The following is a 60,713-nucleotide window of genomic DNA, read 5'->3' as shown; positions in this document are numbered from 1 at the left end:
GGAGCTGTGTGTACATTCATTAAGGAAGAAGAATGAACTTAAATGATTTTAGCAAATGGCTGCAATATAACAAAGAGTGAAAAATGTAAGGGGGTCTGAATACTTTCCGTACCCACTGTACATATTGCTGCATTAATAGACCTGCCAACTACACCAATGTGTTATGTTGTATTCAGAAAAAAATTTTATGGCTAAAAAGTCTTAAATTCGCTGTTCTACGCCATAATAACGAATATTATTATATAATAAATCATTTTAGACAGGTCATCGTTTTTCGATGTCTATGTGATGTTGAATGTTGAAATCTTCATGCAACAATGTTTTTTGGTTGTTTTGTTTGATGGTTTCCATGGTGTCGTACTTCTTTCTTTCGCTAGTCTAAATATAATTCACTTTATTATGACTAGAAATAACACCAACATTCAACAACCAATCAGGGAAAATCTTGGATTGTTAAACAGATTTTATTATCTTAATGGTCATAAATTAAACTTAAAAAGTCTTAAATTTGACTTGGTGAAACCTGCAGAAACACTGTGTTTTAATCCTCCTGTAACATCGTTTGTAGTTATTGCTTTGTCTGCGTCATTGAATTGTCTATTGTGAACTTCAGCCTTATCGCCCTCAAGATGTGCACCACATTCACATACATTATGGACCCAGTCTGAGACCTGTGTAACTTTGCACCAATGCCTTGAAGAGCGCTATTTTGTTCTACTGTATACTTGCATAAAGCTAAAACATACCTTCCACCAACATTGTATGAGGAATAGCACTTAATCCAGTGCATGGTATTCATTTTGGATTTTGTTTATTTTATATTAAATACATATTAAATACATGACCTTACTGTACTTCAGTTACACCGGCACCAACTTGAACAACCTATAGTCGGCATTTGGGTGCAAGAGGAAGTGGTAGGTGTCTGACCATGACTCTAAACCTATTTTTTAAATATAGTGTATGAGTGACAAAGCATGAAAGGGGTTTGGTGTGTATGTGGGTCTATGGTGTTTGTGTGTGTGGCTTTGCAAAAGGATTGAAAAAAGCTTGTCCGTGACTGATGTGAATGTCTGACTTGTCTTGAAGATGGGTCCGTGTGAAACGTCTGTCTGATGTGTCTTTCCTGACAGGAGGTCATTAAAGAGCCGAAACTGCTGAAAAAAAAAAAATGTCCAGAAGGGGGAACCTGGCTCTGATTCAAGCTTTAAACTAACCACTAGGCATTAGTAGAGAGAGAAAAAGAGAGCGAGAGAATGCACTGAAACATCTCACTTCATCTAAAGCTCCATTATGCAGCAGTTGTTGCTTCTTTTTTTTTTATCCTTTTTGGGAATTAAATGAAGGAATATCACTGCTGGCTTGTGATTTTCCAATTTTCAGGTCTATAGATGACTGACTGTTCAGTTTCAGGGTTATAGGGGTGAAAAAAAAGAACGAATAAATCCTCCAAACAGAATGAAATTGCCTCTACAAATCGCTTTAAGAATCCAGGGCAGAAACTTCTTCATATATTTTTTGTCCCCTTTTTAGAAGTGTATAGTGTAGTCTTAAAAATGTCACATTCAACAGTGAATGCAATATTATTTTCCATTTTTAACAATTTAATGCCACTGCAAGGGGCTGTATGTGAAAGTTTGGATTTTTCTTTACACAACCAAACATTTCCATATCTTTGTCCAAAATGCGATTTTGGCCACTATTTGGAAGGCAAATTTTAAAAAACCTAAAAGATTCCAATAATCTTGGCTAAAATCTGTCGTCTTCGATCGCTGGTTTGACATGTTCATGACACTGACATCATTTTTTTCCCTCTGGAGAAATTCTTACAGTAAAGATTTAACACTTTCCTGCTGTGTGACGTCTCCTACGACGACCATCAAACTGAAATCCGAGAGGAGCGCCCGAACCTCAGGGAACGGGGTCGAATTGTGTTGGACAGTACAGCAAGAAGAGAAACTTAAGTGATGGAGTGATAGATAATGTTTGTATGACATTTTTTATTATCAAGGTATGTCATGAACAAAACGAACCCCACATGATTGTTTTAGTTTGCTGGCGTTAGCAAAAGAGAACGTGGGTCTGAATGTGTCACGGGTTCATGAAGTAAAACTTCAGATGGATTTTTTTTGTGCAAGTCAGTTTTTGACATTTGACTTGGCCTCCGATTTCCTCAGAACTTAGTCCCATTAAAAGTCTGTGGGATGAGCTATAAAAGCAAGTATGATCCATGAAGTCCCACCTTGCAATTTATAGGACAAGCAATCTGCTGTTGACGTCTTGCTGCCAGATACCACAGCAAACCTTCAGAGTTCTTGGAGAGTCCATTCCTTGACTGATCTGAGGTATTTGATTGGAACAATGGGGGCCTGCACTATATTAAGCAGGGTTTTAAAGCAAGTTATGACTGATCGGTGTAAATGCTTGGTATTGATTCACTTTTTTTTTAGGACTGTTAACATAATTAGAGCAAATGACCTACTTAGAAAAGTCAAATTTGATCTGGATTACCAAACCCCATCTCAAAATAGACTCACAGCTTCACAATCTTTATCCTGTGTGAAGATGAAATGATGGTCTCCAATTGTTATTTGACTGGGATTGCGCTTATATTTTAACTTCTATATAAAAGCACATTCTACCTTTGCAATGAAATTGTCATTGAGGAGGAACAGTCAAGCTTTCAACACAGCCATTCTTTGACTTTTGTTCGCGCTTTTCTGCCAATGAATAGACATAATAATTCATTTTATGTGATCAAGTCGAAGCAAAAGCTTCTCATAGGTGCCGTATTATCTGCTGTAGCTGTAGTTTTTTATTATACTTTCAGAATAAAAGGAGTTTCAGCTATATCAGATTCAATTAGGCTTATCAAAGGATTCTTTCATTTCTGCCTTTTTTTGTATGATCATGAGGGTGTTTTTAAATCCAAAGCACATATGTATAATTATTTTTTTTCCATGACTATGCAATACAGTTACGCAGATTGAATGTCAAAAGAGTACACGAGCAATATCCAATAATACCCAATTAAATAATTAATAATACCCAATTAAATCTTTCATTCCTCAGTGTGTGCCCAGAGCAGCACAATAAAATGGTCATAATGGCAATCATATTTCACTTACAAACGCCGTATTGATTTGGATAGTTGCAATGTCAGACAGAACTCCCCGAAATGGTATTCAGCAATGACAACAAACAGAATGACCAGAAAATTAATCAACCTTGCTTACAGTAACTATGTGATTACAAGGGCCTCAAGAGTGGCAGCTTTGGCGATACCAGGGTTCAAGCCCCAGTATCACAAAGCTGCCATTTTTGGGGGCCCTTGAACAAGGCCCTCAAACCTCTGTGTTTCAGGGGTGCTTTAACATGGCTGATCATGCACTCAGCATCAGTGGGATATGCGAAAGAATATACCAAGTCAATGGATATTCGGAAAGTGACTCAGTTTTCAGAATTTTGCCTTGGTACACAACCACAATAATTTGAAAACGAAGAAATCAATTTGATTTGAAGTGTAGAATTCAAAATCAAATTTGCCTGGCAAATATTTTTTAGAACAAGAATCGTTGAGCATGGAGAAGGAAAGGAAGAGCTTATGATCCAAATCATGCCACAACATCTTTCAAACACAGAGGACGTGTTCCAAATAGATATTTATGACTGCCAATGTACCTGGATCACCAGTGTTTATTGATAAAAGCTAATAGAAGTAGCAGGATAAATTTTGAAGAGCATGGAGTGATCCTTTCTGCTCAGATTTTGAGAAATGTTGCAAAATTAATAGGACAGCACTTCACAGTACAGGAAGACAATGACCAAAAACATACCAGAAAAGTGACCCAGAAGCCTCTTAAGGCCAGAAAAAACTAGAGTGAGAAAGTTTATCCAAATACTTTCTCCTCTGAAAATGGATTAATGAATGTTTTGTTGGTAAAGCCCTTGAATGAAAGCTTGACACTTTCATAGCATCTCAATTGTTGGATTTTAAATCCATTTTATTGGGTTTCAGAAGCAAAATCAGAAAAAAAAAATGTATAATGAAAAATGCATGAATGTTTTACATTGTAAAACAGAAACCTGTGGGAATATGTATGGGCAAGTAATAATCTATCTACCCCAGCCATTAGGGGGGCACAAGCCAGTGCACTCTTAGTGCCGGTCCCAAGCCCAGGTAAATGGGGAGGGTTGCGTTAGGAAGGGCATCCAGCGTAAAACATGTGCCAAATTAAATATTCGGATCACAAATGAGAATTTCATACCGGATCGGTCGAGGCCCGGGTTAACAACGACCGCCACAGGTATCGTTAGCCGACAGGGTACCGTGGAAATTGGGCTACTGTTGGCCGAAGGAGGAGAAGGAGAGGAGGAAGACGTCTACAGAGACGGCAGGAAAAGGAGCAGTGTAGGAGAGTAGAGGTTCGGGTTGGTACTTTAAATGTTGGTACTATGACGGGTAAAGGGAGAGAGGTAGCTAATATGATGGAGAGGAGAAAGGTAGATATGCTGTGTGTTCAGGAGACCAAGTGGAAAGGGAGTAAGGCCAGGAACATTGGAGGTGGGTTTAAACTGTTTTATCATGGTGTGGATGGAAAGAGAAATGGTGTAGGGGTGATTCTGAAGGAAGAGTACAGTAAGAGTGTAGTGGAGGTGAAGAGAGTTTCTGATAGGGTGATGATCGTGAAGGTGGAGGTTGAAGGGATGATGATAAATGTCATCAGTGCCTATGCTCCACAAGTTGGCTGTGAGATGGAGGAGAAGGAAAGATTCTGGAGTGAATTAGATGAAGTGGTAGATGGTGTACCTAGGAAAGAACGATTGGTGATTGGGGCAGACTTTAATGGGCATGTAGGTGAAGGGAACAGAGGTGATGAGGAGGTGATGGGTAGGTATGGTTTTAAGGAGAGGAATGTGGAAGGCCAGATGGTGGTAGATTTTGCTAAAAGGATGGAAATGGCAGTGGTGAACACGTATTTTAAGAAGAAGGAGGATCATAGGGTGACGTATAAGAGTGGAGGAAGGTGCACACAGGTGGATTATGTTCTGTGTAGGAGATGCAACCTGAAGGAGATTGGAGACTGTAAGGTGTTGGCGGGGGACAGTGTAGCTAGACAGCATCGGATGGTGGTCTGTAGGATGGTTTTGGAGGCGAAGAAGAAGAGGAGGAAAGTAAGGATTGAAAGAAGAATAAGATGGTGGAAACTGAAGGAGGAAGAGTGTAGTGTGAGGTTCAGGGAAGAGGTCAGACAGGGGCTTGGTGGTGGTGAAGAGGTGCCGGATGATTGGGCAACTACTGCAGGAGTGATGAGGGAGGCAGCTAGAAAAGTACTTGGTGTGACATCTGGAAATAGAAAGCAAGACAAGGAGACGTGGTGGTGGAATGAGGAAGTGCAGTAGAGCATTAGGGGAAAGAGGTTGGCAAAACAGAAGTGGGATCGACAGAGTGATGAGAAAAGTAGGCAGGAGTACAAGGAGATGCGGCAGCAGGTAAAAAGGGATGTGGCGAAAGCCAAGGAAAAGGCATATGAGGAGCTGTATAAGAGGTTGGACACTAAGGAAGGAGAAAAGGATTTATACCGATTGGCCAGGCAGAGGGACCGAGCTGGGAAGGATGTACTGCAAGTTAGAGCAATAAAGGATGGAGAGGGAAATGTGTTGACTAATGAGGAGAGTGTGTTGAGAAGATGGAGGGAGTATTTTGAGCAGCTGATGAATGAGGAAAATCAGAGAGAGAGAAGGTTGGAGGATGTGGAGTTGGTGAAGCAGGATGTAGATAGGATTAGTAAGGAGGAAGTGAGAGCAGCGATTAAGAGGATGAAGAATGGAAAGTCGGTTGGACCAGATGACATACCGGTAGAAGCATGGAGATGTTTAGGAGAGATGGCAGTGGAGTTTTTAACCAGATTGTTTAACAGGATTCTGGAAGGGGAGAGGATGCCTGAGGAATGGAGAAGGAGTGTGCTGGTACCGATCTTTAAGCATAAGGGAGATGTGCAGACCTGCAGTAACTACAGGGGAATTAAGTTGATCAGTCACACCATGAAGTTATGGGAAAGAGTAGTGGAAGCCAGGCTGAGAGAAGAGGTGCCCATCTGTGAGCAACAGTATGGTTTCATGCCGAGGAAGAGCACCACAGATGCCTTATTTGCTTTGAGGATGTTGATGGAGAAGTATAGAGAAGGACAGAAGGAGCTGCATTGTGTATTTGTGGATTTAGAGAAAGCGTACGACAGGGTCCCGAGAGAGGAGTTGTGGTATTGTATGAGGAAGTCAGGTGTGTCAGAGAAGTATGTGAGGGTGGTGCAGGACATGTATGAGGACAGTGTGACGGCAGTGAAGTGTGCAGTAGGTACGACAGACTGGTTCAGGGTGAAGGTTGGACTGCATCAAGGATCGGCCCTGAGCCCTTTCCTGTTTGCAGTGGTGATGGACAGGTTGACGGACGAGGTCAGACAGGAGTCTCCCTGGACTATGATGTTTGCAGACGATATTGTGATTTGTGGTGAGAGTAGAGAGCAGGTTGAGAAGAGCCTGGAGAGGTGGAGATATGCGCTTGAGAGAAGGGGAATGAAAGTCAGTAGGAGTAAGACAGAGTTTCACATTAAATGAAATCATTGATGAGATGGCGAACAACATAGACCTTATCCTCACTAGCACTTTAGACACTGTTGCCCCCATCCGGTTAAAAAAGGTTCGAGAACAAGCACCTGCACCTTGGTATAATAGTCATACGCATGCCCTAAAGAGAACAACACGTAATCTGGAGAGAAAATGGAGGAAAACTAAATTGGAGGTATTTAGAATTGCGTATAAAGACAGTATGCTTAGCTACAGACAGGCGCTAAAAGCTGCTAGAGCTAAACACCCGAGCAAACTCATAGAAAATAAGAAAAACAATCCCAGGTTCCTTTTCAGTACAGTCGCTAAATTAACAACAAATCAGGGATCTGAAAAATGTGTTCCATCACAGTTTAGTAGTGAAGACTTTATGAATTTCTTCACTGAAAAAATAGATAACATTAGAAAAACAATTGTGGCAGTTCAACCTCTGACAGCATCTCCCGACACAATCGTACTTACAACCCCACAACTACACTGTTTTACATGTATAGGACAGGAAGAGCTGTATGATGCTATTATGAAAGCTAAATCAACAACATGTCAGTTAGATCCAATTCCCACTAAACTACTGAAGGAAGTGTTATATACAGCTGGTGAGCCTCTTCTCAATATTATTAACTCCTCACTATCGTTAGGTCATGTCCCTAAATCCCTCAAGTTAGCAGTTATTAAGCCCCTCATTAAAAAACCTAATCTGGATCCAAACACGCTATCGAATTACAGACCAATTTTAAATCTCCCATTTATGTCTAAGATTTTAGAAAAGATTGTCGCTGCCCAGTTATGTAACCACTTGCAGGAGAACAATATCTTTGAAGAGTTTCAGTCAGGTTTTAGGCCCCATCATAGCACAGAAACTGCTCTAGTTAAAATCACTAACGACCTGTTTTTAGCTTCAGACCAAGGCTACATCTCCCTATTAGTTTTACTAGATCTTAGTGCTGCGTTCGACACTATAGATCATGATCTTCTCCTAGATCGCTTACAGAATTACATCGGTATTCAGGGACAGGCATTAAGCTGGTTTAAATCCTACCTGTCCAATCGTTACCATTTTGTAGATTTAAATGGAGAGCTATCCAGGATAATGCAAGTAAATTATAGCGTGCCACAAGGGTCAGTTCTAGGACCCCTGCTTTTTACAATATACATGCTTCCATCAGGAAATATTATTAGAAGGCATGGAATTAGCTTCCATTGTTATGCTGATGATACCCAGCTATATATTTCATCCAAACCAGGCGATACAGCTTAATTAGCTCGCATAACTGAGTGTGTTGAAGAAATAAGAGATTGGATGACCCATAACTTTCTGCTATTAAATTCTGATAAGACGGAGATTTTGCTCATCGGCCCAAAAAATAGTACACAGAAGCTCCAGCATCTCAGCCTGCATTTAGACGGTTGTTCTGTAACTACTAGTTCAACGGTAAAAGACCTGGGAGTTATTTTAGACAGCAACTTATCTTTCAAAAATCACATCAATCAAGTTACAAAAACAGCCTTCTTTCACCTTAGAAATATTTCTAAGCTAAGAAATATGTTATCTATATCTGATGCAGAGAAGCTCGTCCATGCGTTTATGACCTCTAGAATAGACTACTGTAATGCATTACTAGGTGGATGTCCTGCATCATTAATAAACAAGCTTCAGTTAGTTCAGAATGCCTCAGCAAGAGTTCTTACTAGGTCAAGAAAATACGATCATATAACCCCAATCTTATCGTCTCTACATTGGCTTCCTATTAAGTTTCGAATAGACTACAAACTACTGCTACTCACTTATAAAGCACTAAATGGTTTGGCTCCCATGTATCTATCCAGTCTTTTAACACGCTACAATCCGTCACGCTCCCTGAGATCTCAAAACTCTGGGCTTCTAGTAGTTCCTAGAATAGCAAAGTCCACTAAAGGCGGTAGAGCATTTTCACATTTAGCTCCTAAACTCTGGAATAGTCTTCCTGACAGTGTTCGGGGTTCAGATACACTCTCCCAGTTTAAGTGTAGATTAAAAACATATCTTTTTAGCAAAGCCTACACATAACACACATCACACACATCACATCACAACCTTGTGCTCCAGAATATATGATTACATGCACATTATTAACTTGTGCTGTTAATATCATGAACAGCAGCTACGCTAATTCCTCTCCACTGCTTCTCTTTCTCTCCCCATCCCGAGGCATCCTGAGGTTTGGCCAGCTCCAGTCACGTCCCACCTCGTGAAGATTATGGACCTATGGATGATCATGGAGAAGTAGATGCCGAGTGTTTAAAGGCCCTGGCATGGAGAAGCTGATGCTGGATCTATGATGATCACAAATTGTTCTGTATTGTTGAAAGATTTATGACCAAACTCTTGATGTCACCCATATGAGGATGGGTTCCCCTTTGAGTCTGGTTCCTCTCAAGGTTTCTTCCTCATATCATCTAAGGGAGTTTTTCCTTGCCACTGTCGCCACGGCTTGCTCATCAGGGACAAACGCACACCATTCACCTTCACTGTTGTTTTCTGTAAAGCTGCTTTGAGACAATGTCTGTTGTGAAAAGCGCTATACTAATAAACTTGACTTGACTTGACTTGACATGTGTGTAAATGAGAGGGAGGGCAGTGGAGTGATGCGGTTGCAGGGAGAAGAGGTGGAGAAGGTGGAGGAGTTCAGGTACCTGGGGTCAACAGTGCAAAGTAATGGAGAGTGTGTTAGAGAAGTAAAGAAAAGAGTGCAGGCAGGGTGGAGAGGGTGGAGAAGAGTGACAGGAGTGATTTGTGATAGTAGGGTATCTGCAAGAATGAAAGGGAAAGTTTATAGGACTGTGGTGAGACCTGCGATGTTGTATGGATTAGAGACAGTGGCATTGAGTAAAAGACAGGAGGTGGAGCTGGAGGTAGCAGAGCGAAAGATTTTTTTTAGAGGGACAGCACATGTAGGATGTTTTGATGACAAGGTGAGGGAGGCGAGATTGAGATGGTTTGGACATGTGCAGAGAAGGGACATGAATTATATTGGTAGAAAAATGCTGAAGATGGAGCCACCAGGTAGGAGGAAAAGAGGAAGGCCAAGGAGGAGGTTCATGGATGTGGTGAGGGAAGACATGCAGGTAGTTGGTGTGAAAGAGGCAGATGTAGAGGACAGGGTGGTATGGAGACGGATGATCCGCTGTGGCGACCCCTAATGGGAGCAGCCGAAAGAAGAAGAAGAAGTAATAATCTATCTGAGTAAGCTAAACTAGCTAGCTGATTTTATGATGTTTTACTGTTCTGATATCCATCTACCTTCTAGCTCAAGATAAGGTCAATTTTTCTCCTTATTTCTCAAGTATTATTAGTTTTTTCAACAGATTATAATTGTTTTCTTTATTTGTTTATTCTTGCTTGAGACACTTGTGTCTTTTGTACTCGTTCAACAAAGCATTTGTGTAAGAAGTGCAAAGTGCCTCAATTTCCAGATCTTCAGAGGGATTGTTTCTGCAACTGGCTAAAAAACATGAGGATATGTATAGGTTTCTTACTAATCCATTTTCCCTAGAGTAGGAGGCATTCATGTCTTTTGGCAGGTTCTGAATTTATCCTTGGGCAAGTATAAAGTCACACCCACTGTAAGCCGTGTGTACCACATGAGCACCAAGCTCTCTGTGGTTAATCTTGCCATTAATTCTATTTTGTTGCAAGGTGCATTCCATTTCTAAAATGCAACATACTTGAACAGTGGTCCCCTACTGAAAATCCGTGAATTTTGGACGCACCCCCACAGCCCCTATGGTACCTTTGTGAATTTATCTAGACATTGTCACTTTAATACAATAATGTATTTTAAAAATCCACTGCGGATTCCTGCAAATTTTAAGATAATCTGCAACTTGCTGTTAATTAGGTTCCAGATGAAAACCTGCAGATTTTCCATTCGTCATTTCCGAACCACGAATTATCGAATTCAAAAATAAGTCAATGCAACAGACAATGAAATGGCTTCTATATGTACTGTATTTGCCTGGAGTTACACTAGAGTCAATTCTTCCTTCCTTGTAATTCTTGGTTGCCAGGTCCAAGTAGAAATTTGCTCTCAACGGGAAAGGTCAAAACCCCAGATTTCTGCAAGCTGGGCTGTTCTTACTTTGCTATTCCTGGAATGACAGCCAGACAAAAGAATAGAAAAGCGATTATGCTAGCAGAAACTTGTTTTATACCTTTTCCCCCAGGTGCACAGAGAATAGCATTAACCTAAATTTTTATTTTATCTATGTTCATTATCTGGCAGCCTTATCACAGGGTCCTTGAAATGAGTTCGTCTGAAATTAAATTTAAAAAAAAATTAAGACTTTTACTAAAATAAATGGTTGTGAATTGCATACTATGAACATTCCTAACAACAATTAGGGGCAAGAATCTTCTTAGTATTTTTTTTTATATGGCCTGTTTTACACAAAAACGAGAAGTGCTTTTCCCAATGCACTCGCATGTCTATTGTCAGGACCATTTAAATCTGCAATTGCTTTGCAATGTTTTTTTAATGGGAGCATATTGGAAGCTGAGCTACTATGGCGTTGTAGTAATTAGATCATGCGTCAGATGCCCTTCGGTTGCTTTTAAGCCCTGTTTTAGTTTAATAGTCCTGGACATGTATCCTTCTTCCCAAGAACAAGCAGAATAAATTAAAGGAAATCACTGTTAATGATGTTGAATGTTTTCCTTATTTCTGTCATTGGGGACCATCATTTATTAAGTATAAGAGAAAGTAATACATTTATACTGAGTATTTTAATGAACTGAAGAAGACCAGCCGTTTCTTCAACCCTATAGTCTTTCTCACGGAGAAAACCAAGGATGCCAAGCAGGATAAGGATAGACAGGAAGAGTGCACTTGCAGGTCTCCGATTAGTCCTATTAGGCCTTTCATTGACAGTGTGAGAGATGGGACAAAGTGACTAAAACTGGGGTAACTTCAGCGGCTTTTTATTAAATGTTCAACAAAACAGACTTAGAAACCATTTTCGGAGAACAAACAAGACAACAAGAGCTTTCAGAATAATTGCACACTGGACTTCACATTTCTATTAAGTAGAAACTAAATGGAAGACTACACCAGGGTACTATTAAACCTATACAAGCATTTGATACTAAATGGTAGTATCATTGATTTGATTGTTCTTTAACTTAACAACATCTCATTCTTCAATGTTGTGTTCATCAAGTCCTTTTTTTGTGCTTATGTCTCCATCACCAAATCCAATAACTGCTCAAAAAGTGCTGGCCATTTTTGGTCTAGTATCCTAGAATCAAAAGGGACTAAAGGTCTTGCATTCGATTATACCCATGACCCTCAGTCAACACTGTGGACAAGATTTCATGTAAGAGATGAGTAATACATTTTTTGTTTTTTTTTAAAACCATTGCTCCAGAATCTGTCAAGAAACACCAATCATTCTTTCTACACTTCACCCCAGTTCGCCGTGATGACCTTGGCCGTGCAAATATATACTGTATATGACTAAGTTTATTGTTACACTTATTAAAGCTTAAGGTTGACACTCAGTTCTAGGTGAACCACCCAATGAAAATGATAGGTCATCTCTTGATTCAAGCCTTGTGACCTCTAGTGTAAGAGCAAGTGTAATAACACCCCAAGGTTCAAAGATATCTAGACTCACATGAATAGTAAATGATGGGTATATTGCACTTATCTGTAGAGGTCAGATGCTTTTTGAACATTTTCTAGCTAATAAATAGATACACATGTTCTTTTGCACATGAATGATACCTTAGAGAAACCTTGGGGCCACTCATTCAATGTGGTGTCTCTTCACTGTTAATGCATTGCCCTGTCTTTAGAAAGATATCTGATGACCAATACGACTTGTTTTTAAACAAGAAAAGCCCAAGAACCTAAGTCTAGCCTGGTCAGCAGAGAGACATTCAATGAGATGGCTTTATACTGAGAGCCTAATTCACTTTTTTGGGAATAAGATACTCTAAACCTAGGGAAAAACTGGCATTTTGAACCTTTTGGAATTGGGACCAAATCAGTCTGAATGCTATATTCTGTCATTAGCAATGGTTCCTAGAAAACATTTTACCTCAGTGGTCTGTAATTTTGTTCTTGTGTTTCTAACAGAGGTGTAAAGAGTACTTGAAAGTCATACTTGAATAAAAGTATGGATACCTTACCTAAGTTTAAAGTCACCAATTCTGATTTAACTTGAGTAAAAGTCTTCGAGTATCTGATTTGAACAGTACTTGAGTGTTTGACTCATATTGAACGTAGGCTCAAAGATGCACTAGTCCCCAGCACATTAGTGAAAAGCTAAAAACAGTTGATTTGTGAGGTTTTAATCCGTAAAATACAACTTAGGAAAAGTTAGCAATTAACTAAGAATATTTACAGTATCACCTCACAAAGTAGAAGAACCATTGGGGTTTAATTAACAAATACAATGAAAGTAAATAAATGTATATAAAGTAAAAACCAAATATTCCGAGCTGACTGAATTGATGCAGCTCTCGGTCTCAGAGAGATATTTTTCAACTTCAACAAAAGCTTGTTCTCAGAGTTTTTGGAATTTAAGCTCTTTTTGGACTGACAATGAGGTCAGCAGTGATAAAAAGTTGTTTACTGGGAGCAGCAGTATGTAGGGGAGTGTTGAACATTAAGGACATAACAAACAGAGGTGCAAAATGTAATTGGTAACACTTATGTCAATTAAAATATAGTGGAGAGAAAAAAGTACATAAAAAGTACATATTCTGAATGATAAATGTAGTAAAAGTTGCTTGTATCTTTGGTACTCATTAAAACTGGAAAGTAGGCAAATAAAAATGACAAGTACTGTAACGAAGTACATTTAGTCAAATACTTTACACCACTGGTTTCTAAAGACCCTTGATTATTATTCATGCAGGGAATACTAATTTTAAAAAAGCAAATAAGTAAGTAAGCAAATGGTGTCGTTTGGGGTGATTTTGATGCTCATGTATTTTTGAGATTGAGAATATCTATTTCCAACAAGTGGAGACCCCAACAATGGGATATAGTGAAATGGGCTATATCAGGGTAGTTTTGGTCACGCACACCACCACAGTACCTCGTTCAATCCTGTACTGAGCTCAGATTTTCTCAAGGTTCTCCGCTTCCCCCAAGCTATGATAAATTGTACCTTGGTTGACTGGCTTCCTTTAACACCGGGGGGTGAAATCTGTCTCCTTGTACCCAGTGTTTAAAGGACTGCAATTTGAACAAGTGCATATTGAAGATGACTAATTGAACAGTCTAGAGTTGAGGGACCGATGAGATATCACGCTGAGATTTTACAGATGATCGGCTTAATGCAAATGACCCATCCCGAGGCATCCTGAGGTTGCGCCAGCTCCAGTCACGTCCCACTTCATGAAGATTGTGGACCTTTAAAAAAGTAGATGCCGACATTCCGAACCATCTAGAGACATACCAGCGCCATTTGGGTTTTACATCATGTGGAGTTTGGACATTGGAACTTTTTGAGTGTTTAAAGGCTCTGGAATTGAGAAACTGGTGTTGATGATGATCCCAGATGTTGAGCTATTTTATGAGTTGCTCAGTAGCTCCTGGTTCCACTATTTAAAATGACTATAAGACTGTAGAAAGGACATTACACATAATCTTACATTTCAGTGCTCATGTTAGTTCTAATTCTCCAGTGTTCTGTATTGTATAAGACTATAATCACACTCTTGATATCACCCAAATGAGGATGGGTTCCCCTTTTAAATCACCATGGCTGCTCATCAGAGATAAATACACATTGTTCACCTTAACTGTTAAATTCTGTAAAGCTGCTTTGAGACAATGGACGTTTTTGAAGGTTTTTGGAAGTTGTTTTTTGCTGTTGTTGGTGACAATGAATTTCCATTTTCTGCTGTCTATAAAACGTGGAAGGACTTTTGGTGAGCTGGCTGAAGCTGCAGATGGCCAGGCCACAAGGTGAATGAGACACCACATTAGCAACAAACTAAGATTAATGAGCATATTGAATACACAGACCTAATTTATTAGTTTCATGTTCTTGTGGTGCTTTTTTTGTTGTAAATCCTTCTGATCGCCATCTACCATCTGTCTGAAGGCAATACGGCATGTGCTGTTTATTCTATTGCTGTTAATTCCTGAGCTAGCATGTCAGAACTCAGAACCTATGCATTCAGGCTTTGGTGTTCTTTACTTTCAGATTATATTTAGCACTGCAGGGAGAGATCTGATCAGTAACACATAGGCGCTTACGGACCTGCCATTCTTTATTTATCAATTCTTTTAGAAATTCCTTACTTTTCTCTTTCATGCCATATATTGCCTGTTGTTCCTACTCTATATTGTATGAGGTGCTCTTGATTGCCAAGCTATCTGGCTTGCCCCATCTTAAATCCTGGCAGCTTTTACAGTCTTACAATCATATATAAACGTACCTTGTACAGACAAATCAAGGACAGCTTTATTGCCATCACATCCATAAACTCACGATCAGTGTAGAGCAGATCAGTATTCAAGTGTCATTGAAGTAAAAAGAATGACAACAGGATGGTTCATTAAAATGAATTCATGGAGGGGGATTAATTGTAATTTCTCAGCTGAGTTGTCTGCTGCAAGGGCTTGCGTTGGGAAACATTGCAATTCCAATAGTAGTTAGTGATGCAGCTGCTCGCTCTCTTGCTCTCTAGAACCTGCAGAAAATTGAGTCAATTTTCCTCTATCAATGAGCTATAGCAAATTTTGGCTTTATCTTCCATTTTTTTCTTCCCTATGTGTGCTGTGAGATAATAACCCTTCAGGAAATATAAAACAACAGGATGAGGAAAACAAATGGAATGGAATGGAATCTGTCATGTACTATGTAGAGGGTGGGAAAATTAGCAAAAGCAATGTCCAGGGGAGTTGTCTGCAATGACCCCATGTGGATAAACCAGTGTGGTTTTGAAATCAATTAACTTCAAATTTTTTTATTCTGTTATCAATAAAGTTATTAAAAAGTCTGCACGTTTAGACCCCCTTGTGGTGAAACAAGGAAGAAATCAGACTGAAAAATTTAACCATTTTCCTTTCAGGTGAAACTAGATACTGGATATTTAGTAGATGCATGTTGTGAATATAGACCTGTTGAATATACACATTATTTATTAACTGATGATTTTTTCTTCTTTGCTATTCAGTTAGTGTTGAGGGGGGTCAGGTGAGTACCTGTGCAGTTTATTGCTTGGGGCTGTTTACATCATCATTAAAGATTTGGTCCACCATGGGATCTAGCAAACTAGGCGATGTAATTTGAGCTGTTTGTTCTGCTTTCACTTGTAGCACAGTATAACGTCAGCAGTGGGGCCAACCACACAACCGTAAGAGACATGGTTGAGATACAGTTTCCCTATACTTTTTTCCCTATAAGCATTTCTATACTTAAAATTGCAGAGTTATTTTTATGGACAGAGTATGTCCAATGTGCTGTGATGCCGTAAATGTCCAGCTACATATGAAGTGTTATGTATTTCAGAAAATAGTCATGCGCTTCCAAAAGTGTACCCAAAACAAGGGGAGGAAGTAGCTTAGTGGTTAAGGCTCTGGGTTACTGCTCAGAAGATTGAGGGTTCAAACCCTGGTATTGCCAAGCTGCCACCCTTGGGGCCCCTGAGCAAGGACTTTGTTTCCTCAGTGCTCCAGGGGTGCTGTATCATGGCTGACCCTGCACTCTGACCCCAGCATGGGATATGTGAAGAAATAATTTCACTGTGCTGTAAAGTACTTGGAAAACGCTGTGAATACTTAATACTTAAAAAGAGGTCCCTAAAAACTGATCTACATACTGTAGATCTCACATAAGTCTTTGAACAAGCAGTGCTCCAGGCAATAGGGCAAATTATTCATTTTTGACCTTGTTCTCTATGGTAGCTTGATAAGGCTGCATTTTTGGAAATTCAAACCCCCTGTGTGAAAGTCTCAATAGCGCTTATTTTCAAACTTTACCTCAGAAGTCTGTATGCAGATCTGTGCAAACTCCTCATGCTCGTAGCTGCCTGTTGTGTCACGACAAATACATATTGGGAGGAAAGGCCACATGACTAATTAAACAGATCCAGGCCCACCGGTGGAAAAAATCAAAAGAGCTATGACTGCTTAGGACAGATTGCAGGAACTTTCTAAGCTCTAAAGAACTTGCTGACTTATATCCACTCCAGGAAGAGACAAGAAGACACAAGGTCAAGAGGAAGTCACAAACAGAGACTGGCTCCAGATGGCCCACTAATTGGACAGACTCTTCCCAAAGTTCTTGTCTGACACCTGTTATTTGACACTTTCCCAGGCAGTTTAAGGCCCTTATACCAGACATGTTTAAACTTTTTCTTTTGCAACATAAGGACCGCTTTCAGGTTTTGTTCAGAACCTCTGCTTGAAACCATGTGTAATATGAGAAATTAAGCTAGTAGTAATACTCAGTACATTTCTAATGAACTAAAAATACAGAAAATTTATAAACGTAGGTTTACTGCACGCTTAGTAACCTCCTGGTCATGTTTGTGATGGTTGAAATTTGTGTATTAGTTTTATACTTTTGGGAAATATGACCAAATAAACTGATTAAGACCAACTTACTGAAGCCCCAGTTTCACCAAGCTGCAAATCAAGCTTAACCCTCTGTCTTCCAGGGGCACCGTATCATGGCTGACCCTGCGCTCTGACTACAGCTTCCTAGCATCACTAGGATTTGCAAAGAAAGGATTTTATGTGACAATTAAAGAGTACCTTTACAGTGGTTATAACTTAAGTGATGTAGCTGAGGTTGAAGAACTGTCAGACACCTTGCTGACAGTTTTACCTCGATTTTAATTACCACTTATTATAACTTATATTTAATTATAACTTGTGATGAAGCTGAGGTGAAGGAACTCCACTCTACTCTCAGACACCATGCTACCAGTTTTACCTCAGTTTATTTTCCATTGGTGTTTTGTACTGATTCAGAAGCATGGTGACAGCATTCATGTTTAATTAACAACACAAAATACAGTTGCATGCAACACAAACTTCAGCTTTAATTAAAAAAACAGCTAAAAATATGTTCAAGGTTCATCACTGTCGCATACAAATGGCAAACATGATGTAATGTTGTGAAATGTTTTTGATATGTTAATACTGTAATGGATCGTGTAAGCGACGAGAGTCAGTATCCTACCAGTGTTATGGGGCCCTCTGGTGGCCAGAAAGAGAGAGAGGCAGGAGTAAGAGTTGGATCGGGAGGCCATGACCTTGTATCTTAGTTTAAGAACTAAATAACATATGAATGTTGGATATAACTTGGAAACACTCTCACTCAATAATGTTGTTTAATGCTTAAAAAACCTCCTGTTCATCATTCCTGTTCATCGTAAATAGAGACATTTATCTTTCTATTTAACAAAACAAAAAAGACAACATACCAAGATATTTAAAGAAATGCATATTATTGTGTTTCCAAATGCTGTTATTAGAAAATCAATGGCTTTATTAATGCTTATGATAACAATTTTAATTGATACATTTATAATGATTAAACACCTTACACACTATATATATATATATATATATATATATATATATATATATATATATATATATATATATATATATATATATATATATACCAGCCCTGTAAACATGTTCCCGCTTCTTGCTTGTTTTTCAGGTTGAAGGCTAACTTTCTTCGTTCACACGTTTTTTTATTCGACTGGACACAGTCATTTCCTCACTTCTTGGTGACGCAAGTCATTTATTTGGTTTCTGTCGCCCTCTTCTGGTAGGTAATGTAACTTACATTGATATCTGTGTTTAAAGAGGTTTCAATTGCTTTTATAATCCAGTATTGCTGTCAGTAATTTTGTCATTATGGTCATATGTTCATACTGAGTTTGTCATTTTTATACCTTATAAGCACTAATTAGGAATTTGGATGTTATGGAATACATTTGCGAGACTGCAATTGTCCGCCAATATGTACAATTTAAAATTAAGATATTTATAGGTTTATAATTGACTATTTAATATACCACATTTGTAAGCAGCAAAAATTTAAATAAAATAAAAAATAGAGAATATAAGTGAATTAGAATCACTTAATAAACATGAGTAGCTTTACCTCTCTTATTAGAGGTTACTGATCTTACAAGCAAATGGCTGTATAACTTTAATTAGTTAAATATCTGCATTAGACATTAAACTCTACTGTACTATAAATTGAATTGTTTTTCTGTTTATAATGTACTATTATAAGTTTCATTGAACTAGAAATCTTTCAATTTCGGGCAAAATACAGAGTCATGTTTTATATGATTTGCAGGTGTAGATATTCAGCAGTGACTATAAACAGGATCGGTTTATATTTGACTCTGCCAATTCTTGCAATTATCCAATTAGCCAATCAAACGGAAGCTGTGCATCACATAAAAAATCACACAAATACAGATTAAAATGTCCCGTTATTGTTCACATCAAACGTCAGAATCATGACCATTTGACATTCTGATGTGGTCTCCTGCTGTGGTAGCCCATCTGCCTCAAGGTTTAGTGTGGTGTATGTTCTGAGCTGCTCTCCATCTTTGTAAAGATTACATAGTAATTTGAGTTGTATAAGTTATTTAAGTTTATATAGACTTCCTGACCCTGCCAATCATTCCTGCTCTTCTAAACTGAAATTTGCTTAATTCAGCTTGATTTTAAGTATCTTGTAACTTGATCAAAACCATGGCAAAAGCTGTGGACCAGAATCATACTTAGCTTTAGCCAGAAATCAGCCAAGACAGGTTTTGATGTCTCACCTCATTTTTCTAGCAGTAAGCATTTTTTTTTTTGCGGAATAATATAGGTGGTGAATCAAAATGACATCCCAAGGATGCCAAAACAATCTGTACCCAAGACCCAAGGGATCAAAACTAGGTAGTACACTCTGCATGGGAGGGAAATATTTTTTCTGCCCTGCCAACCACAGCAACAATAGCCAATCATCAGCATCTCTGAGCTCATCCATGCAGATAGCGCTTTTCACCAAATGGGCTACATAGCCCTTGGATGATGCAGTTGGCTGACTATTCTGGAGGTAGCACTTTTTAAGCCTACATCCTTACAATTACTGTATTATCATTATTATTATTACAATCACTGTTTTTCTACATGATGATGATTCAAACACTTTTTTCGTTCTCCATACATCTTATTTTATATACTTTTTATATCAGTTGTAACTACCATTCTCATCCTGTAGAGGGCGTCTCATCCTTGGCTGTTTCTTTTTCAAAAGAGATATGCTGACCACGACATAATTATGAAAGATTGGGGTTAGTAGAGACTTTAAAAAAAGCATATTTTTCAGACAAGTATGGGGCGCATGGGATTAATTTTTTTGTGCTAAGCACATTAACCTTGCCGCTTAATCTAACCTAACCAATCGGGGGAAGAAAAGAAAGGAAAAGAAGGAAAGCATGATTGACAGCTCAAGAAACTCCCATGTCAGTAAAGAAAAGGTCAGTTGGTACTAAATGCATTTGGACATGAAATAAGTAATTCAGACATGAAATAAGTATATTAACGTGCTAATAAATACAGGTAGTCTCCGACTTCTCAAGACATAGCCTAGCCTTTCCAGGGGTCCTAAAGAATAGTGATCAGAATAGGGTAAAAACTGTGACATGTAAATAATTTAACAAATTACAGTACACAATTTAGCAAAACAGAGCAATTTACAGTACCATAATGTATAACCTTTACATGAGACTAATGCGTACACTGGGTTTCAGTGTCTGGTGACACCAATAAAGAGACAAGAGCTAAAATCGGGGTTTGAAATGGCAAAAACAGAAAAAATATGAGCTCAATTTTGTCGTCTTGTCATCGTAAGATCAAAAAATCTTGAGGAACCATCATGACCCAGAAACTACCTGTATGTTTACATGCCGATAGAGTCTTACGCAATTCACCCCAATGAAAAGACTTGCATATGTATAAATCTTCTTTAATCTTCTTAATATTGAAGTGCAATTTCTCTATTGGTCTACTAACATTCACAGTTTTATTCCGTCAAAATGCTCAGAATGTTAAACATGGAATACCGTAGCCATGTATCCCAACCTTGTCACCTTCTTGCATAATCCTTCATTATATCAATGTACATATTGGGAAGACATTTACTTTCTGTCACCTTGTACGTCATGCTTAAACTTTAAGCATTTAGGTTCAGACACTAATGTGGTATTCTTCCAGCTTGACAACAAGTGCAATTTGACAAATGAAGGAGTATTAGAATTATTTGAAATCTCTTTTTGACCCATAAGCAACCAGGCTTGTTTATTGTCCACTGACAACACAGTTTTAGACTTTGGAACTGAAGGTCATGAGTTTGCATCCCATCACCACCAAGATACCACTGCAGGTTTCCTTGAGCAAGGCCCTCAACCCCTCAATTGCTCAGTTGTGTAACTGATTAATTGTAAGTCACTCTGGTTAAAAGCCTCTGCTAATTGCTGTAAATGTGGGAGGTTGTACAGTAGCTTAGTGGTTATAGCATATATTTGTCTTTGAATCTAAAGGTCATGATTTCAAATCCCAAACCAAGCTGCCACCCCTGGGCCCCTGAGTAAGGTGCCTAACCCCATAGCTGCCCAGTTGTAGGATTGAGATAAATGTAAGTCGCTCTGGATAAGTACGTCTGCCAATATACGTAAACGGCTGCTTTGTGGTGGTTTGTCAAGAGAACTTCTTAATTTCATTTCAGACTTCTTCAAAACTTGTCATTGTTGCATTTTGGGCATTGTGTTTTTTTTTTCAAGATCCATATGTAAATCCCGAATAACCTCTTCTGAGGTATTCTGAAGGAAGTTTCGGCAAAACAGGAAGTAGCAAGAGTGGGAATAGCAGCAGACTTGAGGGATTGGGAAATGCTGTATTTACTCAGAGAGAGAAAAATAGACTGAATGCTTGCACATGATTTATCTGTCTCCTTCCTATCTCTCCTCGTCTCCTCACATAGCCATGTTTTCCATACTCCATGCAATCCCTTTTACTGAACGAAGGACTTTTGGAACAACCTGAACTCTAATTGTTCCTTTGATAGTTCGCTACATGTTGATGAATGAAAATGCAGAAAGTTTCATTGCTGATCAATTTTTGCTTGCCGTTTAATATCACGACCCTCGCTGCCGTTTATCTTATAACGTCGTCTTCCTGAAGAAACGTTCTCAGAGGCTTATTGGATCCAGGATGCACCTGCGTACAGTCTGAAGGTCATAGGGTCATGTGCTACACTGAGAACCTAACAGGCTATAGGTTGCTGCAGGCATCTCACTATTTATATCTCAATTCTCTCTCTTTTTCTCTTACACGCCACTTTGTCCCAGCAGGGAGAGGAGGAAGTGCAAGTCGGATACCTCAGTCTTTTCACACTTTAGTCACAAAGGGCTCACAGCTGCATATGAAGTGCCTCTCTCTCACTCTATCGCTCTCTCTCTCTCTTTCTCTTTGTCTGTCTGTCTCACTATTTTCACACACTCAGACAAACATTTCCAGCGGAAACACTCAACGGATACATCCTTGAAAAGCAAGAAGCCGTGTTTGTTTACTGCTCATTTCCTACGCTGCGGCAAGTGAATTCGTTTGACGCATCTAAAACATTATCCTACTTATAGCTCATTCACACAGGGACCTGTTAAGCACACAGTTTTAGGGGTGGAAAATTAAATCAGTGATTCAATTTCTGCAAAAACATGCCCATGTTGTATCTCATTCTCTGCTTAACTTCTGCCCTTTTTACTAGTTAACAGGTTCCCTGAATGTACAGAGAAGGTTAGGTCTTTGGTTGGCGATAAAAAAAACATGTTCTTAAAGCACGATTACTTCGTTTCTCACCCTAAAAAAAACTCCAATGGGTGACGTGTTTGCGTGGGCAATTGTAAGAGATTGACTTCCAGATGCCACAAATAGGCCATAAACAAACATGGACTTAAAGCCATACTCATTTGTATTTGCGAGAATTCCTAAATGGACAAAAGTATGTCTATACGATTAGCTTTTTGATATATATATATATATATATATATATATATATATATATACAGTGAGGAAAATAAGTATTTGAACACCCTGCTATTTTGCAAGTTCTCCCACTTAGAAATCATGGAGGGGTCTGAAATTGTTATCGTAGGTGCATGTCCACTGTGAGAGACATAATCTTAAAAAAAAATTCCAGAAATCACAATGTATGATTTTTAAACTATTTATTTGTATGATACAGCTGCAAATAAGTATTTGAACACCTGGGAAAGTCAATGTTAATATTTGGTACAGTAGCCTTTGTTTGCAATTACAGAGGTCAAACGTTTCCTGTAGTTTTTCACCAGGTTTGCACACACTGCAGGAGGAATTTTGGCCCACTCCTCCACACAGATCTTCTCTAGATCAGTCAGGTTTCTAGCCTGTCGCTGAGAAACACAGAGTTTGAGCTCCCTCCAAAGATTCTTTATTGGGTTTAGGTCTGGAGACTGGCTAGGCCACGCCAGAACCTTGATATGCTTCTTACAGAGCCACTCCTTGGTTATCCTGGCTGTGTGCTTCGGGTCATTGTCATGTTGGAAGACCCAGCCTCGACCCATCTTCAAAGCTCTAACTGAGGGAAGGAGGTTGTTTCCCAAAATCTCGCAATACATGGTCCCGGTCATCCTCTCCTTAATACAGTGCAGTCGCCCTGTCCCATGTGCAGAAAAACACCCCCAAAGCATGATGCTACCACCCCCATGCTTCACAGTAGGGATGGTGTTCTTGGGATGGTACTCATCATTCTTCTTCCTCCAAACACATTTAGTGGAATTATGACCCAAAAGTTCTATTTTGGTCTCATCTGACCACATGACTTTCTCCCATGACTCCTCTGGATCATCCAAATGGTCATTGGCAAACTTAAGACGTGCCTGGACATGTGCTGGTTTAAGCAGGGGAACCTTCCATGCCATGCATGATTTCAAACCATGACATCTTAGTGTATTACCAACAGTAACCTTGGAAACGGTGGTCCCAGCTCTTTTCAGGTCATTGACCAGCTCCTCCCGTGTAGTTCTGGGCTGATTTCATACCTTCCTTAGGATCATTGAGACCCCACGTGGTGAGATCTTGCATGGAGCCCCAGTCCTAGGGAGATTGACAGTCATGTTTAGCTTCTTCCATTTTCTAATGATTGCTCCAACAGTGGACCTTTTTTTCACCAAGCTGCTTGGCAATTTCCCCGTAGCCCTTTCCAGCCTTGTGGAGGTGTACAATTTTGTCTCTAGTGTCTTTGGACAGCTCTTTGGTCTTGGCCATGTTAGTAGTTGGATTCTTACTGATTGTATGGGGTGGACAGGTGTCTTTATGCAGCTAACGACCTCAAACAGGTCCATCTAATTTAGGATAATAAATGTAGTGGAGGTGGACATTTTAAACGCCGACTAACAGGTCTTTGAGGGTCAGAATTCTAGCTGATAGACAGGTGTTCAAATACTTATTTGCAGCTGTATCATACAAATAAATAGTTAAAAAATCATACATTGTGATTTCTGGAATTTTTTTTTAGATTATGTCTCTCACAGTGTACATGCACCTACGATGGCAATTTCAGACCCCTCCATGATTTCTAAGTGGAAGAACTTGCAAAATAGCAGGGTGTTCAAATACTTATTTTCCTCACTGTATATATATATATATATATATATATATATATATATATATATATATATATATATATATATATATATATATATATATATATTGGGCACAGGTTCCCTGGTGGTCTAGTGGTTAGGATGCGGCACTCTCACCGCTGCGGCCCGGGTTCGCTCCCCGGTCAGGGAACCAACCCCAGCCACTTTGAGTGCCGATCCCAAGCAATAAATTGGGGAGGGTAGCGTTAGGAAGGGCATCCAGCGTAAAAACGTGCCAAATCAAACATGCGGAGGATCCGCTGTGGCGACCCCTAATGGAAGAAGCCGAAAGAAACTTTATATATATATTGGGCACATAGGTGATAAAATGTTATATGGACACACAGCAACAGATCAATAATAATATGACATGATAGACTGTTCTCATTCACTTGGATTTTATTCACATTTTTAAATATACTAATGTAGAACAGGGTCCGTACATTCTACGGTTTACTGCAGATCTATGGTTTGATCGGGCAAACAAACCGCATCATCAACAACAACAATAATAATAATAATTATAATTATAATAATAATAATAGAAAAAAGCAGCATCCTGGTTTTAAATAAAAAGCCATTTGGGATGTCCGTGTGCTAGTATGCACAAGGTCAAAGCCATTTAAAAAGCAATTCCATCCAGATAAATGAAATAAAACATATGTCGTAATCATCATAAATCAACCTTGGGGACTGGGAAAAACTTCACACTAACCTTAAAATTAAGGTACACACTCAAAAATTATTAGATTAGGGCAAAGAAAAAAGTTAGCTTGAAGCGTTTGTGCTGTATTAGTGCACTTAATCGGGTGTTGATGTACTTAGAGGTCGCCCCCTTGTGCACAGGTAAGACCTGTTTGAAACCAGCTCCCTCTCCATCTCCATCTCCAGTGTCTGGCCTCTAAGGTGCTTGGTTTCCTGCTGGAATGTTTAAGCATCACTTCTGAGCCTGGTTTGAGCATCTCTGGGTTTTTTTTTATTTTTTTCATGCCATACATTCAGAGCGAGACTAACAGTGGGGGGTGCTGTGGCATCCTGACGCTCGATTCTCACTATCCAAAAATCCAGAAAGACAAAACAAAAAAATGGTGGAAGAAATAGGATATCTCTGGTAGTAGCCACAAATTGCAGTGTAAACATTCGGCCCTGCTGTTGCTGCCGCTGCACCTCGAGGCGTCGCGTCGTTGTGAGTCTTTGTGTGTGTCGAGTCGAGCTGTCCACATCATTGGTATTGGAGGTAATTTTTTAAAGATTGGGGTAAAGGCAAGGTCTCGATCTGCTGCAATCGGTCACGGCCCAGAGCTAGACGAGCTGCTCTCCGGCACAGGTCCATCAGAGGCAGGGGCTCAGCTAAAGAACGAGAAAGAGACAATAGAAACATATTAATTTGTGCGGTACGGTTTCGCATACATCCCACACACTTAGCTCTGTTTGGCCATCCCATTTTAGATGTTATGTCTGTGTGGGCATGCTGGCTATTTTAAGTTGTGTAAATAATTCAAAACAAGATTCACGTTGTGTAAACGAAGCAGTTTTCCTCATGATGAACAGACAAAACAACTCACTGGGATAAAAATAACTTGCAGTTAGGGTTTGTTGTATAACGACTAAACATTCCTATTGAAATATTCATGCCTTAAGTCAACAAGTAATTCGGGTGAAATCCAGAGAAACCAGGAAAATACACCCTGGATGCGATCTCGGGAACAGCAATCCGTTTTTTGGGAGCTAAGAGGAAATCGACATTGTGAAACTCCCTAACCTGAGGGATGATGAAGCTATAAAGTGGTATACCCTCTGCCTACATGAATGAAGTATTTATTGCCTGAATCCATTGCAGTATACCGGTGATGGTCTGTCAAGCATTACACAATGTAAACCAACACAAAATTATCCAAAATGTGTATGTTTTTGAGTGTGTGTAAGCAGGATTGCTTTTTTTTTTCCCTCCACATCACTTCACACACCTCACCGGACACACAAAGTGTCCACTTCAACTGACAGAAGTTTCTAAATAATAGATACCCCTTGCCTACAGAGCCAAGTTCTTTCAAATTAGACTGCTGTTACTTTACCTATCCAGCTCGAACCGGTCACCGTGTACTTTACACGCTTAGTCATGCTACCGACTGCTTCGGCTAGCTGATGTTACCATGAAATATACAGGAGGATCGTGGGTAATTGGCGTTTTTACATCTTGCGTAACACTTAATGTTACCCTCTAATGTGAGCCAGGAAAGGACTAAATCAGCTGGAACAATCGTGGAACTAATGTATTTTGAAGCTGCTTCACAGAGGAAATCCGTTCACTCATAATGTGATTGTGTCAGCAATTGCTAACACAAGCCAGTGTTCTCCATCCCATTTAAGATGTTTCAAAGAAGGTAATAAAAATACAAAAAAAACATGGCTTTTATTTGTGTCTCTTCAGCCATGGAGGATCACAAGATTAATATCCCAGCTTCTCCGGATGGATTTTTCCTTTAACCTATTAACTGATTTTCCCATTACCACCAGCACTAATGAATGTCCCCCTTTAAGGCTGGATGCAATCATTAATATGGACGTTGGTGTACAGATGCGGTACGTTCATGCAAGCACTGGTAACTGATGAGACGGTCCTCTACACCACCAGAGGTAAACCACCTGCTGGGTAAGGTTGGTTTATTAAGATTGCTAAGACACCAGGATTTGTACCAAACAAGGAATGTGCGCTAATAGACCAAAAATACACAAGTGAACAAATATGTATCCCTGGGGTTCCAGATGATGGTGGTAATGATGATGATGAGACCACCTTTTAAATCTATAATGGATTTAGATCTTTGCAGTGTTCCCATAGTGCTAATGATCTTAAGTTTACACACTGCCAGAGCAGCCAAAGATCCAACATAATCTATACAACAAGGATTTTCTTTTAAAACCGTACAGAAAATTCACCCAATAAAATACACACTACCACTAATCAGGCTTCAGTACCGCCAAAGAACAGCAGGTGGAAAGTTCCAGAACAGACTCCACAAATCCCAGCATGTAAACACGCAAAAGGCTTCCATGATTATACAGAACATAATGATTCATAAAGTCGTCCCAGTGATCACACACACAGTCTGTCCAGTCTCTGACCTGCAGCTTCGACATAATAACGGTACACCAGATGGGAAGATTAGACTTGAAAGAAAACATAGAAGAAGCCACATGAAACCTGCTAGAATGAGACCATAAGACAGACGCTCACCCACGTCTACAGCATGTGCTGTTCTGTTCTGAACTTCGAAATAGCACAACGGTGCAAAAACAAAACGGTATCGCCAACCAGGGGTGGCGGGTATAATTTGGAGAGCAGGGGTAATTTTTTGGCGCCTACAGGAGATGATTTGTTGCTTGACAAATGAGGGCTTATATAGGACTTCTGTGGTACCATTGATGGTAAAGAAAAAGACACCACGTGCCATGAATCCTTTGATGAGATCTCATCATCAAACTGTTAGCAGATATTCGATTTTAGACCATCTTACAAAAACCTATCGGCCATCACAGGTTGGCAGAAACGTCTCATGAAGTGTGACAAAGATCTGTCCCTGTCTTTTTAGCCCTGCTTAGGATGCTTGGGATTTTTATTCTGCACCAATGTACCATGGTTACATGCTAAGAAACAGGGGGGAAAAAAGTGAACAGAGGTCTCACACAGATGGTGTTTACCATGTCCGTCTACTCTGAATCAAAGTCTAGCCTTCCACTCTTTCCCTGTGGCTATTAAAGTTTTTCAAAATGCACTGACCTCGGCTTTTTATCGCTCCTGCTCATCATATCAACAGGCGTGGGAATATTTTTTGGGAGTTCCTCAGAAAATGGAATCTAGTACCGCCAAAAACTTTCAATGACTTTCATGAGAAAGTACTCAGAAGCAGCTATTTTTGTCTATTTTTTAAGCATTTCTGTTACGCCACTAAATCTCATACTTGCCTTAGATCGGATTCAAGTCTAATAGTGTCAAACCCGAATGCAAATGAAACGTGATAGTGTACGATGACTGCTCTTGAGAACAGAATCAGATATCATGTGAGTGGGAGTGCCACTGGAGTAAGAGTAATGAAACCATACACTTGTTCTGATACGTCATCGTTTTTATAGTAACAACCTACACAGGAATTGTATGGCGTTTTTTACGGCAAGGAGGTGTTTACGTCGAGCTTTTGGATGGAGTCTCCAGGGTCAATGCCTTAACGTTCCTGTTCCAGTTGGTCAGTTAACATGAAATATATTGATGTGATGCTTGGTATTTGGTATAGTAATGTCATATTGGGGAAAGGTGGGATATTGGAAATCTAATCAAATCTAAGTTGTTTAAAGTAGCCCAACTCTCATAAAAGCACTCAAGTTGAGGTGTTCAACAATTTTACACCTAGGTTAACTAGTTCTAATATGGTACAGTATATTTAGCTGATATTATATTGCTACACAACTGGCAATGGAATGAAATAAAATTGTCCATTACTACCACTCAAGATTTCCAAAGACTTATGAAAGGTATGAATATATTCAGTCAGCACTAAAGACAGTGTTTATACTCAGCCAGTGGTTGGTTTTGATACATCAGGCAACCCCAGACATTATATTTTTCCTGCATTATGGCATGTGGTTTTTTTTCTAAATATGTGTTTGGAGATACCCAGACAGCCATCATACCAGGTTTTTCCTCACAGTCCCGGCCTGCCAGATTCACACTCTAACTGCAGAGACATTCAGCGTAGCAATGTATGACTGTATACAATAAAAATGGGAAAGTGTCTAGAAGTAAAATACAATTACATGGTACGGTATAGCTTTTACAAAGGCACTAAAGGACCTGACAATATGGCAACAATTGCACAATGAAATCCAAGTGAATATTTGCAGCATAGATGCAGCATTAGATGTTTTGCTAGCAAGCAGATTGCATGTAGAGTTGTCAGCCTGTGAATTTTCCTTACTCTTTCAGTTCTGTTTCAAAAGGCAGGGTAGAATAGGTTTGTGATGCTGACAGGACATCCACTGAGAACTATGGTGGATTGCGAGGCTCCAGGGCTAGAATGGAATGGAAGTCTCTAATGGAAAGATTCATCACCTAGCCAGACCAGAGTAATGTGTCTGTATACAACAATGGGGCCAGATTTGCTGCTTGGGTGGAAAATAAGGTTTTGAATGGTTAAGGGTTTGTATGTAGGTTTTTGGATAATGTTCGAATCACATCTAGAGATCTTCTGTTCTGAAATAGATCTCTAGCTCTTAAAAATAAAAACACACATTGGACAATTAGATATAACTATACAAACCAGCCTCCCTATAACGATGATTTGAAAACAGCGATGAACGATTCGTTCGTTTTGAACGAGTCTTTAATGAGACTCGGAAGAACGAGTCCTCTGGTTCGTTCTTTTATCACGTGACTCCCATGTACACCATGCAGTTATATATACAGTACATAGATAAATTATTGGGACTACAGCAACGTTGGTGTATGTAGACATGCTGGGGGATCTACATTTCATAAAAAAAAGATTTGTCCATTTTGTTGAACTGGAGTCGAAGAACCGAATCACTAAATGATCCAATCATTTTCATCACTAATATAAAATGCTACTAATGAACTATAAAGCACTTAATGATATCCCACTTCAATAAGGTCCATTACTATCCACCATCTCTCTATTAATCAGCAGGTGCAGGCTCTTAATTAGTACCTTGACTAATAAAGAGTGCATCACGTGGGATGTTTTTTCATATTGGTTGTTGGGGTTTTGCTTAATCCACATCTTGCTTTGTAACAATGCTTTTTATTAAAAGCTGAATATATTGTTCCAAACGCCACACACTACTATTGAGCCAAAATCCATATGAGTCCAAATTCTTTAAACAAGGGTCCAACTGTAATTCATCTCCATACTAATAACTTCAATTGCAAAATGATTTTTCATTTACAAACTCCTATGACTCAGTGTGTGTGTTATTCCAAGCAGTAAGTAGTTTCTTATAGGTCTTTAAATGACTCACTGGTGTAATGCGGAGGCTCTATGTCTAAATAAAAAAAAGTGCCATTTTTTCCATGCCCGGTGTGTATTTCTGAGTATATATATGTGGGTGTGCCAAAAATCGTGTTCTTGAAAGCTCGTTCTTGCATCACTTTATGTGGCACGTAATTAATGTGTCGCCGTCCTCCCTGATTGCTTACATTTATCACTTTCTGTCTCTCTCGTTTCTCTCGAATGGGGAACTGGGTTGTTGCATATGCTGCTTCTTTATCCAGTATAAGTTATGCAATAGTCTCTTGAATGTGTAACTTTAGTACTTTAAGGCATAACATTAAACCCTCATGTGGTAAGGAAAACGAAAGATAATCGATAAATGCATAGTTTCTACTGCTAAATCATACAGACTGTAAAACAACATGAGGCTGAATCATGGCTCCAAATTTGGTCATGTATTATGCATTGCTGGATTTTTATGTCCTTCGAATACAGTTTCTGCTTAGTTTGCAGAGCAGCACCTGTGCTATCGTATTATTGTGAGATAGGAATTTGTTATCCATAGGTGCCATTTGTTTTGTTTTTCCCAAACCAAGAGCTAAAAACAATAATTCCAGCCCAATTAACTAATATTTACCTTTAGTTAATTACACTGTAATTAACTAAAATTAAAGCCGTGAAATTAAAGCCGTGAAATAGATCTTTCGAGAAACTTGTGATAAATAGAATTTTTTATATTAAACATACAACATCATTACAGATGTCACTTTTACATGAACACCACACACAGATCTATACACACTTCTTTCACACGTCTTTTATTATCTCCTCTCATTATACTCAAGAACGACGCCAGGGAGATTCCGAATTGCCAATATCCTGCTGACACGGCATCGAGTTTAAAAGAGGTATTTAAAAATAATGAGCGATTATTGGGAAAAAAAATGCCACACATCTGCAGTACCGAATTCATGCCAAATGCACCAAACTGAAAAGGAATAAATGCTTAAATGATCAGTTTGTTGTTAATGAGGGTAAAGTCCTCAGTATAGAAGACTTTCAACAGTATCATTTCTAAATTATAGCCACCATAAAAGCAGGAAGTAGAAACAAGTACTAAATTCCAATTTAACAAGCACTACATGGATGAACATTGGTGGACCATAAGGTTCTACGGGATGGGATGTTCAACAAGAACGTAGAATCTTATGGTCCGCCAACGTTCTTCAATGTTCATGGTTGGGAAATGTGGAAGATCTTGAGTGGCCTGCTATAGAGCTCGGACCCTCAAGATCTTTCACATTTTCCAACCGAAGTAAACTATATCTTCATGGAGCTGGCTTTGTGCACAGGATACATTGTCATATGTTGGAACTAATTTAAATCTTCTGGTTCAGGAGCAGGGAATATTTCATACCACCACCTCCAATGGCATCCTATACATTTGTGTGCCTCTTATGGTACCAGTTTGAAAAAAGTCTGGTATCCTGATACTTTTCTCCGTATAGGGTATGAAATGTTTGGGGTTTTTTTTGTTTTTTTTACAATAATAGTGTATTTGACACCCCTAACTCAGAAATGGTGTGTGTGTGTGTGTGTGTGTGTGTGTGTGTGTGTGTGTGTGTGTGTGTGTGTGTGTGTGTGTGTGTGTGTGTGTGTGTTTGTATTTTTCCTCTTTTCAGGAAGGCTACAAAAAAACCCCACTTTTTCCACACACACTGTAGATTGAGAAAGAATTCTTGGATCCAGGTGCTATAAACGCACAGTTGTGTGATTTTTCTCTCTCTCTCTCTCTCTCTCTCTCTCTCTCTCTCTCTCTCTCTCTCTCTCTCTCTCTCTCTTTCTTTTTTTTATCTATCCACACACACACACACACACACAACACCGAAGTGAGATAATACATCTTCTAAGGTTGGGATTCAAAGTTGACTACACACCCATTATTTCTACTCTCCGTCGTTTCGTTTTATTTTCTTCACCCGTCTCTGTCTTTCCCCCCTCGTTCTCATTCTTTTCATCTCATCTTCTCACTTGTCCATGTCAAGTACCTGATGTTGACATGAGTCATTTAATTTGAGTTAGATGACTCATTTTGTCTCGCTCTTTTCTCGTGTATCCCTCGCCCAATGGTGGGCCGGGGGGGGGATAGGAGTCTAAATTAAGCCTCCACTATCGCTTGGGGAGAACACAACACAGTAGGAGTGAATAGAATGAAAAAGCGGGAGTGGGAAAGCTTCACCTCCCTCTGCAAACCCCCCCATACGCACTCACTTTACTCGAAATGCTGAGATTTGGCCTGCGGACAAATCAACCTTTTCAGCACGGTAATGTCGATTCATTTTTTTGATTGGATGTTGATTTGTGTTCTATAACAGGACAGAGACCCTGACAATAGTATTGGCCACTTTCTATTAATGTGCTTGTTCTAATCCTATCGTTTCTATAGCAACCACTCATTCACATGGATTTCTAATATAACAGATACTATATATATATATATATATATGTATATATATATATATATATATACACACACACCCCTTACATAAAACTTTAGAAATGAAACTTGGATATATTACAAATTTACTGTCCTCTGGAAACAACTCAACAGGCAGCCATTACTGTCTAAACAGCTGGCAACAAAAGTTAGTACACCCTAAGTAGCTTGACTGTAGGCAAGACACACTTTTCTGTTGGGCGTCGCCACACATGCTGGACACCGTCTGAGACAAACAAGTTTATATTGGTTTAATCAGACCATAGGACATGGTTCCAGTAATTCATGCTCAAGTTCTCCCACACCACCCCACTGCTGCGCCCCCTTTACTGGCTCCCAGTAGCTGCACGTATCAGATTCAAAACACTGATGCTTGCCTACAAGGCCAAAAATGGACCAGCACCATCTTACCTCAGTGACCTCATCACATCTCGCACTGCACCACGCTGTCTGAGATACCCCAGCACTGTTCGACTGGTACCACCTTCTCTCAGAATGAGAGGTAAGTACAATTCAAGGATCTTCTCTGTTCTGACACCGAGGTGGTGGAATGAACTTTCCCTAGATGTATGTACAGCAGAGTCCCTGACTATCTTCAAGCAACGACTGAAGACCTACCTCTTACTGAAACACTTAAATTAGCACTTTCCAAGTTTGTAGAATTCTAGGGTTATATTTCTATTAAGTTTGTAATCTGGGGTACCAGTGTAGATTTATTCATTACTAGAGACTCAAAGCACTTTTGTACATCGCTCTGGATAAAGGCGTCTGCTAAATGGCACAAATGTAAATGCTCTTGGACTGGTCATCTTCAGCAAACCGTTTGCGAGCTTTCTTGTGAGCCAGCTTCAGAAGGTGCTTCCTTCTGGGACAGCGGCCCTGCAAACCGACTTGTTGCTGTGTGCGGTGTACGGGCTGAGCACTGAAATGATGAAATTATACCCTATTTTATACCACTGTATAAAATGTATCTCTGTAAAGCTGCTTTGAGACGATGTCCATCGTTGAACACGATATTCAAATAAAAATATAAAGTTTTTGAATATGGCTGGAAAAAACCTGTATCACTATACTCATCACTGGTTCAATTTCCAAGTAGTAAGATGTGCTTTCTTGCATAAAGCCTTCTGCACTATTTATTGCCACTCACATAAATATTTAAACAGTCTTCCTGAAATCCAAACCCTGGCCAAAGTTGTCCCCAAGGTTGTGTTGATGATATAGTAAAATACAATCAATAATAGAAAAAAATACCCCGGAATCTACTACATAACTTTCCACGGTTTCATCCAGAGCTCTGGTGTACAGTTGAGTGTCAGGTTTCACATGGTCTCAACATGTCTCTCTGTTCTTTTCCACACCTTCAAAACCTTCTGTTGAATGAATGAGCTATTCCAAATTGCCGCTAGGTGCGAATAAGCGTGTGAATGTGTGTGCCGTGCCAGGGTGTATTCCCGACCATTATTCCGGTCCAACTAGCATATTTAAATGTTTTGAGATAAGCTAGTGATTTTCTGGCTTGCTGATTCTTTTTTTTTATTAAAAAAATGAACAGAATGTCAAATATTTATACTTCCCATCTTTTTACTTTAAATTACAACCTGGATGTAAAATAACCGATCAACCATCAATCAGTGGCCTCACCCAACATTCTCTTAGAACTTCACTAATATAGATCATCAGGTGCTTTTTAAAAGTGCCAGCGATCGCAAGTCAATCCAGTAGATGTCCTGCCTCGCCTCATGTTCTATTAGGTTGCCTGCGATCTCTGAATATGTTGCTTTAGTTTGTATCATATTAAATATTATTTGCTCAAACGGCCCCAGCATTGACCCTTCTTCCTAAGAAAACTGACTTCCAGGTTAGAATATTGTGCATTTTAGTGAGCCGAAGGACCAGTGTTTGTCTTAATTCGTATATGTTTTATAATAATATGGAAAGGAAGTTTAAATATTCACCAAACGGAGACACTGAATCTTCTTACTTTCCTACTACTTGTTTTTTTCTTCAAAAAATTATGCAGAATTTGCACTTTTACATCCCCTATTTTCTCTGCCTCCACTTCTCCCAGAAGGCACCAACATCTCTCCAAAGGCATTATGACTCCACATGATTTTTTTATTTATTTTTTACACTTAAAACAACCTACAGCAATCCCCCCCCCTTTTTTTTTTAACCTAGAACGATTCTTGGGAAAATAAAGTTTCTACTGGTCACAATTGGTTTGTTCTTATTGGTGCATTTAGATAGAATCTGCATTTTTACTTTGCCTGTTTAAATGTTTGGAAATGCCTATTATTTTATGGCTTTTGAGAGACAAACGCATATGGACAATTAGTTTTTTTTTCAAACATTCAGCTGAAAAACTTTGTCGTGCCTCTTTTCAAACCAATTCTTTGTTGAAGATTTCTTTCTGACCTTGCGATCCAGTTTGTCCCAGAGAATGCAATAGTCTGTAGATAAAACTCCAGCAGACTGTTTGCTCTCTAAATACAGAGCTTGGATGTATGATTCAGGTCATTGTCTTGTTGTATGGTGAAGTTGGTTCCGATGAGCCACAGTCCAGATGGAATTACATGGTGTTGAAATATGGAATGATAGCTATTTTGGTTCAGTATTGCTTTCACCTGAAAAATTCTCCAGCCTTCCCTGTATCAAAACAACCCCAAACTATTAACCTTTCACCCCCAATGTTTGACTGTGGAGGTGACTTTTTCAAAAAATATATGCATCTCAAAAACAGGCACTATAGATCAGCGGTCCCCAACCTTTTTTGCGCCATTAATGTCGGACAATATTTTCATGGACCGTCCTTTAAGGTGTGGTGGATAAATACAACAGAATAAAAAGATACAACCATAAAAACTGCTATTTTCTAAATGTAATAATAAACGTAAATCCATTGTGTTGTTTTTTGTTCATTTTGCTCGCTTGGGGGTTTTGATTTAGCGCTAATGTATTATGTGTTAGTGGCCGCAGCAGCCCCTTCAAGAAGGTAGCAGATGAAGGTAAGACATGTGACCAAGGTATCATGACATGCATCAAGAGTGAGTCATAGACAGATGTGGCGGAGAGAATCTGGTAATTTTCCAAAATAAATAAAACAGAAATAATGTAAGTTATGTATTCTTTCTGTGCGGCCCGGTACCAATTGACCAATTGCCCGGGGGTTGGGGACCACTGCCCTAGATGACAGATTAGCATTTCAATTATGATCTTGTGCTAGAGCTGAAGATTTCACTTCCTCATACCATTCGATAATGAATGCCAAAAAATGCTGTGTTTCTTCACTATGCTATTCAACACTACACACTCACTTTCCTGTCTCTGGTGCTTTTTAAAGGGTCTCCCTAATCATATCAGTATTGAGCCTAAACTGAGCTTTGCCCATTGTACAAATCTAAAGATCTAAAGTATTGTGTGCCTGCCCTGAGTAAGAAGTGTCATTTAACAGCTCAAACTCAAAGTCAAAGAACAGAAGGATTTTTTTTTTTGCAATATGATTCACTTGGCTATTTTTGGCATCCTGGTTTCCCCAAGGCAGGTGATCCACTAATTTGCCTTTTGTTTCTGCAGCTGGCAACCTTCTTAAAGGTCAAAACATATTGCAGTAATTACATTTTTTGGAGATGCTGGGTGGCCATATGGGATTATGTTGCTTGGCTTCAAATGTTAGGACTCCAGCTTTTACAACATTCAATCCATTCACCATTATTATTATTAATATATAAGTTCTTTTGGTAGCAAAAGTAGAAGAAGTAGCGATAGCTGAAACAGTTGTACATTTACATTTATGGCATTTGGCAGACACACTTACACTTGAGCAGTTGCGGTTAAGGGCCTTGATCAAGAACCTAGAAGTCTCACCTTGGTGGTGCATGCATTTAAGACCTTTCAAAAAGACATCCAACATCTTAACCACTGACATCTTTACCACTTCTGACTTTATTAGTAACAATAGCAGTACTACTGGTAGTATTAAGAGTACAGTGGTAGCAGAAGTAGTAGTAAGTAGTACTACTACTATTTCAAATGATAGACCTAATAGCCTGAAGGTTTTGCCTAATAAAATACTATAAGTATCAAATATTTAGTCTTACCCTCAATCCAAACTATGTTTCAATTTGTAAATAATTTATGAATTCCTTCCAAACAGAGATTATTTTACCCAGATGTAACCCAATGACTGCTTGAATTGACTCATGTTCATGAACATGGTTCTGAGGAAGTACACACAGATTAAATAGCACATTTTCTCCAAATCTGTAAGTTGAACTAAGATGAAATTCGATGTACCGCTTCTTTGTTTCACTCTGTAAAAGTATTTCTAATGATGTCCTGCTTACTGAACAAAACTGGCCCCCATAAGCCACTCCATCTGCATTTCAGCAGGCATTTTTTTTACAGGTTAGCTTTGTGGTTTCTGGGTCGTAGGTTGGCAGGAAGGCTGGAACAGTGGTGCAATAGACTGCATTGGCCAAAACTCACAGCTCCAAGGTATTCGATCCTAATTCGATCTGTAGCTCGGGTAGATTTCTGTATGGAGTTTTTAAGCAGGTTCTCCTGTTGAGTCCTTTAAAGGTTCATTAAGTACAAATTGGTTAAATTTTGAAGATAATGATTCTAAATGCCAGCAGAGGTTCCTTTGTTTCAGCCCAAATGTTAACGAATGAGCCACTTTCCAAAAATTGGGCCCAAATCCCTTCAAGCATGGTAGTCCATCTTAATTTAGCAGACATGACAGCAAGACTGAGACTAGGTTACAGGAAGGAGCATGTCTGGTGAACCAAAAGCAATTTTTCTGAGCCCAGATATTGGACAAATCCATTTGGGAATAAAGAAAAAGTGGAATATTGGTGAGAGCGGAGAGATACAGTATTCAAGGGATTCGAAAGAGACAGGTTACCCAGATTTGCGGATCATGTAGCAGGAGGCGAGGCGAGGCGAGGCGAGGCAAGTGGAGAGAGAATCAATCAGACTGCAGCAAGAAAAAACAGAGCGAGAACAACTGGCGCCCCCGTAGTAAACAGTAAGACTAATAGGCCTTTCATTGACTCATTAGTCTTTGATTCACTGTTTCATTTCCATCTCCCCATCACCAGTGCAGAGCTTTTAAGGACAAATGCTGAATAGTTGAAGCGGAGGAAGCCAACACAGACAGAGCAGATGTCTCTTTCTCAGAATTCCCACGCTATCTCTCCCACTAAACACTAGAAGGCGTGAAGTTAAATTTGGACCCAGAGATGGAGCATATGAACTGGAGAGCTGTGGGGAAAAAAAACTGAATAACTTCTGCAAAAAAGTTTGAAATCTTAGATATTTGTCTCGTTCGAAGTATATTTGGATCCCGACCACTCGTTCATATTCTCTATGATTCTAATCTCGTGGTGCAAATCCTCCTCAAATCATGATCAATCATTAAAAAAAACACAACATGGAGATAATACAGCACCATACAGACAAACGAATTCCCGAACGTACATTACAGGAGAGTTTTAATGGGCGGAGAAAAACAAGTGGCTTCCTGTTGGACTAAAAAAACAAGAAACAAAAAAAAAAACAAATTGCAGGTTAGATCCAAAAGCTGAATCAATAACGGGTTTATAGATCGCTACAGGCTGTACGCCACTGTTGGTTGTCAGCTTTTAAGAAGAACTCACGGAGCAAAGCACGCTCTGTACAACTCGATATCAGGCAGGCAGCTCAGCGGACACGGCGTCTTCCCTGATGTTAGCAGCTGTCGCCATCCTTTTCATTTACTCCCACTTAATCAAACATTCTGTCTGGATTCGTTTTTTCCCTCAGTTTCCATAGAACTGATTTTTTAGGGGTAAATATTGTGGAGAAACATGTGTACTACACGGGTAAATGGTTGTGGACATCTGACTATGCTTTTTTTTGGACAGTCCCTTCCACGTTTAGTCCCATTTTGCTGTTAATAAAAACCTCCACTCTTCTGGGAAGGTGAGGTGAGGAGTCCTGGGGGTGCATTCAGCATTCCAATACAAACAGTTTAATAGGGTTGAGGTCAGAGGTCTATAGCATGAGATCTTCCTATATCTTGATTGAACTGGCTTTGTTGATTTTCATGCTAGGACTGGTTTAAGTCTCCTAGATTAAATGAAAGGAAATTTTCATGCTACCACATCCAAATACTTTCTATACAGATGTGAGCCGTTAACAAAGAAAAGGAAAAACAGAAAGCATGCTTAAAAGCGCCAAATACAAAGCAGAAAGGCTTGACTAGTCAGCGAGTTACACAATGCTTGAGCATTTTCAATGTACAATTGAAGAGGTAAAACATCTGGATAGACGGCTCTGCGTCACTTTTTTTTTAGGTAGAGACGAGGCGTATAAAAAATTCTAAAATCCCAGGTTGGGTTGGAATTTGTTCTTGGAAACTTTGAATCACATGGTTAAGTCTGTAACACTGGAAATAAAAAAATTGCTGTTTTTTTGCGATAAAAATATTATGAACTCTAACATAAATCGACTTGCTAACCGAAAGCATCCAGCATAGCTCAAAATGAGACGTCGTTCTTAGACTTTTCACTCGCTCACTTCAATCAAATGCTTACGTGGCATCGTGGTTGAGACTCGCAATATAAAATAAATTGAAAATAAAGCATTGGTTTATACTGAACGGAATGGCATGGCAGTGTATTTTCCGGAAAAGGGTTTAAAAAAAAAAGAATGATAGGAAAGTAATAAATGCAGAAACACCAGAGAGAGAGAGAAAGCGAGAGAGAGATTCGACATGATCTGGAAAGGTCTCTGCACTATGGAATGTACGTCTCTTGACATTTTGACTTAATTTGATTGATATCGTAGGTAGAAACCGTTAGACAACATGGCAGCAGAAGTTGTTTATGAACATAGAAGTGGTAGCTTAGTCCTTAAGGCATTGGACTTTTGATCGGAAGGTCGTGAATTCAAATCCCGGCCACATTAATTTTCCACACCTGGGCCCCTGAGCAAGGCCCTTACCCCTTAAAGCGCAGTTGTATGAACAAGATACAAGTTACTGATACAAGTTACTGTGGAAAAGGGCAAATCTAGCTAAGGCATTTGACTTTGGATCTAAAGGTTCAAACCCCAGCCAGACCAAACTGCCACTGCTGGGCCCCTGAGCAAGGCCCTTAACCCTGTATCTGTTCAGTTGTGTGACATATGACATACATTACTAATGACTAATGACATACATTAGTTTCTCTAGATAAGGGCAGATACCATAAATGTAAAAACATCCCCCTGATACTCTATGTACAGGAACCCAACCCTGTCCTGACTGATCGAAAAACAGACTTGCAGCAATAAAAATAACGTATTGTTTACCCTGAATGGAATGGGATGCTGACAAAGGGTTAAAAAAGAATGATGGGAAAGTAATAAATGCAGAAAGAGCGAGACACAGCACAGCTTTGACACGATTTGAAAAGGTTCGTGCTGTGAAACTGCGTTCCAGCCCACAAGCAGAACTCGTTCCGAAAGCTTTCAACAATCAGCGCTTGCCTCGGTTTTGTCCCCCCCCCCCACAAAATGCGTCGAGACAGAAAGAAAGCTGACGTGCCGACTGAGACGACGGCTCATAAACTGATTCATATACCGTCCATGCCCAAAAACAACTGCCGGGCTGAGCAGTTATTTTTTTTTTTGTCGCGCTTTTTCTACAATTTCTACAATGTAACCTGTCGCGCAAAAGCCGTCCAACTGAATCGTATGCGAATATGAAGAATTACAGCGTGACACTTTAATGCTAGCGAAGCTAGTCTTTTTCACGTTTTCTTTTCTGTCTCTTTTATTTCCTTCCTTCTCTTTCCAATTTTACCTGACCCGATAACATTGTATTGTGTATTGTGCGTGTGGTGGAGCGAGGACAGAAGTAACAGCTGTACACGACAAAGTGAAGCTACAGCTGTGCGGCGTTAGATGAAACCCGATCCCGACCACATAATCCTCTAATAATAAGCCCTCGATTACCTTGCAGCTTTTTTCCCCCTCAGGGACGCCAGACTTTCCTAATGTTCTCTTCTGCCGTGTTCTTTTCCCGCCTTTTTTTGTTTTGTCTCCATTTCTTGCAGGTTGACTCACTCGATTTCCATTCCCGCCTCCATTTATAGACTTCAATAGCAACTATGCTAATCATGCAGGTGAGCAAACACACGTGAGGCGCCCCATTCAGAGAGCGCATAAAAGAGGCTGCAGTCGGGGAAGAAGAGAATGCACATCCCTAAGGGTGAATCGACGTGTGGAGAGAAAGCGAAACAGAATTTCGAGCTTGTTTTCTGATTCGTACCTGATTTTTCACTAGAATTTAGACCAAAATTCATTTACGAATAGGAAAAATTTGGTAGATTCCACAAATCACCCGTTTAGCCTAAGGTTCCTGGAGATCCTAAAGAGAAGAAATTCTTTTAACTTGATTGTGTTGACTGACTGCTATGATCTGATATCCTTAATATAATTGGCTTGAAGCTACATTATATGGGGAAATATATTTTGTACCTGCCATATGTGATTCTTCACAAACTTGGAAGCACTCAATTGTACAAGGTGTCAGGAAATCATCCCTTTACTTGGACTAGGAGACCTTATCCTCTTTCAGCATGATAGTTCCCCTAAGCCAGCTACCTGAAGATATGGTTTGGAAAAAGTGGAAGATCTTGATTGTCCTGCTAAAGAGCGACCTCAACCCAATTGGAATGAATTGGAATGCCGGCTGCACCCCAGTACCTGATTTTACTAACACCATTGTGGACAGATGATCACAAATCTCCACAAGCACACACCAAATTCTGGTGGGACATCTTCCCAAAAGCGTGGACGTTCTTATTGCAGTAAATTGGAAGTAAATGTGGAATATACATCATATACAATTGCCTCCAACTTTGTGGTAACCATTTTTGCTGGAAAATCACATAGTCGACCTTAAACCAAACACGAAACCCAGAGGTCAAACATTCTACCAGCCACACAAGCGATAAAATTAAAGCGCTAATTGCTCAGTTTCTCCATCTTATCATTATGAGAGCAATTACCTCTCCGACACTCACTCTCTCGTCTACCTGCCCTTGTCTTCCGTCGTCTTTTTCTGTCTCTCAAACCCGCATGGTGTCTCATCATTTATTTTCCGTTCTGCATCTCATCCCTCATTATTCCTGGCAGGAGGAACGTGTATTTCTGTGGTCAAATGCCATCGTTCAAGGAATGGAATCGGGCTAATTATGTAACAGGCGTGTTATGCAGGGTCACTATCGTGTGGCATTGTGCTGCCACTCATGAAACAAACCCATTATGTGAAATGGTAACCAGATTATGGGGGGGGATCCCATTATTATGAGGAAAAGATCATGTTGCTGCAATAAATAGATACATCACTCTTCTTTTATTTCATGGTATCTTGTATAGAGCGTCTATAGTACCCATGCGCATGATGGGTGTGTATTACAACCCTCTAGTGTAAAACAAAATCCTGCTTCTCCAATACGATAGATTTGTATGATTCAAAGGTGCTTTTTTAACATCTCATTTCACATTTAGTCCCATTTTGCTGCTATAATAATCTCCACCTTTCTAGAATCTTGAGATTTGTGTGGAGGCCTGGGTTGCAGTCAGCATTCAATTTGGTTTTGGGGAGTGGTAGCTCAGTGGTTAAGGTGCTGGGTTACTGGTTGGGGGTTCAAGCCCCGGTATTACCAAGCTGCCACTCTTGTGCCCTTGAGCAAGGCCCTTAACCCTCTGATACGGCTCCAGGGGCGCCGTATCATGGCTGAAACTGCGCTCTAAACCCAGCCTTGTAGCAAGCTGGGATATGCGAAGATAGGCCAATAGGGTTGAAGTTAGAGCTGTATAGCAGCAGATCCTCCACTCCAACCCTTATAAAGCATATCTTTCTAGAGCTGGCTTTCTGCACAGAACAGGTTTGGTTCTCCTAGTGAGTGAGGAAGCGTAAGGAAGCAGAATCGAACCATTTTCCATTCTGATTGGTCCTGAGGCGTCTCCTTAAATGTCTGCTGTTGGACGGTCTGAGATTGGAGAGCTCGATCTAGTTTGTATAACAAACAATGGAAGGAGTCTCCAGTGTCAGGGATTCGTGACACTCCCAAGTCCAAAGACGAGGATCATCCCGTGCCAACGGGCATGCCGTCTAAATAGCGCATCCCAGTGCGCCATTTTCTGCTTTTCATTTGCAATCATTATGCGTCGGTGTAATAAATTAACTGCTAGTACTACAGAACTGCTGTGTTCACACACACACACACACACACACACACACACACACACACACACACACACACACACACACAGATATTTTGTCTTGTTACACACAAATCATCTCTCCCACACTCCGTCTGTGCTGCTTCTGCTGCAAATAATCAGGGATTTTTAGGCTTGCTGGACACACACACACACACACACACACACACACACACACACACACACACACACACACTAATCTGCATTTTAGCATTCCAGCAAAATTATTCCTACACATAATCACTTCCTCTTACATTATATTACTTCACTGTGTGTGTGTGTGTGTGTGTGTGTGTGATATCTTTCTAGTAATGCACGTCATGCAAAAATACCCTGTCTCTGGCATGCGTGTGCTTAATGCGGTTCTCTGAAAGCGAGTAAAAAAAAATCCAACCCTGATTCGTTTGATTCAATTTTTTTCATTTTCCGGGTTCACACCCATTGTTTTCCGAATGCACGAGGAAACGCATATTTCCAATTCCATTAAGTATTGCTCTCTCTGGCTGATTGCACGGCAACAACACAATGCATAAATCCACATAGGTATTTTGAAGAATAGAAATTTGGGAGGTGGTAGTTTGTGGTTAAGGAATGGCTCTGAAGGTCTTCAAATCCCAGCCATGCTAAGTTGCCCTTTGTAACCCTATAGCTATGTATAAACTTTCTTTCGGCTTCTCCCGTTAGGGGGTCGCCACAGCGGACCATCCGCATGTTTGATTTGGCACGTTTTTACGCTTTAACGCAACCCTCCCCATTTATCCTGGCTTGGGACCGGCACTAAGAGTGGTTGGGGTTGGTTCCCTGACCAGGGATCGAACCCGGGCCGCAGCGGTGAGAGCGCCGCATCCTAACCACTAGACCACCAGGGAACCTAACCCTATAGCTATGTATAAATGGGATTAAAAATATAAGTTAAGGATAAGGACATCCGCCAAATGCTGCAAATGTAGAATAGTTGATGACAGGCTTGTGCTTTTTTTTTTACACTCAATTGGGAGCAAATGATCACACTGGAATATCGTTCATTATTGTACGTGTATAAGTGCAGATGGGATGTCAATGGTACAGAGCAACAGTTTTATGTAAGCCACATTAAAACCAAATGTTACGGAGTTGACAATGGAGGAAGAAATGCGCATGCACAAGGGTGTCCTTGCTTCCCATTCGGCGACTTAAAGAAATCGGTTTAGCTTCTTTTTGGTGGTTTTTAAACTGCCAATGATATTCCTTTGGTAATTTGGTAACATTAGTGCTCTTGTGAATGACATCTGTATCATGACCTGCCTATTGAGGGGTTACTCTAAACAGTGATAGATGTTCCTGTCACTTATAACAAAACTAGTGTTGTTCGCTTAAATCTGTAGTCACTCCTGTCAATAAGAATTGGTTGTTATTGGCAGGTACGTATTACATTCTTCTAATCCTTATTTATATAATTAGTGTAGTTAAAACCAGTACCAATTCACAGACTCTACTACATGCTATCTTTGTTTTTCCCCTCTATTTTTCAGAAACCAGTGCTTTCATCAAATAAACCAAAAATATGACAAGCAAGAAGTTTCTGCATTCTTGTTTCTAAAGGCTGAACAGATCGTTCTTTCCCTTCACATAAAACCCGAACTCTTAAACAAAGCTTTGATGAGGTTTGTGATTTTTAACATCGCATGACCCCCCCCCCCCCCCCCCCACGGCCATCACCACCAATTTGCATTTGGATCCCCTTTGTGTGAAATCAACTGTAACTACTTTCAACCTGAATTGGCGAGCTGGTCGTTCTCAGCTGTGTCACTACAGAGGATTACACAAAAGACGACTCCGGGAAGGGCAAGTGAGATTAACAGGACAAAAAATAAAATAAAAAAAGTTTAAAAAAGTGTCACGATAGCATTCTGCTCATTATAGAGGTCTATTTTTGGGTTCGGGAAAAGCCAGCGCAGAGCCAGGTGACACGTTCAAATGTTGGCCTATTATCTTAAGAGAAATGCAGATGCCATTTATAGAAATGTTTAGACTGCCATGGGTGTCCAGGGATGGAGGTTAAAGATGTAAGAAATGTATTTGCACAGATGATATCGCTGGGAGTGGGCGTCCTGGAAATATCAACCAAAGGCCACAGAGCCTTAAGGAAACAAACTTCTCTAATCCACTTCAAGAAAAAATACTGGAATGTACGTGTAGATTGTGTATCTGAGCTGAAATAAGGTGTTGGGGCATCTGTAAAATAAAATGCACAGGAGAACACAGGTATTCTACTTACGATGGAGACATGTTACGACGACTCCATCATAAGTCAGAATATCGTAAGTCGAAAATGGTGCTATGACTGTGACAGTAACATCCTGATTTATAATTTTCATTTTCTGCTCTAAACTGATGGCTTTCCTCTCCTTTTCCTCTTCCTTTTTCTTCAATACATGCAAGAGACATACTTGGCGCTTGGAAGACATGCTTTTATCACAAAAAATTGCTACTTGAAACCGTTTGAAACAGAAAAAAATATACAGTAAGACAACTTTACTCCGTCGACGGCTAGCGAGAGTGGGGCACCTCACAGGGCGAGAGATACGCTCATCCCACCCCAACGTATCATACATCATACGCTGCTGCCTGTGCCTTCTGCGGGAAATTTTTACAATTTTGTCGTAAGAACAAAAAGTCAAACCATCGTAACTCGGGGACCATCTGTAATTTAAACTGCAAATACTTCACTATCTAGGCTTCAGACTGAAACAAAGCAGCATGGTCTGCTGAGTTGAAAAATATTCCAGCGATATATATGTAAACATAAAGAGATTCTTTTAAGCAAATGGACTGAGATGCATTACAATTGGCACTACATATGGGGTTGGTTATAATGATTAGTGTCCCCCTTTCATGGTCCTTACAACTGTGGTTTGGATTTCTGCTTCAGACACCTGTCAGACTGAGTTCTTAATCCAGTCTTTGCCAGAGAAAATAAACCATTAAATGAAGTGTCTGCTAAACATGTTCACTAAAACTATTATGAGGGAGATGAGACACAGTTTACAAAGCTGTCTGTTCTGTGGATGAGAGGATCTTGATGTTGGCTTATCAAACAGTTTCAATTAGCCACCCCAAGGCAACAAACCAGTGTTCTGCACACAGAGAGAGCCCAGACAACAAGACAACAGATAGCAAGAATATGTCTAGATGTTCTAAAATAAATAAGTGGGGACACACTGGTATATGCCATCCACTAATTTCCATAGATTTTCTTTCAGGTGCGGGCCACGGTACAATCTGGAAACACTTGGAGAGAAGTTGAAACACATGCTAAAGGGGTATACAGTTCTTTGCAGGCCACCATACACACTACGCAGAGTTACAGCTAGGGTTGCCAAATTACCTACTGGCATGTTTCTGGGAGGTTGGAACATGCTGGAGAACTACATATAATTAAATCTATGTAGGAATCTCAACATTTTCCTTCTCAAACCTTATTTTAGGCCACATTTCTGATTATTCTGTTCTTACAAATACTTTAGGCCTTGCCTTGGGTTTATATAGGGTGGATATAAACCAATGGTCTTTATATAGAAAGAAGTTCAACTTACGATCCAAGCCATTGATGTAGCGCATGGTGATCTCACAGTGTCCCCATACTGCACTAACGATGGGATAGAGCTTCTTTCCCTTGAGTCCTCGAAAGGCCACTCCAAGGTACTGTCCATCAACCATGAAACTAAGAGTCCCCTCGTCCATATCCAGTACCACCACCAGGGTGTCAGGTAGCACAAATGCTTCCTCAGGCTCTAGGAAGCTGGGGTAGGTGGGTGCTGATGAAGCTGGTCGGTTTTTGTTGTTGTGGTAAAGCTTGTTGCGTCCCAGGTCCCAGCCCCAGGACTCACTGTCACTACCTACCAAAGAGGTGTATCCCACCGAATGTAGTGGTGCCTCTGATGTGGCCACACCCACTACGGCATGGGTACCCCGCTGCCGAGCAGGCCAGTGAATGCGCCAAACATGAAGGCCCCTTGTATAGCCCACTCTTCCTCGAATGCAGTCTGTACTTTGGGCCACAGGGTGGCGGTGAAAAGTCAACTTGTCATCTTCCTTGATGAAAATATTGAGAGAGCGATCATCTGGGTTCCAAGCATGCTGCAACTGATGCTCAAAAGATGCTGATGGCATATCCAGAAGCAGGTCAAGCCTGGCTGGCTTGAAGAAATCTGGACCTCTGAGTTCTCGCCGTAAGGGGCGGTAGGAGGGCTCGCCTCTCACGTCCACAGATTTGATGCTTCCTGAAATCTTCTGGCCCATTGTTCCTCTGTGGGATTTTGGGCAAATTTGTTAACTGTTACCTCATCAAAGCGTGGGGTGTCAGGCTGGTGTATACTGAATCTGGCCAGCAAATGCTAGCTTTCCACAAGCCCTAAGAGGAAACATAAACACCAGTTTAGAATGTATGTAAGTTACAATAAAATGTCTGTATATTACTTGGGAATAGTTAGAAAAATAATACATAATTGGGAATGCTGTTTTGCAAAAATTTTAGATTTCAATTCGAGCATTCAACAGTGCAATATATGGTATATTCAAGACCACTGTAAGCATGTGAACACTAAAATACTAAAAAGTGTTGTTGCCTCTTAACTGCTGAATGGAGCAGTGGCAGACCATTGTGATAGAACATTCTAGAAAAGTAGCCAATTCATATTTAATGAGGCTCTTTTCAGAAGAGCTGTAGCATGCAAAAACAAAGCAGGAAGCGAACAATGGGGTAATAACTTATTTCCACCCCCAACCCACCCCACCCCTTAGCTTTGATGGTTTCAGAGGTGAATGCACTAAATAGCTAGAGAAAGTTCTCGGTTTGCATAAGAGAAAAAGTCACAGAGCTGTTTCCATGTAAAGGCATACTTCAGCAAATGCTAATGTTGCCAATTTAATTAAATCCAGTGGGGGATCAGGTACCATGACTGGACTTAACTCTATAGTCCAAATGTGAAATGCTTTTGTGGTTGTCCTTTAATGGTCGGTCTGAAATCAAATAAGAGGGAACAGCGAAGATGGAGCTAGTGATGAAGATGTGCTAAGACTACAGAGCAGTATGAAAGAACTAGCATGCAGGTCCTCCTACAGTGAGTGACGCACAATTTGTTTTTATTCCAGGAATGAGTAGATGCTTCCCGTTCAAAGCAACAAGAACCTTTTTCCACAGGATCCAGCTGGCAAGACAACACACTATCCTCTATTTGGTCTTACTATCCTTGTGAGGACGATTTATTGAAGGTCCTCAGTAAATAAAGTAAAATCATAGTAAAAATATCTAGTTCTAGTTTTTGTTTTGTGAAATACAATCAGATATTTCTTGTCATTGTGTGGTAATTTGGTCCCCACTCAGATGTCAAAATAGCTGAACATGACATCTCACAACTAGACAAAAAATATGACAAATATTAAGTCAGCAGGCACACTTTCCTATAATAAAAAAGGGGAAAATTGGCAATGATTCAAATCTACACACAATATTTGCTTGCACATACTTATTTTATGTCCTTGCAAGAAAACATTATCCCCCACCAAGACATGTCAAGCAAACTCTTTCGTCTCACTGAGGTCACTGAAAGAGGAAGGAAAAGCATATACATGATGACTGGAACAAGAGTGACCTGATGTTTAGTCAGGAATCCTGCATAAACATTACCAGTAATAAAGTGAAAACAAATGAGGTCATGAGAGACACAGGTTTGAGAAGGGAGGTTCAGGTAAATAAATACACAACAGGCTGCTCTAGGTTCCTTGAAATAGATGAACAGTTTAGGAAAAGCTAAGTCGATATTGTTGTAAATTGGTAATAGTACAGCTGATCATCGAAGTAAACCCTCTGGTAAAAGTGTGTCCCTTTTCAGATAAATGGCAATAAACAAGTACAAGATTTGTGTCTGATTGTACTGATGGAAAACTAGGCCTTAAATTGAGAAAAATGAGACTAGCTTAAGCTAACTAAACTCTCAAATGTCCACTAGCATGCTAATAACTCTGACAAACAACCAGCCGATGGCTAATACTGTAGCCAGGTGTCACAATGCCGATGTGATGGATTAGGTCTCAATGTAGACCTCAGAAGTCAAAGGTATTATATAAAAATGAAGTCCGGATACTTTAAAAAAATGAACTCAATTACATTAGCAAAGAAAAACTAGCCATTTTCCTTTATTCAATTTGATGCACTTGTAAGCTAATTCTCACATGATTGCAAAGTAGCTAGATGTTTTCTGAGGTAAAATGAAGAGCAATAAATATAAAATGGTGCTTGTAATATTGTCATAACAGAAGAAATTTAAATGGAGAAAAAAAACCCCAAAGAAACACACTGATGAAACAACTTGTTTTCCCAAGATCAATGTTTCCTACTGGTGCCAAAATGCAGAAATGGACTTAGAAGTATGCAGGAAGCATTAAGCATTCAGCATCTTTAGAATTTTGCTATTAGGATATAGCCGATCGTTATGCATCAAGGACTGCAACCAAGTTTGAGAAGAGACATTCTAGCCAAGTGACTAAGCAACATTATACAAACTAATGACAACACTACACATTGAAGTAACCCAGAGGCTGTAAAACAGAAATGACATCAGTTATAACCTTGCACATTGGGGCTAATGAGGCAGAACATGCTGATGTTATGACAGTAATAGCTGGTACCATATTCATGGTACCTAATGTACCATGAATATGCTCCTTGGACTCAACTGCATAAGACCAAAACACACACAAAGTTAGCTAAATAAAGGAGTCACTTGTAAGGCCTCGTTAGTGCCATCGCTTCTTTGCAAATCCTTTGTTTACTTTCTAAATTAGATCTCTGCCTTTACATGAATGAATCACGTTTCAGAACTTATCTAACATGATCTAGTCTGTTCCAGTTGATATTTTTGGAAGGGGTCTCCTATCATAGTGCTTTAACATAAAAAGGTAAAGATGTTTGTTGAAATACTGAGGATTCAGTTTTTTGGTGATGTGAAGGTATGTTGGTATACATTTGCCATACCACACTATGTCAACAAAAGTTTTTGAACACCTTTTTTTTTTTTACTTCCAATTCTATATTTAGCCCCCATTCGCTCTTATAACAACCTCCACTCTTATGGGAAGATGTTCCACTAGATTTTGGAGTGTCATTGTGGAGATTCAAGCTTGTTAGTAAAGACAGGAACTGATGTACGTTGAGGTAGCCTGGGGGCAGTCAGCAATCCAATTGGTTCCAATAGGGTTGAGTTCTCAAAAAAAACCTCAATAGCAGACGGTCTTCCAGTCCAAACAATGTAAAGCATATCTTCATAGTGCTGGCTTTGTGCACAAGACCATTGTCATGCTGGATCATATTTGTGTCTCCAAGTTCAAATGAAAGGAAAATTTCATGCTACCACAGCCATAGACATCTGATAACGATAATGTACCTCCAACTTTGTGGTAACAGTTTCGGCATGAACCACATATCGCTGGAAAGGTCGGGTGTTCACATACAATGTAAGAGATAACAAAAATGACCTAGCAATTGTAAAGTGTAGTCACAATTTAGATAAAATATACATAAACTTTTAAACTTATAAAAAAAAACTGTAAAGAAAGTTTATAAATTAATTTAATCGAGTAAAATAAGTATTTGATCCACTACCAACCAGCAAGGATTCTGACAACCACAGACCCAAATTAGTCCTGTCCCTTTACGAAAGAACTCCTAATGTCTACCCGTGACATGTATAAAAGACACCCATCACAGAAACACCCTTCAAATCACCTATTCAAACTTCTCCACCACCATGGACAAGACTAAAAAAGCTGTCAAAGGATGCCAGGGATAAGATTGTGGACCTGCACAAGGCTGGAATGGGCTATTTCTCACTCTATTTAATCCCATCAGTGTCTTAACACAGCACCATCACTGGTAATCAAACAGTATATTTGATCTCCGCATAGTCTCCATGTGGTAACAGATTCACGTCGAGAGTTTTTTTTCCAACGATTCATCAACATAACCTACTTTTGTGGGGAGTTATTAAGGCTGTATTACTTATAAAAAGGCAAACAGCTGTGGGAACAAAATTTCAGCTATGGGATAAATAAGCATAGAATTAATAACAAAAAAAAAAAGTCATGCCAATTAGCATACGACCTATTTTGGAATTTAATTTGCACACATTGATGGTCCATTACATATAAACCAACTTATAGTGGTGTAAGAAATGTATTCATGGTGGTCTGATCTATCTACATCAGAGAATATCATACTTGTTTCAAGATCTGGGGCTTTGGGCAGAGTAATTGGTGAGAGTGCATTTAATAATATTAAATAATACTAAGAAATTAGCAAGAAATTCAGGGGTATGGTATGTATACAGATACCTGTGTAGAGGTTATCTGAAAGAGAACACGTCCTTGGAGTGTGAACTGCAAGAGACTGAGGATACATCCTTGGGGATACAAGAATACCTGATTAGCATTAGAAGAGACCTCACAAATTTTGGCAGTCTGGGGGTTTCGCTAGTGAGAGAATCTAATATCCAGTGACAAAGCTATCGAGAACGATTATTGTGTCAAGCTCTCTGCTAAGTAATAATTGATGAGCAGTTTTCTTGCGTAACTGACTTACTGCGGGGGACAGGGCTGCGAGGGACGGGGCTATGTGGATGGTAGGAAAGATCTCATAATAGCTGGATCTGTTGGGGTGATAACAAAAAACATTTTCCTAAAAGGCATGAGTGCTACTGCCCTACATTCAGCAGTACCAAAGGTTGCTTTTGATTTGGGACAATAAATCCAGTCCCTTCGTGCATAGCCTATGGAAGCAACTTGATATTGATTAGGACATGCAACCTTGCAGAGCCTTGCATACCTCCACATTGTGGCTTCCAAGTTGCTTCATCATAAGTACAAGGAATACAGTAGCAATTTAAGCATGAAATCCTGTCAATTATGGCTCAAATTTGTTAAATACCATACAAAAACTTTATTGTATGGCGTATTTCAGTGTTTTTATAGACCATTACCTAGTTAGCGATGTCATAACATATGCATTTTTAGTCCTACTTGGAAACCAAGTTGGAGATAGATCCTAGAAACTTGGATACATAATGTCAAGGCAGATAGTGAAATCAGTAGGCAAATTTTAAGTCTTGCAAATAAACAAATGATCTCGAAACTGACCCATGTCGATAACTTGGAAATAAAACGAAATTAACTAGCAAGCTAAACCTATCTGCTAAGAAAATGTTTTGTAGTTGGCCAGCTGGACATCTTGCAATATATAGTAACTTTTGGGATGTGTTTGGGAAGAGCTGAATCAGTGTACAACATACTTATTCATCTGTGTTTTTGACTAGCGTGCTAACAATATTCGGGTTAAGCATGTTGTGTTTGACCACCTGGAGTGCAAAATACACCGATTATACAATAGCTAAAGGTAAAAGAATGTCAGAGGCGAGTTTTTGTCATTTGCGCTTTATGTTAGATAGTTAATATGCTAGTTTGTACGAATACACCTCATAAATTCATAACCTACCGGGCGGCCTGCAATGAGACGAGAGCCAACGCAGCACTACATACTGAGATCACAGCGGATTAGCTAAGAGGCTTTTCTTCTTTCACCTGATGCTCAGTATCTGCTCTAGTCAAATGTAAAAATGTGTTTCTTTTTCTTTTTTTTTTTAAATCGTACGTCTAGCATTTAATTAAATCCTCAAACCACATACCGCCGTGCTAATTAGTTTGTCAATATGCCATTGTTGCCATTGCTATTAAGGCCTATTACTTAAACGCATTATATGGGTTAGGATGCAGCCCTGAATTCTCTCCTCCGTTAATCCATCCTAATGAGAAGCGTGAGACATACTATTCAGTGTCTTGGACTGAAAATCGCAAAGGTGTATTAATTAAAATTTTCAAAGAAGTGGTCAATACAAATTGCAAGCGAAAGGCTTTCTTTATATTCTTTAAATTAAATGAATTTTATTGGGGGCAAAAGGCTACGCCTAATGACTACTGGCTATTGATTATTCAGCATAAAATCTAATGAAGGTCTTCGAAGTTCACTTTTAATGACTTTATAGCGACCGTGGAAGTCGTTTTTGTTGTTATTGTTTTAGTTTTATGACTGTATTGCAGTCTCTTTAGCCTCTCGGAAGCTCACTTATATACAGTGCCCGCGTGATGTCGAAACTATTTTCCTGGCACCAAAAAAAATCTATCTTTTTTGTTTTCCTCACAATTAGATGCAAATCGGCTCTTGATACCAAAAGCAAACCTACGTTGAGAAATTTTCCGGATTGCCGTCCGTAGCAAGGCAGTGCTTGAAGCACGGTAAAATCCCAGCGCAAACAGGCCCCAGGGTAATCCAAAGAGCAAACCAACAAGGTCAAACCCAGCATAAATCAAGATGGATGAAACAAGGCATGATTGACATGTTTAGCAAGGCTTCGCCAACGAATTCACGTCCTTTGTGTGACGGTACAATAGAGATAGTAGAAATGAAAGGGGAATGTGTGTCGCGTATGCGGTAGGGATGCAACCGAATCTGGAATCCATTACTTGTGTTATGTGATTACATTTTTAAAATGTGTTAGCCATTGAGATACGAAGCTCGTAGGATAAAATGCAGATACTATGATGGTCAACATTGTGTTAGTTGTTGGTTAGAAAAGATTGCAGGCAGGCTGTTGTCTTACACCTGTAGTGTGTGTGTTTAGGGGAGGGGGAGGAGGTCAGTGGATGCTCTCACCTCAGGGTGTTGTTAGTGTTTAAAGAGCGACGAACATAAACTCACCATCTGGTGTTTACTCTGTTCTTACTGACCTTATTTTATTTGAAGATCTAAGTCTCGGAGTCTCTCTCTGTCTTTAGGATGGTAACACAGTCTGATGGACAGCCGTACTACCGTTTCTACCGTCCTGCCCGTAATCTCTGTCTATAACCCCCTAATTTAATGCAAGTCAAGTTTCAAGTCAAGATTATTTCTATAGCGCTTTTCACAACAGACATTGTCTTAAAGCAGCTTTACAGAATTTAAGAGTTAAGGTGAATAATCTGTATTTATCCCTAATGAGCAGCCATGGAGACTGTGGCAAGGAAAAACTCCCTTAGATGTTATGAGGAAGAAACCTTGAGAGGAACCAGACTCAAAAAGGGGAACCCATCCTCATTTGGGTGACATCAAGAGTGTGATTATAGTCTTATATACAGCACATATGCACACACATACACACACACACACACACACACACACACACACATATATATATATATATATATATATATATATATATATATATATATATATATATATATATATATATATATATATACACATACAGGCACTGTGTGACCAACATGCACCCTCCCAATAGCAGGCATCTGTTCTGCCATGTGGTGGTGTTTTTTTCCTCATCTAGAATGTTCTGGAAGAGGCAGGAGAGGCCCTGCCGGGGCACGGTTACTTTTTACATTTCTCGTTAAAAAAAGGCCACGATTTATAGCAAGATGCCGTCTTTAAAGTCTACTACTAGTGACATGACACACAGACGCAGGAATCTGCAGACTGCCTTCAGAGGATTTGTTGGCTTGGGGGTAAAACAAAGTTCAGCCAGGACAAACACGAATCTATAGGTGGGAAATTGGATTACCCAGCATGAACAGTTCACAAGTAAACGTCCTCTGACATGTGACCAAGCACAGAGTTTGGCTGATTGTTTTTTGAGCAAGCAAGCACACTGTGTAGTACGTGCAAAGGTTCTGTGTGGAACTGTAAATGTAGTCAAAGACCCTTTTGATGGTTTTTATTTTGTACAGAATCCAAGCAATGCCACCTACTAAGAATGGTCCATCTCATACCCACATGATATCTGGTCCTACTGTGGTCCCATGATAGTCTGATGGTGGCCAGAAGGTAGTCCTTCTGTAGTCCTATGGTAATCATATGGTGGTTCCATGGTAGTCCAATGGTGGTACTACAGTGGTCCTATAGCGTTCCCTTGCCCATCAGCAAACAAATGTACAGAGCACCAGACGGACTACAGTTTGTAATACTTATAAAGTGCACCTGTACGGTAGGTGAATGAGATCAAGTGGCCACTTAGTGTATGACAAATCATTTTGTGTTTTCTGAGACACATGGGGAGGTCAGCGACGGTATCCTATGCTAGTCACAGATGTCAATGCTAGCTCTTGCTCGATGCTTATGCTTAAACTGTTTGTCTATATTATTTTGTATTCTGGGAATTGGTTCTTGGAATTGAGGAGTTCATTACGTAATTTTTTTTACACAATGATTTGTGATTTGCATTCTAAACAACACCTTTTGACCAATCACATTTGAGTATTTTCAAGACTCCAGGAAACATTCAGCCTTGTAGAAGCAGGGTCTCATGGTAGACAGACAGTACAGTGTGTCAGAAGGGAGTGTGTAAGAGACGGCGATTAAAGGCCAGACACACACACACACCCTGAAAGAGCACTTTTCTATCCTATAATTCAGCCTAAATGACACCGAAATAGTTTGACACACATTCTGGATCGTTCCTAAACACGGTCGAGGCCAAGTGCATATGAGGGACAGCTCTCCTGTTTCACTACAGTGCTTACACATACTGTATATAGATGTGTTTTCCATCCAGACTGCTGGGGTCACGCACATACACACACACACTCATATAAACATGCACATATGCAAAAGTCTGCTCGTCCCAGCCAAACTTGTGTACGCACATGCCACACACACACACACACACACACACACACACACACACACACACACACACACACACTAAACTACCATCTGGCGAAAGCTTCACTACTTCAGCTCTTAGCTAATATAAACACATTCCTGTGCTGGCAACTGGCAGCCACAAACACACACACCGAGTCGACAGAATGTACCCTCACACAGACAGACAGACACACAAGCCCAGGACACAATAAGCAGCATTCAAACCTTGTTCCAGAGGTGGTCTTTTTTCTCTTTTGAAAAAATAAAACCCACCACACACACATACACACTAGGACACACACTGAGACATGTACAAGACAGTCCAAAGCCATACCAGATGGCAGGTGATGTAGAGCGGGCTGACCAGAAATCCCTTGGTCTTGCACTCTTTCTCTAATCACTTTATCTTATCAAGCCAAAGCAGTGAGAAAACGACCCCCCCCCCACACACCTGGCACTATCAGCAGCTCTTTCTTGATGTCCGGCTCTTCTGTACTTTACTATGAGCTTTTAAAATTCCCTGGCTTCCAAGTAATGGTGAGAGAGACAATATTATTTCTATTACCCAGTAATCTACTTTCTATTAGAAAAATAAAAGTCAGCACTGAGAAGACTTTCCGACCTAGCGACTGTGTTAAGAGGAAACACTTGTATCTTCTGAAACCCCCCCTTCCCAAACACACAAACACATCGACACCAAATGTTCACATTTCTCCAGTTTCCTGTATTTGAACATGCACATATACATACGTACATACAAGACGCTTACTCTTGTGGAAGTCCTGTCTGCCGAGTAGTTCACTTTTGTCCCCGCACTTGGGACAACAGGAGAGCGAAGCAACAAAGCAGGGCAAAGAAAAGCCAAAGCCAAGAAAAGAGAACAAAAAAAAAGCTATTCTGCATTGAAAAGGGCTCACGCTGCCTCTCCGTCTTCTTGTCTTTCTTTCTTCCTGCCCTGCTGAGGCAAGAGAAAAAGAAGCTTCTCCCCTGAGATGTCAACCTCCCCCCCTTCTTCTACCTCCTTCTGTTCTTTTTCCAACCCCCCTCCTTGGGGCTAATCTGTCCCGTTTGAGGTCGTAACAAAAAAAAGTCCAACTGTTCGATCAGGGCACGAATAAAGGGAAAGAGAGAGGGAGAACGAGGAAGGAAGGGAGACGTTGTAGGAAGGAGCAGCAGCCCAAGAGCTGTCTCTTTGTGAAAAGCAATCCTCTGTTCTTGTCAAATACACACAGAGAGTGAAGGGACAGAAGAAGAGAAAGACATAAAGAGAGAAAGAGAGGGAGGGATAGGGTACGCCCCTTGCCCCACCTCCAGCTCTCACGTTCTGCCTTTCTTGGCCAATCAGAATGCCGCAAAAGGTACACAGCAAGCAGGACAAGAGCACACACATGCTTCTCGAAATCGGTACTCACGACTTGACTATGGATATGAAAGTCGAATAATTTTTTATTCAAGTATACTTTTGTCAGTCAAGTCCAGGTGGAAAGTCCAAGCATCCACACTAAACAAGGGGGTATAATGTTTACTTTGTAAGGGCTCATTTATTTATTTTTTGTTAATCACGTATGTTTTGCACTATCAACGGAATCAACGTACCTTTGGCACCTTGTCTTTGAACAAGCCCAAATGCTACATTCTTTGCTACAGCATTTCTTTCTGTATACATACCTCCAAAAGTTAGGAATTGTCCTGGAATCACATATACCTTCATCACCCCATACATCCTTAAAACACACACTCCCCTCTCCTGAGCATGTGCACAGTCAGACATACAGAACATCATGTGCTTCCTGTCCACTTTCTGTCCTACAATGTACACCAGAGAGTAAAACCAGGTGGAACCTTTTCCACATCTTTCCATGAGAAGTTGTCCTGGACTTCACTTGCAAACTCGGTCGCCCCTTTTTTTCAGACCACCTGGTATAAATGAAAGGCTGTTAAAACACATGCACACATGTTGCCAGCCACAGACAACTTAGAGGGCTGTTACATCCTTGAGCTGGAAACAACCCTCGGAAAAGCCGGCTTCGTCAGACAAGTCGCTAATTGTCACGGTGTGAGGAAGTGCAGGATGGTTTGTCACGTCATAAAGCTGCAAAAGTGGCACGTCTGGCAAAATAAAACCATTTCCTGGCTTACTCTTTTTAAATCAACAGAAATCTCATAAATACTTAATTTGACCTAAAAAAAACATTTTCAAAGGAAGAAAGGAACTGATATTGGAGTTAAAAGGAGACAAAACAATTTCTGTTTCTAAACTTCTTTCTTGAGTTCTAAATTGCCCTCCTCGTTTTCTGCTTGAGGGCATTTTAACGCTTTAGGAGCAGCATGTGGTGGGGGGAAAAAAGAGAAGAATTGGGGGAAAAAGTGGGGGAGAGGGAAGAGAAGGGGGTTAATCCGAGGGACAAAAGGAGTCCTCTGCAATTTACACAGTCTAAAAGATAAGGGGCGTTTGGGGTAATCCATATGGGGAGGGGGGTAGGGATAGACCTTCTGGCAAAGCACGTGTCACAAATAAAGTCAGGCAATTGTCCAGAATGAAGGGCTGGAGCTGGAAGTGATGGAGGGCTTGGGCTTGGGGTGGGGGAGTAAAAGAAGCACAGAGGTAAAGAAAGGGGAAAAAACGAGAGGGGGATGCTCATCTGGCCAACGTCTAATCGCCAGCACAGATGGCTTACGCACGGGTAAAGACAGACATGCGGAATGGGGACAAATCTGTTTTTCCTCGGCGTCTGGATTGTGTTGCGTTTGTGCATTTACGTATTTTTTTACACCATGAGCAACGCACATGCACATAATGTAGGTCCTGTCAGGTTCACATTTTGTCAAGGGGGCGACAGGACACAAATGACTACATGGCTACATTAAATATTTGTGTAGATCTAATTAAAATCTGTTCCAAACTCTTGAAGGTGTACATATTCGAGATTCAAGATGAAATTGTCCTGACAATCGTCAATCAAACAATCGTATCGAACACAAAATGAATGTGTAATTGGTTTAAAAAGTTTATTTTTCGGTTTTGATTAATGGTGAGTGGATTATATGACACAAAGGGACACTCCTCTTTGTGTGTGTATGTCTGTGTGTAGGGATGGAATAATCCATTCTGTGAGCTGAGGAGATGGGGGGGAGGGGGGAAGAGGGGCGGGGGAGGGTGGAAATAGCAAGGGCATGCTGCATCACACACAGAAGGGAAAGCCAACGCTTGGAAAGCTGTGCATACACAAACACACAAACACACACACACACACACTTGAAACAAGTTGCTTTGTACACCGTCATCTCTATAGACACAAATATAAATGCACCTGCCTGGAAACGGTGAAGGGGGGTCGAGAGGCAAGAGACTAAACAATCACTAGGCAAACAAGAAACAAACACTCGCATAAAGGAGAGGCGAAAGCAGAAGCCTGGAGACACCTTTGAACATGCAAACACACACTAATACGCTGCAGACGTTACACGCAACATTTTATAAAACATACACAGGCAGAGGACTCGCCAAACACAGCTTGCCGAAAGTACTTGAGAAAACACTGAAAGACGTTACAGATGCTGTCCTTGCGAACGCAACTTGACCACAGACAAACACATGACATCACTTTGGAAATGACTAGCAGCCAATCACAACATGGAGCTTTGGGCAGAAATGCTCAGCAAAAAGCAAGACGTTGTGATGCCTCGCTTTTTAGTATCAGCATTCGGGGTATCTAGTTTTTGTCATGTTATTGTAGCATTATTGTTTTACCTGATTTCCTGTTAGCAATGTTTTAGACGGCGATGTCCAACTGGACCGAATACCAACTGAACATCTTTTGGATTACTGTTTTTTTGTGAGAAATGTACAATTCCAGTGCATTGGGAAAGGGGGTAACTCAGTGAATCATAAGGGCGTGAGGTCAAATCCGACCACCACTAACTTGAGCAAGATCCTTAATCCTCTGCTGCTTGGTTGTATGAACGAGAGAATTGTAAGTCGCTCTGGATAAGGGTGTCTGACAAATGCCTTAAATGTAGTAGATTCCATCTCTATGCCATTGTACACCAATCAGGTATAACATTATGGCCACCTGCCTAATATTACGTTGGTCCCTCTTTTGCTGCCAAATCAATCGTGACCCATCAAGCATTAACAGCATTAACTCCTTTAGCATTCTGTTGGATTGGACCACACGGGCCAACCTTTGCTCCCCACATGCACCAATGTGCCTCCACCACCCATGACCCTGTCGTCGGTTCACCATTGTTCCTTTCTTAGACCACTTTGATAGATGCTGACCGCTGCACAAATCCTTACACTTGCCCATTTTTCCTGCTTCTAACACATCAAATTTGAGGACAAAATGTCCACCCACTAAAAGATGTAATAACATTATGCCTAATCGGTGTATATCAAGTATGATCTGATGTTTCACGATGGTGCAATAACTCATTAAAATGCTTAACATGTTGCTTTTTTTTTTTTTTACTTTATCACCAGTCTGCATTTACAAGAAGCCAAAAATAATTTTTGTTTTTTTACTTTGTTTTTAATTATTTAGTGTCAATCTAAGGTCTCAGATTCATCCCATATACACCCCTTTAACATCCAATCTGTCAATGCACTTTTGCTCTATATGCTAATAAGCGGTAAATCGAATCACGCATTAGCATGTAAGCTTGATGGTGTGCACTGTGGTCATCAGAGGTGACTCAAGAAGAAACTTATGGTGCATCTCAATCACCTCCCTGGTTCACAACTCAGGGCAACAATCAAGGAGTCGGCCATTTTAGTGGCCATTTCTACATCATCTTAAAAAAATCTCACAATTCAGGGCTAAAATTTAGGAATCATCAATGCTACTATGTTCCCTCCATGTAGTGATCCATGGTCCTTACCAGTACCCTAAACTCTTC

At 40.0% G+C, this 60,713-nt stretch overlaps 1 protein-coding gene across 7 annotated transcripts; it reads right to left on the bottom strand.

Annotated features, from left to right (window-relative positions):
• Window positions 1-24,712: 24,712 nt before the first annotated feature.
• Window positions 24,713-57,077, bottom strand: spsb4a (splA/ryanodine receptor domain and SOCS box containing 4a). Of its 7 annotated transcripts, none has more exons than XM_083541869.1 (3): window positions 56,584-57,077; window positions 46,666-47,483; window positions 24,713-25,681 (listed from the first exon to the last, which is right to left on the bottom strand). In XM_083541869.1, the coding sequence occupies exons 2-3, from the start codon at window positions 47,369-47,371 to the stop codon at window positions 25,554-25,556; spliced, it is 834 nt and encodes a 277-aa protein (XP_083397995.1). In that variant the 5' UTR covers window positions 47,372-47,483; window positions 56,584-57,077; the 3' UTR covers window positions 24,713-25,553. The 7 variants fall into 7 exon arrangements, 4 of the variants coding, with proteins under 4 accessions (XP_083397995.1, XP_083397997.1, XP_083397996.1 ...); XM_083541871.1 differs by having other exon boundaries at window positions 56,569-57,068; XM_083541870.1 differs by having other exon boundaries at window positions 56,573-57,068.
• Between the last annotated feature and the right edge of the window lie 3,636 nt (window positions 57,078-60,713).

This window comes from Silurus aristotelis, assembly GCF_946808225.1.
Source record: "Silurus aristotelis genome assembly, chromosome: 5".
Lineage (NCBI taxonomy): Eukaryota > Metazoa > Chordata > Actinopteri > Siluriformes > Siluridae > Silurus > Silurus aristotelis.
Note: the sequence above shows the minus strand (reverse complement) of the source record. Positions and strands in the feature narration are given on the sequence as shown.

What these genes read in the sequence shown, in the direction of transcription:
- spsb4a (XM_083541869.1), bottom strand. Translation starts at nt 47,371, where the DNA reads ATGGGCCAGAAGATTTCAGGAAGCATCAAATCTGTGGACGTGAGAGGC. An exon ending in CTACATCAATGGCTTGGATC is followed by an intron (nt 25,682 to 46,665) that starts GTAAGTTGAACT and finishes CTCGTTCTTTAG; the next exon opens with CTGAGCCCCTGCCTCTGATG.